Source organism: Alosa alosa, chromosome 9, assembly GCF_017589495.1.
Source record: "Alosa alosa isolate M-15738 ecotype Scorff River chromosome 9, AALO_Geno_1.1, whole genome shotgun sequence".
NCBI lineage: Eukaryota > Metazoa > Chordata > Actinopteri > Clupeiformes > Clupeidae > Alosa > Alosa alosa.
In genome coordinates this window covers 10,126,834-10,198,922 of record NC_063197.1, presented here as the reverse complement: position 1 = coordinate 10,198,922, position 72,089 = coordinate 10,126,834, and the positions used below count along the sequence as shown (strand labels likewise).

At 40.8% G+C, this 72,089-nt stretch overlaps 2 protein-coding genes across 5 annotated transcripts; both read right to left on the bottom strand.

Moving 5' to 3' along the window:
• Positions 1-20,609: 20,609 nt before the first annotated feature.
• On the bottom strand, positions 20,610-44,606 carry vtg3 (vitellogenin 3, phosvitinless). Of its 4 annotated transcripts, none has more exons than XM_048251682.1 (28): positions 44,522-44,606; positions 44,353-44,373; positions 42,448-42,599; positions 41,151-41,402; positions 40,765-40,926; positions 40,325-40,473; positions 39,801-39,951; positions 39,091-39,248; positions 38,719-38,884; positions 38,368-38,493; positions 36,199-36,417; positions 35,641-35,858; positions 35,393-35,490; positions 34,920-35,044; positions 29,723-29,821; positions 29,519-29,638; positions 29,122-29,311; positions 28,713-28,800; positions 27,736-27,921; positions 27,512-27,644; positions 27,027-27,186; positions 26,771-26,880; positions 26,573-26,641; positions 25,178-25,387; positions 24,527-24,672; positions 21,390-21,528; positions 21,167-21,300; positions 20,610-21,074 (listed from the first exon to the last, which is right to left on the bottom strand). In XM_048251682.1, exons 1-27 carry the CDS (start codon positions 44,559-44,561, stop codon positions 21,211-21,213), a joined length of 3,777 nt encoding a protein of 1,258 aa, XP_048107639.1. In that variant the 5' UTR covers positions 44,562-44,606; the 3' UTR covers positions 20,610-21,074; positions 21,167-21,210. The 4 variants fall into 4 exon arrangements, with proteins under 4 accessions (XP_048107639.1, XP_048107637.1, XP_048107638.1 ...); XM_048251680.1 differs by having other exon boundaries at positions 21,202-21,300; XM_048251681.1 differs by having other exon boundaries at positions 20,610-21,071; positions 21,202-21,300.
• Positions 44,607-45,607: 1,001 nt separating this feature from the next.
• Positions 45,608-61,534, bottom strand: adgrl4 (adhesion G protein-coupled receptor L4). The gene is made up of 16 exons (XM_048251684.1): positions 61,375-61,534; positions 61,047-61,181; positions 59,289-59,441; positions 54,301-54,450; positions 54,126-54,196; positions 53,392-53,574; positions 52,980-53,163; positions 51,012-51,122; positions 50,558-50,757; positions 49,611-49,790; positions 48,916-49,119; positions 47,973-48,193; positions 47,819-47,885; positions 47,619-47,710; positions 46,302-46,470; positions 45,608-45,790 (listed from the first exon to the last, which is right to left on the bottom strand). The coding sequence occupies exons 1-16, from the start codon at positions 61,418-61,420 to the stop codon at positions 45,728-45,730; spliced, it is 2,229 nt and encodes a 742-aa protein (XP_048107641.1). The 5' UTR covers positions 61,421-61,534; the 3' UTR covers positions 45,608-45,727.
• Positions 61,535-72,089: the final 10,555 nt, after the last annotated feature.

The window sequence follows — 72,089 nt, the reverse complement described above, 5'->3', positions numbered from 1 at the left end:
TCGAAGAACCAGACTTACAACATGTGAAGGACTGCACTAGGCACCACATAGCAATGTGTTGTTGCCAGAGAGCAATGTGTCTGACTGAAATATGTTAGAACACCTTCTTGTGCAGAACATTCTTGTACTGTCAGTTGGAAACAAACGTGAAAAAAATCGCTGCTGTCTGACACGAGTTAGCCGGCTAGCAGCTAAAGCAGCCAAAGTGCCTACAAGCTATGCTATGAGGACATGTTCTAAACTGTTCCTTTGTGCCTCTTAACAGACTCAAAATGTCATGACAAGTGCTGTGCAACATGAACAGTGTCCTTACATGACACCACTGTGCATGTTCAACCCAATAATTGTGATAATAATTGTGATCCATATCAATCCTGCAGGGGCGCCTTAATACCACCTGAGGCCCCTGGGCTATATGTTTTTAAGGCCCCCCCGCAAACCACAAATATTAATTCTGCCCTACAAAGCCAAAGAGCAGTATCTGCAAAAATGCCACACTGAAAAAAAAACAGCTTTTTGTGTGTACACCAAGTATAAGCATCTAATTATATTCAACAACAAGGGGTATACTTAGATAGATCAAAGTGAGGTGAATATTAAACATTTTGTTTTTTGACATTTAGGCAAATTTTGGTAGTTTTATAGGCTATACTGCGCTTTGCCTTTGCAGTACTGCTTATACTTACATGGCCATACAATAACATTTTGCAGTAAGTGTAGCAAGTGATCATAATCACTCAGTTTTTATATTAATTGAGGAGGTACTTACTACATTTTTAGTGAAGATATGCTGCTTGATGCCTTAACAATGGCAACTCTGTAATTTATAAACATTTATGTAAAAATGGAACAAAATCAATCGGGTATTCTTGTAGACTTTCATGTCAAGCAATATTGCATTGCTGCACACCAAAACCTAACCTTTGTGAATGGTAGTGTGCCTTTTTAGAAGAAAGTCCAGGGCCTTTTTTAGTCCCAGTCTGTCCCTGTGCACACACACACATACACACACACACACACACACACACAGCCTATTACAGTAAAGGCAAGTGAAACAAAGGCAGAATGCAGTAATGGCCATTGAAATCAAGGCAGTATGGGCAGATACTGCACTCTGCCTTGGTTTCCCTCTACTTTTCTATACAAACTGCAAACTAAAAAAATTAATTTAGCTAAGAAATGAATTAGGTAGCCATATGCAATTTTAACAGATTGAAGAGCAGATCATGTACTTCTTATTTGTGGAAAAACAAATGTTTTTGAAAAAGTGCAGATACTGCTCTTTTTAGGGCAGAATTATGATAGGCTACCGCGATCTGACCCGCCTATTTACATAACGTGCGCTTTTGGTTGATATAGCCTAACATGCAGTGTAGCCTATCATTATTAAGCCTATGTAAAACCTTTACATGAACAGGAACAGAAAGCCCTCCAAGCCAAGCCAGGCTACCCATGACATCGCTTATCAAAAAGGATAGCACTGCACGAAAAAACAGCGTTGAACTTTTACAACACTAGCCTATAGGCTAAGTTAAAAGATGGGTTACACATATGGACATTTCAAGCTTTTCAAAAGTGCATGTTTGTCGTGTCGGGGGGTTCCCCAGGAGGTTTTTTGAAATTCTGTCTACTTAACACACCATTCTAACGCAGATAGGGAGGGACAGAAATACTTTTAGCCTACAGAACAAGCAGCTGGCTCATGTGACGTGATTATATTGGCTACCTCATGCATTATCACTACACATTAACAATCAGCACAAACTTGGCTTTTGGTGAACGGAGATGCAGATCACTAATTCATTTCTTTGCGCAACAGCCCATGTTCTGCGTTCACTCCAGTGAGACAAGTGAAATAGGCCTACATGTTTTTAAAGCCGTTTCATTGCCAGGCTATTTGCTACGATATTTACCTGCTATGCCTTCTGTTTTCATGGACAGTCACAGGAATCCACGTCATTCGTTTATCGTTGCTTCAATCCAACTCACGTTATCTCCATAGTTTGTAAGTTTGTCAGTCAGTTTCAGCCTAACTCCTCTACTACACCCGTTGGGATTTATTAAGTTGTGTTACATTTTGTTACACTTTAGAAGAGAAGACAAAGGGGGCCTCTGCATCGATGTCATTGTAGAGCAGTGCGATGTTCTCAATTATGTAGGCTAGCTCCAGAGTAGGCTAATGACTGACGCCGCGAATACGGACACGGCCGTTTATTATTATTGATTATCATTATTATTATTAGGAGGCCCCTCATTGGTCGAGGCCCCTGGGCTGAAGCCCAGGTAAGCCCCTGCATTAAGGCGCCAGTGCAATCCTGTGTTTGTAGCCTAGGCTGTCAGCCTACTTTCTACTGACTACTGTCTTTCCTGAGTCAGCCCTATGTTCCCACAGCCCTTATGTTCCCATGTTTCTAAGTTAGGGTTAGAGTGTTAGGATTAGGGTTAGAGTTAGGATAGGGGATGGAAACCAAGTGAAGTGCGGGTTTTCGCGATTATGCCGCGGGTGAAGGTTGGCCTGAAAACCTGTTCCATCGTGCTCTGGGTGGAATTCTGCATTGTTTGGTATATTACAACAAGTGTTGCCACAGTTACCTTGAAAAAGTAATCTGATTACTGATTACTCCTTTAAAAAGTAACTTAGTTACTTTACTGATTACTTGATTTTAAAAGTAACTAAGTTAGATTACAAGTTACTTTATTAGTTACTTTCAGCAGCTGCCGACAACACCCCCAACGCCTCAACATAAAAATAATAACCGGTTTTGCCAATACTCACTATACTGGAAGTGCATTTTAACAGCAATGTATATCAGACATCCCAACCTAACCTACGTAGATACTGAAATTCAGATGTTTGTTCAATAATGTCTAAGTACACTAAATAAGGAAGGCCTATTGTAGCCTTGGCAGCTAGCCATCTTGTATAGGCCTGCGTAATATGCAAATGAAATTACACTTGTTAAACTCACCTCAACAAGTCTTTTGCAATCATTTAACCCGCCGTGAGCAATGCTAAAGTCGCTGTTACAAACAGTGCAGTGTGCAAGATTATCATTATATTTTAATCTTTTGAGACAATTGGGTACAATTTTGTGTAGTCTGATGTGAAATGGGTCTTAAATCTTCCTTTTTGAGGGGCACTGACGCTGCCATGATGCTCCTGTTCCTAGATACACTGACTGAACTGATTAATTATGTTTGGGAGAATAGAGATATAAGCACACTTACACTGAAAACTGATTGGTTGATTTAGCAAAACAGACCAGGATGCTCTCTGTCTTGGATGCGATTCAGGCACAAACGCACCACTCCTCTCTCTCTCCCTCTCCGTTGTGTGCGCGTTAAGCTCATATACACACAATTTGAAGCAAAGATTCTAGAATCTTTGATTTGAAGTCCGGTCTGGCTTGCGTGCTCTTGTTCACTCTAGGTTCCGGGAGGTTTTATGTAATTTGCGGGCGTCAGGAAGCCGCTATCAATATGTGGGAGACTCCCAAAACTTCGGACAAAAAATGTTGTCATGTTTAGCTGACACAAACTCAAAGTAATGACTGATGAAATGTGGATCTCTCTCTCTACCTCCATTGTTGTTTACGTTTGTGTTGCTGCGTGGTTTTGTCCTCATGCTAAAAACGTGAGCATAGCCTACATGACATTAATCCCCAAGACAAGAAGAAAGCAAATAATATATCTTTTTATTAAGGAAAATTACAAAAATAGTAACTCACAGTAACTTAGATAAGTAACTTTAATCTGATTACTGGTTTGTAAATAGTAGCGCGTTAGATTACTCGTTACTGAAAAAAGTGGTCAAAATAGACTACGTACTTAGTTACTTACTAAGTAACGCGTTACTGGCATCACTGATTACAACTTTCTGTAGGACCTTGGGAAGTGGTATTTCTAGAATTTGGCCATTTGAAGTGCGGGTTTTCCTTATTTCTTGCGTGGACAAGGTCCATTCGCGGAAACGAAGTCCATTGATTCCTCTCATCAACACGCATCTGACAATATCCAATATGTCTATCTTTATTGCTCAACCGGAAATGGGTGCTGCAATTGACTCCCATTGCAAAGCAAATTTTCAAAAGTCCAAAGTGGATTTTCAAAAAAGTGACAGATTGTTTTTGGCCATACATTTTTCCTCGTGGTCAATTTAGGAGGGGATACTATGAAAAAGTTTGTACGATGTTCAGTTCTGGAAATATTTGCAAAAAACGTAGTTCAAGGTTTATCAAACTATTTTTTTCCATAAATATATATATCATAATTTATAGTGTATTAACCAATAATAATAATAATACATGTAAACACACAATAATTAATTATTTATTTCATTTTCATCAAATAAATGTTCATCAGGATGAAAAAGTATTTAAACCTTTACACTCATGCAACATCGAGGAGCCTGCAGAGGCCCTCGATTTTGTGTTTGACTTTTTTTTTTTTTGCAGTGCAGTGTTTGCACAGAATCTGTGTTTGCATATTTAACTTGTTTCATACACTCCTTGCAACACTGCATCTGCATTTCAGTCGTTGCTTTTACCTTAACGAAATAGATATGCATCACGCTAGTTAGGTATCCACCTGCTGCCTGCAGCATTCTTCCAAAACTCCAAAGCTGCTCCAAAGATTATGTTCCGAGGACACAATTTGCCTACTGTGTATCAACAACACTCAATAACAGTTATAATGTAAAGAACATTTCTTCTAACAATTTTACAAACTAGGCTATTCAACTAGCCCGCTTGCTCACGAGACTCTGGCTGTGGAGTGTGCACCCACTTCCTTTATTTGGGTTTTGGGTAGTCAGGTTTTATGACAAAAGGGTTGAAATGGAGTGTATATCATGCCCAATTTGGCAACCAGGGAAATGTCAAACAAAAAAAATTAATGGATCCGTGATTTTAAAATTAAGTTTGATGGTCATGCAAATTCCGAGAGTGTCCCGGGAGACAAAAAAAAGGGCACTGAGAGATGACCTTAAATAACCCAGGATAAACAGGAGTGTTGGCAGGTATAAGGTACAGTATTGCTGCTTTCGAGATGTCTCGTAAATGTCTCGTAAATCCGCCGCCCGAGTTGGAAAGTGTAAATTACCCAGCTTTCTTGCGGCATTTTGGGCAGGCACGCCCACTTTACCTCGGAGTACTTGAGGGTATCCCGAGGTGGACGTAAAACCTTATAACAAACATGGCTGCGCCCATAGTTGAGATGAGATGGCATGTATTTTTTTTGCATATGTACTGTGTTGGTCATGTTAAAGTTGATGTAATGCTCTTACACACTAGATTACATTGCTGCTTCAATCCGGTCACCAATTCATGCATTGCACGGTCTTGCCGTTTAGCTAGAGGCTACATGTAGCACAAAACAATAACAATGACTAGCTCGAGAGAAAGGCGTTCCTAAAGCCAGTCATTGGTACATGTTGTACGGGTGAGTGTACGATGATTTACGAGACATCTCGAAAGCAGCATATGCTATACCTTACCTTAGCCTGCCTGAATTTGTGGGTGGGCACTTGCATCAGAATTTTGTGTACCTAAAAAAACACATGCAGATACAAATGGTGTCAGAGAGTGCCATGCCTGCTTTCAAACAGATCGTTTGGGTGACTCTGGGCATGGCAGATAGTTTTTTTTTTTTTAAGTGCAGTGCCCCTGGATGTGAACGGCCCAGATCCACGCCTGAAACAGGCAGTGTTCATGAGGCAGGAGGCTGTTGACATGTTCAACATTATGAGGGATGGGTTCATCGGTGATGAAGAACTCATTTGCCAATCTCGCTAAGATGAACGTTCTCATTCAGGACCAAATATTCATCCTGGGCCTCCTGGATGATGCCATCCACGATGTGGAGAGTGTCCATCTCCCCATCATCAAAACGATACAGCGGTTCGGCTCAAAGAGCTCAGAGACCCTGAAGGTGGAGGATTTGTGTCACTTAGAAGACATAAGGTCCATGACCGTGCACGCTGGCTGCAAAATAACAGCCAAGGACCCCTCCAGTTTTGGTCAAGGGCAGGGCTGCAGGAGGTAGTTGGACTGAGGGGCAAGTTGTTTATCACGTGCAGTATGCACGAATATGTGAACTTCCAGTCCAACCTGGATGGCAGGCCACTTGACCTGGGTCATGAGCTGGTGTCACTTTGTAGTGGGGAGTCAATTAACTTTTTGCAAATGTACGTTGACACTCCCCACCTACACTTCAGGTCACCGTTTAAACATCCAGTCAGTGGCACAATGGTCTGCATGGGTATATCCCACCCCAAGTTTCAGGGGGCAATGCAGCAGAGGGCCCAGGATTATTTAAATCATATGCAGGACATGGCTGACAAATTTCTTTCTTTGCCCATTTGTCCTGCGGATTGAATATGTCACAGTCTTGGGGAGGGATGAAGACGTGAAGGAGAAAATATATGCTAGGGATCTGTTTAACCTCGTATAGCCTTCATTCCCTTTTTAGGGAGCATCCAATAGTAGTTCCCTTGTGGGAAACACACATTGGAGTAGGCCCCCTCGCCATATTCCACAATACGCTGCAGTACTTTGTTAACCTGACTCTCGCCAGATGAATTTTGTTCCGCCTAGCTCCACTCACATCCATCTGGGATCGCTTCCGTTGAGAGTGATTTCGGCACCAGATTTTATGGTAGAGCCAATCAGAACGCAGGGCAGGAGTTAGATAGATAGATATAGATAGACGTGACGTAGCGTAGAAGCATACTTGGCTTCGATGTGAGTGGATGAAGTAGCAGGTCAATAGATGACGGACAAGTGGCTTATCCAATCATATGCAAGGATTTTTGATAAGGCCCAGCCTTCTGAAACACCTCTCCAATGGATCGATCCCAGATGGATGAGTGGAGCTAGGCGGAACGAAATTCATCTGCAAGAGTCAGGTTAGTACTTTGTTGCCTCCCTTAAAATGCATTTCAATAGCAGTTTGGAGATGGGGGGCTCTGAGTCCAACCAGGGATGGCTTCCTTCCATCCATGGTGTTCAGTAGGGCACAAACTATGGCCTGTGACTCTGGGGTCAATGTAGCAGAGGCCATTAAGGCAGGCAGAAAGGCCCTGCAGCTGCGTTATTTCCCAAACCTAAACTACAAGGATGTACGGAAAACGAAGAGGGTCTGCTGGGACTTCCGCACATATGTGGAGCTCCATTCAGAGGCTGGGCAGCCATCTTCTGATGCCGTAGCTGCAGGCATGGTGGGGGACATTTGTGCGGAGATAGAGCAGAGGTGCCTGATATACCGGCGCAACCTTGAGGTGTACAAGGAGATAGAGTTCTCAACGGGTCGGGTCGGCCCGACAAACTCGACGGGACCCGCAGGTCCGGGTCGAAAATATAAGCAAATGACTCGGGTCGGACCTCGGGCTTAATCTTTTCTGCTCAGTGAAAAAAAAAAAAAACATTTATTAATCATTGCATCTGTTCACCGTAAAAAAAGTCTGCTGCTGCGTGCAATGTGCATCATGGAGAGGGGCAGGGGCAGACCTGCCGCTGCGTGCACGCCTTTAGCCTGGAGAAGAAGATGGAGTTGGTGAAAAGTAGTAGTAGTAAACTTGCCGCAGGTGAATTCACCGTCGCTACTACAGGAGTGGGAAAATCAGAGGTCTGGAAAGTGTTTGGAGTGGTGCTGGATTCTGATGGAAATTCTACAGGTTATGTGCACTGCTCAAAATGCAAGGTGCTGATGAAATATGTGACCCTGCAAGGCGAAACCAGTCGCTTTGGTAAAATGTACAAAATTAAGTTATTGTGCTCATATGAATGGCCATAAACTAAGCTTTCCAACGATATGTATATCGGGGGTATTGCAAAAAGTAGCCTATCGCTAAGATAACCACATCAAAAGTTAGCATGGTTCTTCCGTCACGATACGCCAGAAGAGGAGAAAATCACTGTTTTAAGTAGGCTAAATTGTCACGCTATGTGTTGAATCTTCACCTAAATAAAGTCAGGGTTTGACAGTCAAAACGTAGCCTATGTTTTACGTCGGGCTGCAGGCCGGGTTCGGGAAGATAATTCATGTTGATGTGTCGGGTTACATCGGGTCGGGTTGTAATTTTCAGGCCCGTTGAGAACTTTACAAGGAGAACGGCATGCACCGGCTGGCACCAGTGCTCGATCTGCTTCCAATGAACACCCCCAAGACCAAAGTGTTCAATGCCTTAGTGTTTCGTTCATGCGTGGCTATTATGCAGAATGTGCCTGATGGATCAGATGCAGCTGAGCCAGGCAAGGCTCCAGGCACTGAACATTTTAGGAAAGGTCACCTTAAAGAGGGTGAGCAAGTACCTGGTGCTAAAGCTTCACCCTGCTATACCATACAAAATTGATCCATTGGCACCAACTGCTAAGAAACTGCTAAGAATCCGTACAGGCAGTGGTGGACAGTAACGAAGTACAAGTAATTTGTTACCGTACTTAAGTAACTTTTTAGCGTACTTATCTGTACTTTACTTGAGTATCATACTTATACTTGAGTATTGATTTGTGATACTTTGATTTAGCTACATTTCGAAGTGTAAAACTTTACTTTTTACTCCACTACTTTCCTAAAACCTTGTCGTTCCTTTCAACGTTCCTTTCCATGACATGCATGTGTGACCAGTGACAGTTCCAAACTAAGATTGAAATAAGTGCACCGCAAGTGTACCAATCAGAACACATCGTGTTTTGTGCAGTATGGGCGCTGCTGCCTGCCTGCTACTTGTCTCAACTTGCCTTCTCCTCCATCTGTATCTGTTTAGCATTCAATTCGCTGTCATGCTTATAGCCAGCACAATAATGGAAGAAGCGCCAGACATTGAAATTGAGCACCCATGGCCATATTTAAGGGAACTATTTTAAGTAGTAGAAAGGAAGAATGAATCGTTCATTTTAAGTGCCTTCTGTCTGCCTCAGAAGCATACGATTTCTTATTTCAAGAATTCGCCGTCCAATCTAAAGAAACACATAGAGGTAAGTAATTTTCAGTCTGTGAAAAGGCTAATATACCTGTTGTTTTACCCAAACTGGATATAATACACTGTTAATAATAAACGTGGACATCGGTTGCATAGTGCGAGGTTAAAACAACACCTACAAGTTTTTTGTACCTTAAAATAATGTTTCCAAAACCGTTTCAGTGGTTCATCAACTCGTAACAGGGTGAATGGCACTTCTGCATTCGCTTCGCGGCCCTCTATCAGCTATAACCGCACTATGTATGTTTGCCAGATTGGGGAGCGGATCTGTAGTTCGATGGAATGAGAAATAAGAAACTACAAATTTGACTTGCATCTGATGTGGCAATTATCGTACTTTCATAAAATCATGCAACATATTCTACCTTGTCTGTGGACAATGCTATTTGCAAAGCCGGAGCTAGTTGGCTAGTTCAAACTTTTGCCAACTTAAAATAAGCTTAACTCCTGTCATGCTGTTCGCCAACAGCAACATCCATATTCTTTGTTTTCAAGTAGCATGGAATTCACGCCAAACCATTACAACTATGGCATCAATCATTATGTTAAGCCCACCTACTGACTCTATACACAATGTGATTGGCCTTATCGAAGTTTAATTTTTCCAGCTAGCAAGCCAACGGAGAGTTGCTAGACTACCCTGCCGCTAGGGTGTGTCTAGATTTCTAGGCTAAGTTACTCAGCCTTCTCGGCAGCCTACTTGGTACAGCAAAAAACATGTAATGCACACTTCATTTATGAAATTGAGATATATTGCTGTGAAGATGTTCATGATGTATTTCTCCCCCTTTCTTTCCAGAGAAATTATTCAAGTCACTTGGAAAGATACAATTCCCTGACAGCCCCTCAAAAAAGAAAAGCTGAAAACCCAGTTTCCTCCACTTTCAGACAACTCAAATTGGGAGAAACTAAGATTGTGAATCAAACAAAGGTAGACAACGTAGTCATACATTTTGTAATTCAGAGTTTTCAACCATTTACTGTGGTAGAACAGCCTGCATTTCATGCTTTAGTGCAAGAGCCACAGCCTAATTCATGTGTGATGTCCAGAACTACATTGCGCCGTAAAATAGAAGAGGGTGCCCAAGAAATGAGGAGACATATTAAACAAGCAATGTCCTCCATTGAATTAATTGCTACAATGACTGATTGTTGGAGCGGAGGAAGGACAGGATTTCTTGGGGTCACTGCCCCCAGATTCATTGAAGAGTGGCACTTGCTTGCCGGTGGATTAAAGGGCCACACACTTTTGATGTGTTGGACAGTGCATTGAATGACATCCATTCCGAATTTGGCATAGAGAAAAAATAGTTAGAACCACCACAGACAATGGGTCCAGTTTCATAAAGGCATTTTGAGAATATGGAGAACAACAGTGATAACCTCCAGTGAGACTAAAGAGGATGCTTGCAGTGATGATGATGAACAGGAAGAGGAAGGTGTTGATGTTGACTTCATTGAGGTAACACCGATCTTAATGGAAGATGATGGCTTACAATTTCCATCATCATCAGCATGGCATCTATTAAACCTTATTGCCACAGTTGATGCCGCCAAGGCTAATTCCAATGACTCCTATAAAAGAATCAGCTTTTGCGAAATGCAGTGGTTTATGGAACAAGACTTTTCAATCCTACACTGCTTCAGACATCATAGAGCAGGGGTCTCAAACTCCCGGCCCGCATCCGGCCCGCAACGTATGTCAAAATAATAACGTAATCCGGCTCCCTTGAGGGTATTTGTAATTGCGACAAACAGCGATACTGATTAAAATAGACGATAGATCCAAGTACGGTGACATCTCATTTGTACTCTCCTCCACTATTTGCTAGACATCCAGAGCTTGATTCAAACCCAAAATCGCTGCACAAAGTTTTCAGGAAATACTTGTATTAGGCTACACGCAAGAAACACTAAGACGTGCATTTTTAATGACGCGGAAGCGATGCAGGCCATAGTTTTGCACAAATCGAAGCAGAAATAGGCCTACACCAAATGTTGAAAAACGTTCGCGTCTGATGAGGTCTTATGTTATTCACCTATTCTGATTCTGAAGGCGAATATCCTTTGGAGATTATGATCGATCATCTATTGACAGTGATATTGACGGTGCGTCTGTGAATGGAGGTGCGTCTTTGCGTGTATAATAAGACGGTGTCCACTAAGCATACCATGCTTATTTCGACCCTTTGCCCAACATAGCTTAGAGGTTGCAGTGGTAATCGTGATGATAGTGTCCGTAATGGACATGGTACAGACAGCAGGGCTAGTAGAAATAGGGCTCTGAAGAACTACAAAGTCACCCGCGATAGGAACTGATTTGACCAGGATACTTTATTGTAGGCCTTGTGGTTATAGGCTAGTAATAGTTTACTATTGTTGGAAGCCTATACAGTACATTTTAGGTGTTTTCCTGTTAATTTGTGTGTGGGTAATACGACAAAAAAAGAAAGTAAACCTGCCCAAGTATGTTCATCCAGTATTTACTGAAAGGTGCATAATTTGAGGTGCTTGCCATCCAGTGGCAAATTAGATGGGTAAATTTACCCCCTTCATAAACTTTTATTTATACTAAAAGATTTTTACATTTACAGTAGGACTTTATCTCTGACCACTTTCAAGCCATGGCCTTTTGAAATTTTGATATAAAAATCCAATTGTGTTCCTTTATTAACCCTGACGCCTAGTTTGCCAGGTTTAAAAAAGTTATGAGGAAACTATTTTTATTTGCTGTGAAACACTACACACACATAGGCCTACCTGTTTTTATGTTTTTTTTGTTTGTTTTTATAATTTGTATTAATATTTATTTTATCATTATTTTATTTATAAGCTAAGGTTGCTAGCACAGGTGTCTAAAAATAGATAAAACGACGTGCACTTTCTGTTTGTAGTTTTGTGTTTGAAAATACAGTATTTGAAAAAAAAAAACAATTTTAAGAAATAGTCGTTCTTTTTTGTATTATTCTTTAAGTATAAGTATAAGTACTCTTTTGATCCCGTGAGGAAAATTTCGTCTCTGCATTTATCCCAATCTGTGAATTAGTGAAATACACTCACACAGTGAACACACAGTGAGGTACCCACTAATCACGGCACAGTGAGCTGCCTGCAACAACAGCGGCGCTCGGGGAGCAGTGAGGGGTTAGGTGCCTTGCTCAAGGGCACTTCAGCCGTGCCTACTGGTCGGGGTTCGAACCGGCACGGTTAAAAGTCCGAAGCGCTAACCAGTAGGCCACGGCTACCCCACTTTAACACTGACGTAGCCCTCCAATCAGATGACATTGGCAGAAGTGGCCCCCAGCTCATTTGAGTTTGAGACCCCTGTCATAGAGGAAACATGCAAAATACAACTGATTCGGCCAAACGACACACGATGGAACTCATTATTTCTCTCTGTTGAAAGAATTGTGAGAATAATCCATGATGAAGGAGAAGGGGCCCTGAGAACTGCATGCACTGCACTGAAGTTGCCAATGTAAGTGTAACTTTTTTTAAAAAATATACAAAATATATAAAAATATTGCTTAACTATTCAGTTGCTTTAAGTAAAGGGAAAATGGAGGACAATAGTCCGAGCAGCGTCACCACTCATCACACACACACACACATACACACACACACACACACACACACACACAAAGAGAGTCAAGACTTAAAAGTGTTCTTTATGTTTGTTAGGTTGAGTTCAGTTGAAATTGCCTTTCTGGAGGAATTTGTCAGAACCATGGGTCCTCTCGCCAAAGCCCTCAACATTTTTCAAGCTGAGACGGATGTTTAGATGGGATGGCTTCTGCCAACTCTATCGCTCCTCATCAATAAGCTTGAACAAATCCACATAAATTCCAGGTAGACATTGTTTCCCCCCATGTTATTAAGATGTATTCCTTGCCATACACAATTCAACTCCCTTAAAACTTCATATAGCATACATGCAGGAAGTTAATGTGTGCCATTAGTAAAATAACTAAAAAGAGACCTATATGAACACATACTGACCAAGAACACAATAGATGTAAGACCATCAAATCATATTTAACAAATAAGTATTGGGTTGCTTGTTGTTATTGTCATTGTCTCAGGATAAGTGCATTCTGTAAAAACAGCGTGGACATCTGATGAGAACCTATTAAACCTAGGTATGCATATGTACATGTTTATAAGTTTATATAAGTTTATTTACAAGGGTGGGGGGGTTGTGACCTGGATTAATATATACTGTATATGCCCTGTATATAAGTTTGATGTAGATGGACCCCATAGCCTTGAAGAGACTACATGCTGTTCATAGTTTTACATTTGCTTCCAGGGCTAGTCTAGCAACTCTCCGTTGGCTTGTGAGCTCGAAAAATTAAACTTCTATCAGGCCAATCAAATTGTGTATAGAGTCGTTAGGTGGGCTTAACATAATGATTGATGCCAGAGTTGCAACAGTTTGGCTTGAATTCCCTGCTACTTGAAAACAAATAAGATGGATGTTGCTGTTGGCGAACAGTGTGACACGAGTTAAGCTTTTATTAAGTTGGCAAAAGTTTGAACTAGCCAACAAGCTCCCGGCTGGTGGGAAACGCATGGGATTCATAGCTGTCCCATTATGCGTGCAGAGGGAATTTGAAAGACAACCGATTATCCCGCCCCTCGGACTGAGCACTGCGAACGGTGAGTGCCCAGACCCTACATTTTAATGTGGGTCTGGCTCGTCAGGCTATGCTGTTTATGTTGTCCAGGAAAATTGTGTGGGGTTGTTTTTACTTATGTTGGGTTATTTTCTGTAACCCAGCTTGTTGGGTTGATAGTTTAGGACAGCGTCCCTCCTCTTCCCCACCTGACCTGAGTACACTACCCAGCACCAGGGTGACTTTAACACAGCTGCATAGTTAATTGAGAGTTAGGGGGGGGGGTCGTTATTCTTCCAACCGTCCATGCAGTCCAGCATGTCAAAATCAGGCGGTTTCAGAAGGTATGTATCTGCTTTTAACTTTTTTTTTTATCCAAACGGATTTTAAAAGTCCACCCAGAGACAATTGTGTCATTTTTGTCAGCTAACGTTAGCTAACATTAACTTATAACTAGATGTACCGCAGAGCGGTACAAAATATGACTGCCATCCAGTCCAGCAGTCCATGTTTTCCACAAAAATAAATCACGCTGAAAGGCCTATATGATTCTAACTGTCTCACTAAATTGCATTATCCACACTCAATTCTCACTGGTATCTGCTAGACAACAAGTACCAAAACATGATTAGTTCATAGATTTCACATGTAAAATTAATTTTATACAACCCCACCCCCATCTTGCCTGTTCATATTGCCTGCGTATGTGCGTGTGTTTGTGCTTGTGCATGCATGTGTGCATATATCTACTGTATGAGTATGTGTCATATTTATGATTACTGTGAATGTATGTGTGTGCGTGTGTATCTGTTTATGCACATGTGTGCATATGGAATGGGTTAACATGACCCTGGAGGCAAAACATAATGGAAAAGATATTCACAGAAAACTGTGTCTGCCCTACCCTCCTTTCGGGGGGTCCAGTCCAGCGGGGGGGCTACAGATCAAAACGAAAAACGATGGTTCCATGCTATCCATGTGGGGTTACATGCCCACCACGTTTCGTGTATCCCGGTCTTTCAGTGTCCCAGGAATCCTTGTTGGTGTGCGGTCACTAAATGTACACATAAATTATTTTATTGTAGGGCCCCCCATGAACGAAAGTTCACAAAACTTGGCATGCATTCGGAGGGTGTCTTAATGATCCTACACTTTCAATTTCGTGCAGTTTTGACCATGTCAGCCAGAGATATCGTGATGAAAACACCTAATTTTTTGCTTTTTAATTTTTAACTAGGTGGCGCTATACATAAAATGAGTGGTTATGGAATGGGTTGACATGGCCCCTTGAGATCAACATACAAAAAAAAATGGTCCTCCTAAACCCTGCGGTTCTCGAGATATTCACAGAAAACTGTGTCTGCCCTACCCTCCTTTCGGGGGGTCCAGTCCAGCGGGGGGGCTACAGATCAAAACGAAAAACATAAGTTATGTACATAACTATGGATCTATGAGACCGACCGATGACCGTCACCACGGTCTACACCTTGAATGATGCCATCCTTCTACCTATCCGCGAGACCTAATGTCAACAACGTCACGTTATCATCCGGGTGAGCAAGCCACTTCCTCTTTGCCTGGAATGCCACAGCTCGTTCTGAGCGACAAGAGATGGTGACGGTCTTCGGTCGGTCTCATAGATCCATAGTTATGTACATAACTTAAGATCTATTTCGACCTCCCTCAGACCGTCACCACGGTCTACACCTTGGATGACTCATGCCATCAGGGTCGCGAGGAATTAAGTGCTCTTTGCACTTATGTCCTGCGTGTAGCAGAAAGCACCGCTGAGCTCAGAGGAGCAGGTGCTGCCACATTCACCCTCTAAAATTGTGCAAATGTGCAGGGTGTGCTCCATGAAGCAGCCGCACAGATCTCCGCTACCGGAACGCCCCTCAGGGCTGCCCATGAGGTGGCCATAATCCTCGTAGAGTGCGCCACCAGGTTACCGGGAGCGGGAAGATTCAGACTACTATAGGCCTGGGAAATGGTGTCGACCACCCAATGTGACAGGCGCTGTTTGGATACAGGGTCACCGCGCTTTCCTCCACCATAACAGACGAACAGCTGCGAATGTGAATGTCTCAGCCTCTGAGTATGTGTCACGTAAGTCCTTAATGCCCTTATAGGGCAGAGACTTTCCAAGTGCAGGTTATACACCCTGACCTCAGGCTCCGTGTGGAAAGCGCTGATCTCAATCACCTGGTTCACAGTCTGAGGATTCACAACCTTGGGAAGGAAGGAGGGATTTGGCCACAGCGACACACCAGTGTAGTCGGCCTTCCATCTAAGACATTGCTCACTGACAGACAAAGCATGTAACTCACTTATTAACTCACGCATGTAACCCTCCATTTCTGGCTGTAGCACGCTTGCGTAGAGGGAGCCCTGGCACACTGTATGGTCTGTATGACTGCCTCATCTAATTCCTGAGGGAGGGGCTGAGCACCGGCCATGCCCACAGTTGCCAAGTCGCTGCCCCTGGAGCAGGCGGAGGAGAGCGGGGAACCAGCATCTCCCTGGCCACCTTGGGGCTATCAACAGGACCCTTTGACGGCCTGTGAGAACCCTGTGAAGCACATGGGGGATCAGGGGAAGAGAAGGGAAGGCATATAGTAGACCTGCTGGCCAGTCCTGGGACAGTGCATGCTGGCCGAGCGGTGCCCCGTGGCCCCCTAATGAAAACCACCTCTCGCAGTGAGTCGTCTCTGAGGACGCAAATAGGTCGGCTTGGGCTCCGCCGTACCGAGACCACAGCTGAGGTACCACCTCTGAATGCAGTCTCCACTCGCCCGGGAGGGGACCCGTTCTGGACAGGAGGTCCGCCGCCCGATTCTGCACTCCTGGGACATACATTGCCCTCAGAGATGCAAGATGTACAAAGGCCCATATCAGCAGCTCCCTGGCGACCTGGAGGCAGCGCTGGGACCTGGTGCCCCCTTGATGATTTATGTGGTACACCACAGAGGTGTTGTCTGTTCTCACCAACACATGTCTGTTCCTGATGAGGGGGAGAAGCTCCAGCAAGGCCATATGGACCGCCTTCAGCTCTAGCACATTTATATGCTCGTCCCCCCATGGGGGATTCCAAGCACCCCGAACTGACCTGCCTTTCCAGACTGCCCCCCACCCCGTCAGGGAGGCATCTGTGGACACCACCGTCCTGCGTGACGGTATGTGCATCAGTGGAACCCCCGAAGTTAGCAGCGCCTCGTCTTTCCAAGGACGCAGCGCGTGAAGAAATGGCCGCGACACCCTGAGTTTTACGCGCCTGTCTCTGCTGGGATGAAGGCTAAACGCATTCAGCCACCTCTGCAACGGTCGAGCCCTGAGGAGACCCAATGGAACCACCACTGTTGCCTGTGGTCTAGACAGATGGGGACATGAAAGTATGCGTCTTTCAGGTCCAGGGAAGTAAACCACTCTTCCCTTTCGATGGACACCAGAATCTGCCGAGTGGTGAGCATCTTGAACGGCCGGACTTTTAAAAAAGCGTTTAACCGCCTTAGGTTGAGGACAGGACGCAGGTCCCCATCTTTTTTTGGAATGATAAAATATTTGGAGTAAAACCCAGCATGCTGTGCGCCGGTGTTTACTCTCTCGATAGCCTTCTTCTCTAAAAGGGTTAAAATTTCTTTGTGTAAAATATCTGCCTGACACGGGTCTTTGACCACTGTCAAAAGAACCCGAGAGAAGGGAGGTGGGCGGCACCGAAACTGAATTCTGTAACCGTTCGCGACTGTAGCCAGCACCCACTGGTCTGACACACAATCTATCCAGCTGTCCAGGCGCAGCTGGGAGACCGCTTCGGCTGGCCGCCCCGCCCCGCTAGGTGAACCTACCCCTAGAACTTGCAGCTCTGGGGGGGCGCTGACTCTGAGACTGAGGCCGAGCCCCGCGGGGAGGCTGCTGCCGATATACTAGTTGCTGCTGAGGGCGTTGAGGGGCAACAAATTCAACTCTCCTGGTCTGGTCAATCCCCCTGGCCCAGGACTGCTGCGGTGTGGGATATGAGCCTCTTGGCCGATACCTCGGACCACCTGCTCTACTATAGGTCCAATGGACCGACTCCCTCGTACGGCGAGACTGCTCCACCGTGTCAAACAGGGCCTGAGAGCCGGGGTGAAATACCTTACCTGGCACCACTGGCATTTTAACAAGGTCCTTTCTCACTCCTTCCGGGAGAGAGGTCTGTGCAAGCCAAACCTGCCTGCGCGCCATCACCGCTGTGGACATAGCAGCACCAACGTCCCTGGTGAGCTGGGTATGGGCGATAAGAGCCGAGTCAACCAGCGACATCGTGTCCTTATCTTCAGGGTCCAGAGACTTCCTGATCGCTGCCAACAAAATAGCCAGTGCACTACCAGATCAAGGCCAAGACGAAGCTGCTGCATTGTAAGACTGACACACTAGAGTGTCAGTTTTACGACACTCCTTGACCGGGCACCTGGGGTCTGCAGTCACCCGAGCTGGCCCCAATGACATGAGCGCTGCCATCTCTCTCTCAACTGGCGGCATGTCAGTCAGCCCGGAGTCTGACTCAAACTGGTCCTTTATCAAAGCACGACACCCCGCGTTAACCTGTGGTGGACCGGCAGGGTTGCCCCATGACCTTCTGAGCATCTGCAGATAATCTGCTGCAACCGGGACCAGGGTTTCCGGACGGGCTATGGGAATGCCAGCCCAGACCCCTAGCGCTGGAGCCGGGGCTTCAACTGGCCCGGTCAAACCCACAAGTTTGGCTGCCGACAGGACCCTGGATAATACATCAGCCGTCGAAAACTCACTATCTCCTATGTCCACATAGACGGAGCCTGCTTGAGACAACGACGATGTGTGTCCTGCTCAGACGGCCTGTTAGAGTCGAGCAGGGAGCCCTGTGCGTACAGGGACAAAACGTCCACCTGCTCCACACTCTCCCCCTGATACGAGGGCAAGTCATCGTGGGAAGACCTGCTCGGTTCACTGGAACCACCGCCTGCAGGAAGGTGCCGAGCCTCCATCATGCCCATCCTTTCTGAGAGACCCTTTATAGCGGCCAAAATTACAGAGTGGGATTCCGCTTGGGGCGCACGGGTTCCTCCCTGTCGTCTCTTAGTGGCAGGTGCCGCTCAACTGTGTGCCTGTGCTCTCTCGGGGGAGTGTGCACGTGCACGCTTTTTGTGCCCGCCAGCCCCCTGCCTGTCGTCTCTGACCAACGGCGGTAGAGCAGGAGCCATGGAGCCTTCCGGCTGCTCCAAACTCTCAGCCCTACACACACGCTCCTCCAGGGGAAGATCAAGTGCAGCTATGCATGGATTCTCCACATCTTCCCTCACATGTGCCACCCCTAAACAGGTGGGGCATTCCCTATGGCCATCACGAGGGTCCATAGGCGCCAGGCAACTCCAGCAGGACTGGGAGGCCATTTTGCCTGGAAGCAATAGAAAATACAACCGCACCAAAGTCTTCCGTTACCGTGTGAAGGGCCCAGACAGACAAGACTGGCGAGTACCGCTCAATCGGGGAAACGTGAAGGCCCCTAGACTTGTGGCCTTTTCTTTTTTTTTTCCGCATGGCCAAATTTCTGTCAAGTATTCCCAGGACACTGAAAGACCGGGGTACACGAAACTTGGTGGGCATGTAACCCCACATGGATAGCATGGAACCATCGTTTTTCGTTTTGATCTGTAGCCCCCCCGCTGGACTGGACCCCCCGAAAGGAGGGTAGGGCAGACACAGTTTTCTGTGAATATCTCGAGAACCGTAGGGTTTAGGAGGACCACCTTTTTTTTTGTATGTTGATCTCAAGGGGCCATGGCAACCCATTCCATAACCACTCATTTCATGTATAGCGCCACCTAGTTAAACACAAAAAAGTAAAAATGAGGTGTTGTAATCGCAGGTATCTGTGACCTAACATAGTCAAAACTGCACGGAATTGGAAGTGTAGGATCATTATGACACTCTCTGAATGCATGCCAAGTTTCGTGGAATTCCGTTCATGGGGGGCCACACAATAAATTAATTTGTGTTACTATACACCAACTGGCCTGTAGGTGGCCGGAGACAGTTTTCTGTGAATATCTTGAGAACCGTAGGGCCTAGGAGGAACACCTTTTTTTGTATGTTGGTCTTAAGGGGCCATGTCAACCCATCACATTACCACTTATTTCATGTATAGCGCCACCTAGTTAAAAATTAAAAAGCAAAAAATTAGGTGTTTTTATCACAATATCTCTGGTTGACATGGTCAAAACTGCACGAAATTGAAAGTGTTGGATCATTATGACACCCCCAAATTCATGCCAAGTTTCATGAACTTTCGTTCATGGGGGCCATACAATACAATAATTTATGTGTACATTAATTTCTGTGAATTTTCTGAGTTTTCTGTGAATATCTTGAGAACCGTAGGGCCTAGGATGACCAATTTTTTGCATATGTTTGCCTCCAGGGGTCATGTTAACCCATTCTATATGCACACATGTGCATAAACAGATACACACGCACACACATACATTCACAGTAATCATACGTATGACACATATTCACACAGTAGACATATGTACGCATGCATGCACATGCACAGACACAGGCACATACGCAGGCACACACACAAGCACATGCACGCACACACACACCCACCCAACCACACACACATAAACATGTACACACACACATGTACACAATTCAAGAATTTCTCAGAATTATGAACAGGCAAAATGGGGGTGGGGTTGTATAAAATGTATTTTACATGGGAAATCTATGAACTAATAATGTTTTGATACTTATTGTCTAGCAGATACCAGTGAGAATTGAGTGTGCATAATGCAATTCAGTGAGACAGTTAGAATCATATATGCCTTTCAGCGTGACTTATTTTTGTTGAAAAAATGTGCTGGACTGAGCGGCGGTCATATTTTGTACCACTCTCTGGTACATCTAGTTTTAGATAGATTGTTACTGGGCTAAGCTGTTTATCAGTTGCAGTCAGTAAAACATATATAAAAAAACATATTTTTATTTGAGTGTTGATTTGATTGATTTTATTTCCTTGACTTGCTTGAGCAATGATCTATAATCCAACACTGTATTTCACATCAGCGACTTTATTCAAGCTGGGAAATAGAATGCTTGTGGTAACAATAATAATGTTGTTTTCTTGAGCTAGCATTCAGTTGTTGTACTACATATTACCATGGAGACTGCTATTGACTGACTTTGAATCACTATTACAACAAGCCACAAGAATGTCAACCAAGTGTGTCGTGAACAGTGCCAATGGCCCTTAATGTGTATCTCTGAACGTCAGCTTTATGAAAAGTATTACTTCTTTGGGTCCATAACGGTTTTACTTCTTACTACCCTGGAGCAAAGACAAATCACCCAGGAAGTCATGGATGATTTAAAGGCTCTCGGATGTCATCCACAGTCTCATATGCAGCTGCAAATAGAGTTAGTTCTGGTCTTCTCTTTTGGCTTTGTTTCAGTTCCTGCTGCAGTCAAAGAGAAATGCATTTGAAATGAATGAATGAATGAATGAAAGAATGAAGGAATGATATAAATATGCCAAATCCAGTCAACCTACTGATGAAAAAACGACTGAAAAGGCTTCACACTCACTTTTGGCATTTAATTGAGCCGAGTGTCTGTCATGTTCCTGCCTTTCTGGAAATTCATCATTTGAATTGGGATAAAGATTCCTTTTCGATAGACCGTCAGCTGGAAAGAGCACAGTGTGTTAATGCCATTGACTTCTTTGCCAAATATGTGTCATGTTTCATCTGACAGCCACATTAAGTGGCACCTACCTGAGGTGTCTTCAGCTCAATGTCAAGGCTTTGTGCTGATTCTCTTACAATGGAGACAGAGACCTCATGGGCAGTGTTGGCGTCATGTCTTTGGTAGAACCCGAGAAGCAAGGACATTCCAGGAATGTAGTCCTCAACGCTGCATGGAGAGAAATAAATAAATATAATAAACAAAGTCTGTGAAACCTCAAGTAACTCAGCAAACTGACAAACCTGTAAAAAGTCAAAGTTTTACATTACATTTAGCAGACACTTCTTGACCAAAGTGACTTACATATGTCAGCTATATTACAAGAGATCACATTGTCCCCGGAGCAACTTGGGGTTAAGTGCCATGCTCAAAGGCACAACGGTGGAAGCTGGGAATTGAACCGACAACTTTCAGGCTACTGCACGCTAGCCCAGCTTCTTAACCACTACACTACCACGGCCCATAGCCTTGATTGGTCATATCCAATGCCTCTCCAATCATGTCCTCAGTGCACTGCTAACTGTATGCATGCCTGCATTCCTGCAGTGTAATCAGTAAAAGCAAGCCCTTGCCAGCCGTAGTTTTCTTTTCCTGGGATCTTGTATGAAGACTAAAGGTAGACCTGTCCTTTCATGTCTTTGATTAAAAGCAAATATACAAATCTGTGCTGCTAAGGCTGTAGTTTTAGTGTCTATCTGTGATTAAGTCTTGTGTAATTATTTTTGTGTAATTACTTTGTAATTACCTCTGATTAGCCTTTGTTGATTTGCATTCACCCCAGTCACAAAAGGGATGGTTAGAGTTAAAATTATATTTAGACTATTCAAAAAACATTTTTTTTGTATTCTTGAATAAAGAAAAATATATAATGTGGCACCACGTCTCCTGGCAAGTAATTTACCTCCAGTGAATTCAGTTGTTTTTTTTTAATACCATGTCGATCGTTGGCATCCTGAGTTGGCTTTGTTACTGTGTGTGCAGTATGTGCAGGGAATTTAAAGATGGCCATGGCCATCGTTGCCCCTTGAGTTTTACAGGCCATGGTGGCCTTGGTGCCCCCTTCTTTCAATATTCTGTTTTGTGTCCGACTAATAACAATTTTTATTTAGCCTATGGCCTGTCAAAATAAGCATTCACAGCGCAAATTAATTTAGTCTTTTACGCAGTGGAGAAAGTTCATCCAAATTCACCCATTCTTCTCAGTTGAACTACTCGTGAACGAGCCTACTCATCACACAGACATCACAAGTAGCCTATCACATCACATGAAAGAGCTTTTTCTCAGCTTTTAAACGATGTTAGCCGTTAATTGCTGTGGTGAACGGTTCACGAGAAAAGTAAATAATATAATTCAATTTAATCATAAATTCTACTGAAGGTTCTGCGCCCATCTCCCTGCCCATTCATATCGGTGGGATACTTCACGAACCCGTTCGTTCAACACATAACAAACTATATATCAGAATAAACAGCTGAACAGAAAGGTGGAAAGCAGTCCCCTGTACAGTTAGCCGTTCCAGAGTAATCCAGTTTTGAATTTGCAGCAAATTTCGACATGCATGGATGTCTCCAAATTTGGGGTTTAAGTTCTACAATGTGTTTAAATTATTAAACTTATTAAAATGCCATAGAATGCCACAGAAAGACAGAGGACTGGGCGACACCAACAAGACAATAACGGGGAACAGGTGAGAGCAGAAAATGGAGGGACCAGAGCAGAAGTGCAGACCAAATAAGGAAAGGGGCGGAGACAAAATTGCCACCAGGGTGGCACAAAGGCAGTCCAGAACAGATTTTATGATCATTCCAGGCAGGATCCTGACAAGATGGCTGTGCTGTTAGTGCTGTTAATGTTAACGTTTTATTTAGCCTAGCGTGTAGGCTATTATTTAGCGTGTTAACCTTTTTTCTTTATCAAAAGTGTGGGGGACGATTGCTGTCTCTTCAAAACTGCAGGTATCATATCCCCGTGCCTGCCCACATTGATTTACAAAACTCTAAACACATGTCTCTACTTTATACACAAACAACTCAGATAATGTCTCCTCTTTGCAATTTCAAGCCACCACCTTCCAAAAATACACACCCATGAACCAAATTGTTTAAACACAACTATCGGGTGGGAAAACACTGTAAACTCAATAATCAGTCCTAAACACTAGGCAACAGGTGAGCCCTTGTCATTAACAGAAACTGAAGCCAATGTAGCACAGAGAGGAAAGTTTTGGTTACACTTTACTTGAAGTTATCTACATAAGAGTGACATGACACTGTCATGAACATATCGTAAACATAAACAAGTCATAAATGTTTATAAAATGTTAATTAAAATTCAAAAAATTAAAAGTGTCATTTGGTTTTTATCATGACAAGTTAGGGTTAGGGTTATGACAGTGTCATGTCACTCTTATGTAGGTACCTTCAAGTAAAGTGTTACCAAAGGTTTTTATTAAATTGAAAACTGGGTCAAATGCTGAAAATTATAGTATTTTTGCAGATTTGATATGTTAAGGTTAATGGGGTTATAGTGGCATCTTTACTGTAAAAATTGTATGATAGGCAAAGATTGTGTGTGTAAGCAGTCAAAGAAAAACTGTAGTGTACTGAACAATGTGGAAAGAAAAAAGTCCTCAAAGTACAGGCCTGGCTTTATGTGTTCAATCTGGTCTGATGTCCTCTATGTACAGGACCATGTGTCGTGTTTGGTCAGTTTATTCTTGTCCTCTAAATTATCCTCTAATCCTAATTTCTGAAAAGAAAATCAAACACTATATCCTAGGAAAACCTGTTTTGTCAAATGTGTTTTGTACATTTTGTACATACATGAACATTAGTGTGTAACTGATTCAAACATAATCATTCAAACATGATCATATGATCATAAAATAGAGTTTTTATATTCTGGGAAGTTTAAAATATGATTTTTTTGATCCCCCTCATCTTCTGCGCCCATGAATGTGTGTACTGTACACAAAGTGTGATGCTGATAATGCGCTTATATTTTGCAAATTCCTTTTGATATTTTGCTCCTTGAGTGTAAGGTTTTGCTAACTGTGGGATTTTAGTGTTCAAGCAATTGTAAAAAACTGTAATATCATGAATTTGTCTGTCCACGTGGGTGTGTGAGAGAGAGAGTGCATGTGTGAGTGTGAGTGTGTGTGCGTACCTTTTACCAGCATTTGTGACATATTCTGGTAAGTTGTCCCACTTGACTTTGGCTGTAACAGCTGGTTTTGTTCCGGCCTGGTAGGTCTTGGTGGCTACCACGGCCACATCATATGACTGGCACTCTGCTCCCCACCTTAAATAAACCTACAAAACAAAAATTGCAACAATGAAATTCCCAGTCATGAGTCACCAGACTCTATTCACTTTGTGAATGAGTTTGAATTTTTCCAGGCTAGCAATTGGTACCCGAACCTGCAATTCCTCTCGGTCTGAGCACAATTACCTTTGCACAAACACATTGTCATTAGGATAAAACTAACCTTTCTCGCGACGGTCTAAACTCAGCCTAGCTCACATCCCTATTAGTGGGTGAACTATCCAACGTTTGCTGAATTGCTATCTAGTCACAGATAGTCTTTAAAGTAAAACTATATAGGATTTTTATACATTTGCAATGTCCTGGGTACTCATTTAGCGCTAAGCAACGTACATAGGCCAATAGGAGGCATTCCAGGCGCGCAATGACAATTTTTGATGACAAAGACTTTGCCATTCTCCATATTGTAACTCGGTGTAGCATCAAAATGAGTTTGAAGTCATTATTTCAAGGTAAAAGTAGGACATTGTGTTGTTTTAGATGTTGTGTCACCTTTGCAGACTCCTCTGCTTTGTCCAGGTGGGCGTCTCCGCACATCTTCCAGTTGGCCTCCACCCCCAACTGGGAGACGATGAGCTCAACGTTGTCTATCTGGACGGCGGGCAGGTAGTACACAGCAGCTTCGTACCCTTCGGGCTTCACACCCTCACCCAGCGCCAGGGCCTTCACCACCAACATGGGGTCTGGAGTGCTCTCCAGAGACTGCATGTCCGTTTAAACACAGATAGATAGATAGATAGATAGATACTTTATTGATCCCCAGGGGAAATTCAAGGTCTCAGCAGCAGCATCCATACAACACAAACACATTCTTTAACAGCAGAAAGAGTATATAAAAATTAAAGTATATAATATAAAAACACAACTAAGCAGTAAGGCCAGTAGAAGATAAAGAATATGCTAAATATACTAAAATACAAATTATACTTACTAACACTTAATCTAAATCAATTCTAAAAACAGTATCCACATAGTGGTGATTAATTAAACTACAGAGGAACTCATTTATGATTATGGTATTTGGCAGACATTTTTGTCCAGAGCCACCTACAGTAAATAAACATTATATTATGTAAAAAAAAAAACATATAGTTTCACGTAAAGCCTACAATAAGCTTAACAATAATAATAACAATATTAGCAACAATATCAAATATCAACAACATATTTTCATATGAACAAGTAAGGTAAACAGATCCTTAAAGATTTTTTTGGAGTCTTTAAAAACTTGACGACCCAACACTATGACAAGAACGCCTTCTTGTGGGATTAAGAATACTCTCAAATCACCTCATGCTATTATCAGACATGCTTCATTTACATGTTTACTCAACCAATATTATATTATACTATTTACAATATGGTATTATAAGACATTATATTGTTAAACTATATTTACACTTTTTAAACTGCTTTATTATGCTCTGCCTTTAATTAGTTACTGTTGTATATGACTATATGTTAAGTGATTGCTTTATGGTAGGATTTTACTTTTAGTTTGGGAACGTGCGCACATCCAAATTAAGGTGCAGGAGCCAAAAGTCCAAGATCCAACGTAACAGAGAAGGTCCGCACAGTTGCCCCCCGTTTTTTTTTTTTTTTAGTTTATTTGAGTTCAATCCCCAACACAAATGATGTTTCGAGCCCTTCGGCTCTTCATCAGACTTGTACAGACAAAGACCATCACCATTATATATATATATATAATATTTATAATAATAATTATATTATTAAACAGTGTTGCCAATTTAATATTTCCTATGTCAGAGTTTGATGTCTCTTAAAAGTCTAAAACACATTGAATGGCCTCTGCGTATGACCTTGAGCTTTAGAAATCAACTTGAACTTGGACTTTGGACTTGAGTGAGACCTGCACATGCTGTATACCTGTGGCTCAGAGGACTGGACACCATCGGCTCCTCCAGTTGAGGACAGATTAAAGAGGCTGCTTGAATTCTATTAGGAGACACAGACTTGAATGCATGATTGAAGAATCTATAAATAAAATGTTCTTGCAGTTTCATTGATGCTAAGTTATATTTCAAAATCACATTTTCATTGATAATTGATTAACTTATATTATACCTTTGACACCCAGTGAATCATTTCCATTATCTGATGAAGACTTGGGATGTTGTCCTTAAGCCCAGGGTTGATTTTAATCTGGATCTTGTCAACTGGTTTCTTTGTCTTTACTGTTCAACAGTAAACAAAGCCCAACTTACTAGCACTGAATCCATTAAAAGCAGCCTAATAAGACTTGCACTTAAAGGATTTGTACTTCAAGTGAAATGCATCAGCATGAATAAATGAATGGATTTCAGTCTTTTCTTTTTTTTACCTGGCTCCAGCTGAATGGCTAGATGGGTGTATCCCAAGAAATAATAGAGAGGATATTCACTGGCATAATGTGTTCTTTTGATCTCGTTTTCCACACAGAGTGCAGTTCCATAGAGACTCGTCTCTAAACAAACCTTTGACTGTGGATGGTAAACATCAGCCTACAGGGCACAAGAGAGCAGGTTAATGGGGTGCACATTTGGTTGAAGGGAATTCCTCAGGCTCTCTTGATGGACACCAAAAACAAAATCCATTGTGAGCTTGCCTTATGAATATGGACTTGCGAGAGTGGAAAGTCATTTGGAGATGAATTATCACTGGAGGTTGATTTACATATTAATGTGAGATAAATTTATTTATATAGTTTTAGCACTGTGAAGCCAAAAAAGACCCGATAAGTAATTAAAAGTCTGAATAAAGCTTTAACCAGACACTAATTTAAGCTACCCAGTAATCATTAAAGGGAATGGATAAACTTGATTATACCAGCTCAAATTCATCTTCGGATGTCTTCGGGAAATGAGGGGGCAGATAGGTCACTACCGATTTTGGCATCATTGGTGTCATCTTAGACAAAGATGGCTCCTCTATGTTTCTTGACACCGCAAATATGTTGACGCTGGTAAGAGAGTGAAGCATTTACTAATTAGCTCTATTTATTTAGATATTGATGAATAAGTTCATTCATTACTAAATAAAAGACCACTTACTTTACTGCAAACAGTTCTGTAACCTTTTGGGGGGGATTGAAATCTATCTCAAATTTCCTCTCTTTGATGTTCATTTTCAGTGTGAATTTCCATGGCATGTTGATGGGGGTCTTACTTTTCAGTTCTGAACCACACTGAAAGAACTCTGTGTTTATGCCATGAAAAACAAAATGGTCCATTGTCACTCTGCAAAGGAAAGTGATATATGTCATCACTACAACATAGCACAATAATATTAAAACATAAAATAGTTGATAATACATTTTTTTTTAATAATCTATATTATATATTATACAGTATATGTTTAGTCTAGTCATGATTTTTCATACTGAAGTTTGGATGAAACTTCGGATGTCTTCCAATTTGTTATGAAAATCATAAGGGAATATTATATTATGTAGACTTGTGCTGAGGCACTGGAGCAGTTGGGGAGTAGACTCCCACACCAACACATTCAAAATAAGGGAGTCTGTATGGAAATTAGGAGCTGCAGAATGTACATTAAGGGGAGTCGTCGGGGGAAATTGAGGACAAGAACATCAGAATATATTATAGAAATCGGGGGACTTTGTGTCTCAAAATGGATGTCTGTTCTCTTTGTGGTGTCCGTACAGCCATGTGGTGGCCCAGATGTGAACACTTCCTGCCTTTTTGTAAAGTTCTGTTTTACAACCAACAAAAGCCTTGAGTCATTCTATGCAAAGTAGTATTTACTGCTGCACTATATGTCCTAGTCACACTGAACCTTGATTGTCCCCTTTTTTTAAGCTTTGGATAAAAGTGTCAGCTAAATTACTAAAAGTAAATGTAACAAGAAAGACTTTTGCAATTTCGAATCCAAATAAAATCACTGGGTCCACTCTTTCTTTCCCAGGAGAAAGGGCTTGCCTACACCAGTGCTTTGAGGCTTCCTGCAAATACATGATCTGCTATGGCATTTAGCTCTCAAAATGTGTAATCATAACTTATGTCTGTACCCAGCAAATCCATCAGTCTCCAGAGTGATGTCTGATGACAGAAGCTCTCCAAGATGTTCCTTTAGTGGGGGGCTAATGGTGGCCTTTGCTGTAGAACACAATGTTGCATAATATTAAACATAATATTAAAATCCACTCACTTGACAGTATAATCTTAATGAAACAGACATTGCATCTATATTCTTTATTTTTGTCAAATATATAAATACAGTAATAAAAAAAAATACAAATACAAATGTATACTATGATCCTGGATACCTGCTACCCCCTTCTTTAATTTAAATAATAAATACACATTATTATGTGATATTATTAAATATGAACTTCATGCTCTATTCAACCTCAGACTAGTTATCATAGACTAGCAAAACATGTCCAAAACAAAGGTATAACTGTGCCATTTGCTCACCATTTGCTGTTATGGCATTCACACAAGGATAATTCTTGCTAATTTCCACGGGGAGTCCCAGGGTTGTGGCTTGTATGAGGCGAGTTTCAAACACCATGAAGGGCTTCGTCCAGTGCCATGATATGCCCTTCTGGAGATCTTGAATCATTTGCCAAGCTGGACACTCCTTCCCTGCTGTGGGACTCAGAGCCTGTGTGTAAACAGAAGGATAAAGAGGACCATCAACCATTCTTCTCTCTAATAGACTGCAAGTAAGCTGTACTGCACTCCATGAAATTGCCTTTAAGTAGCATTAACAGATATGGTTTTTTAAATTAATATTACTTGTAATGTGGTTAAAGAAATTTGATGAAATAGCCTATACATTCAACACCAGAGAATATGAATTTAGACTTACTTTAATGATCTGCTGAATAATGTCTTTGTCCAAATCAGCAAAGAACCATTCTTGTCCGAAGAGCCTTGAATAGAGAGTGAGTACAGGCTTGTCTTTCGGGAGAGACTTCATATCTGACAGCTGAAAACACAGCGATGAAAATTAATTCAAGAGGTAGGAAAGACACTGAGTTAGCACAGCTTTGAAATTATTTAAAGAACTCACAATTTTCATGATTGCAGCATAGTCAGTGACGTCAATATCTTTGAGCTCTGAATTGGATTCAGAGAAAAGCTCCCTTAGCCCTTCTGCACGCACACCAAACTGAGGACATTAAAAAGAAAGATCTGAACAATTTAGTACAGCAAGAATGTATGTCATGTAACAACGTATTTAATATAAAAGCATCTCTATAGACTTTTCTACAACAGTGCAAGGCCATAAATACATGGATGCCTCATGTTGACAAAAGCCATTGTAATCAACAGCACCCCTGTTTATACAGTGGACTAGAAAGTCTCTGCCATTTGGTCTTGCCACCCTGCTGAGGGCTTAACTCAGTCCCAGGCCTTGGACCGCAGGAAAATACCTGAACTCTAAGTGTATTTGTCAAAGGAGAAATGAGAATCTGCTTGTATTTGATATAATTTTTAAAGTCTATATGTGAGAAATACAGTATTATCAGTTGTAGAACAGTAAAGTTAATGCATATGATGTTTCATGTTTCATGATATTTATGTTTTAGTTATTATTCAGCTAATGTTATGTCCAACTTCATAAGGTAATTTTACACCAAGTTTACTGTGTTTATTTTAAAAACTGAACTGCTGGTCCTCCCAGCTAAACCTACCATACACCACGACATCAACATCAAATTTGACTCCCTGTCTGTTTCACCTACCAGGACTGCAAGAAATCTAGGAGTTGTTCTCAACAACCAACTAACATTCTCAGATCATGTTGCCTCAGCCGCCCGGTCGTGCCATTTCGCACTCTACAACAGTGTTTTTCAACCACTGTGCCGGGGCACACTAGTGTGCTGTGAGAGATCATCAGGTGTTCCGCAGAAAATTACCCAACTACTACTTCCAGAAAAGCAACTGTTGCATCAAAGAATTTATAACCACATGCTCTCATGTCTGAACTGACACTCAACTGTTTAAAAACAGCACTCACTGATGCACTTATTAGTGGGTTTGATCCAGCAAGCCCACTATTGTTCTTCTTAAGTTTTCTTATTATTATTAGTGGGTTTGATCCAGCAAGACTTGCGGAGCAAGCCCACTATTGTTCTTCTTAAGTTTACTTATTAGTGGGTTTGATCCAGCAAGCCCACTATTGTTCTTCTTAAGTTTACTTATTATTATTAGTGGGTTTGATCCAGCAAGCCAACTATTGTTCTTCTTAAGTTTTCTTATTATTATTAGTGGGTTTGATCCAGCAAGCCCACAGCATTGTTCTTCTTAAGTTTTCTTCTTCTTATTATTATTAATGGGTTTGATCCAGCAAGCCCACTATTGTTCTTCTTAAGTTTTCTTATTATTATTATTATTAGTGGGTTTGATCCAGCAAGCCCACTATTGTTCTTCTTAAGTTTTCTTATTATTTATTAGTGGGTTTGATCCAGCAAGCCCACTATTGTTCTTCTTAAGTTTTCTTATTATTAGTGGGTTTGATCCAGCAAGCCCACTATTGTTCTTCTTAAGTTTTCTTATTATTATTATTAATGGGTTTGATCCAGCAAGCCCACTATTGTTCTTCTTAAGTTTTCTTCTTATTATTATTATTAGTGGGTTTGATCCAGCAAGCCCACTATTGTTCTTCTTAAGTTTTCTTATTATTTATTAGTGGGTTTGATCCAGCAAGCCCACTATTGTTCTTCTTAAGTTTTCTTATTATTAGTGGGTTTGATCCAGCAAGCCCACTATTGTTCTTCTTAAGTTTTCTTATTATTATTTATTATTCCTGTTCACCCACTTTTTGGATGAACTACTGCTCCTAGACCGTTTGAGCTATCGACGCAGTTCGAACTTCAAAAATTCAGGCCGGAACCGGTGTAACTTGCTTGTTACTTTCGTGTCGCTGGCCCTTGTCGTTTTCGCGGTATTCACGTTTTTCGGCGTTTTTGGGCCCCATTGAAATGAATGGCGGAATGTTCAAGGATTCTAATTCCGATTGTGACATCACAGCTCTAATTGTTTAAGCTTGCACCTGGAAGAGTTCTGAGCCATCTGGCAGAGCTCTAATGGGCTGGGCTGGGGTGTCTGTGTATATGAAGGTGTGTGCATGTAACTTTTGACCCGTATGTCCGATTTTCATAAATGAGGTACCATTGGAATCCTCGAATGAAGCCCAGTTCAATGCCTTGCCAGCACCAGTTCTAAAGGTAATGTAAAAAAAGATGGCAGAGCGCTTTCTTTTTTTAAAGCCAATCCACGTCCTTATCAGTCTATGGTCTAACTTATGAACGTGTCGGGTCAACGTCAACAATAAGTAAGTTAGGCAAACGTAAACGTTAGCTATTTGCTGTTGTCATATGCAACCTATTAATGTTAGCTAACATGCTAGGCATGGAAAATGAATGCGTTAGCAATAGCCACTGCTTTTTTTGAGCTGACAAGCCCTGGAAATGCGTTAACGTAATCAGCCAAATTGACTCACTTCTTAAGACCCTTGGTATGGTGTTACAGCGACGTGGAGTCGAAATGTAAATTGTTAGTATGGTTTTAATGTGTAAACAGACCAACCGCGATTTTGCAATGAAGTGAATGGAGTCATTTTAGGTACTACTTTTACGATCAAAATTGATCTTATCTTTGAACAGACTACATGGTTATCTTACTTAGACTTCGTAGATGTAGTTACTACAATTTGGAGGCGAAATTCGAAGTGTAATATGGTTTTAATGTGTAAACAGAACAACCGCGATTTTGCGAGCTAGAAAAAAGGAAGTGAATGAATGAATAGTTACTGCTTTTCTGAGGGCTGGCGTTCTCATAAAATCGACGTAATCTTTGAACAGACTACATGGTTATCTTCCTTAGACTTCGTAGATGTAGTTTCTACAATTTGGAGGGGAAATTCGAAGTGTAAATATGGTTTTAATGTGTAAACAGAACAGCCGCGATTTTGCGAGCTAGAAAAAAGGAAGTGAATGAATGAATAGTTACTGCTTTTCTGAGGGCTGGCATTCTCATAAAATCGACGTAATCTTTGAACAGACTACATGGTTATCTTCCTTAGACTTCGTAGATGTAGTTGCTACAATTTGGAGTCGAAATTCGAAGTGCAAATATGGTTTAAATGTGTAAACAAGACGCCTGATGTTTAATTTATGTTAATGAATGGGCACAGGATTATTGTGTACAGTAATGGGCTATCAGTAGTATGTAAACAGTTCATGTGTTATGCGATTTACATAAACTAGTAAACAACAGAAATGTTAAAAGCTGGTATTGTGTTTCCTGAATTCTTACATTCAGGCATTTAAATGAAATGTAATTAAATAGCATATATATACTCTATCAGTGTATGATGCTTGCATGAGGGAAACATCCCAAAACAACGGCACCCATATAATTGCTGTTGTTTTGAGAAGTATTTCTCATGCAAGCATCATGCAACAATGCAAAAACAATGAAACTAGTGTAGGCCTAATTATATTTTACATTAGTAAAGTAGTACTCTGATGTGCATGCTTTCACAAACTTTTGTGAACAATCTTAGCACTTTAAACATTGACTGTTTTGAAGTGCATGTATAGCAATATAGTAAAAAAAAAAATAATTGTGATATCATTACAATTTGATGGGGGTGGGAGGAGGGGGTGGGTTCATGTAGGTGGGCCCTATGACCCCAAAGTATGCCTTGACTGGGCCTCAGGTCAAAGAAGTTTGAGAAAGGCTAATGTAGACGACAAAGCAGCAAGGAGGCGTCGTGTGATCATTTAAACAAGTTTTATGACGAGGTCGATGAGGGTGGGAAAAATCGTACATTTCTGTGCAAACTTTGCCCGCACTTCAGTCACATTCAGTCACATTGTCTTTTAAGAAAATGCAGTCCATTTTTCGGTTCCAGCAGCCAACAACCTCACAACCGACCCTTCAGGCCTCTCAGGAGCCAGAAGAGAGTCAGCAGAAATTTGCCTTGCCTTTAAAAATCTGACTTCTTAAAAAATCTTAAACTGGCTGCATTACGTGATTATTTCTGAGATTCTGATACGTTTTTAACCATTACCTATACACAGTTCTGGTTTGAAAATGTATCTCTTAAAATAATCACTTTATGCAGTCAGCTTAAGATGGCTTACTAGCAACTAACTAATTACCCTAGCAACAACCTAGAAACCACCCCTGTAATGTCAACCTAGCGACCACCATAGCAACCAGCATAGCAACCATGTTATTTATGCGTTTTAGCTTATTGGATGTTGCGTTAATGCAGATAACTTTTGATCCGTGTGCCCGATTTTCATAAATGAGGTACCGTTGGAATCCTTGGATGAGGCCGAGTTCCATGCCTCTGATCAAACCCACTCTTGCAGTTCCTCGGAACCGCAAATCTAGTTCTTACTGTACTCTACTGTTTTTAAATTGTCCTAAAATTGTTGAGAGAATTGCTTTAAAACTTAAACTGTTTACCATGTTGTCGCTTTGGTTAAAAATGCGTCAGCCAAATGTAATGTAATGTAATGTAATGTTTATTTCCTTTATCCGTTCAAAGCTAATGTTAGTGGTGTGACACATTACCGTGATATGTGTTGGTAGTTTTGTTAATTTGTCTCAATTCTTAATATTTACAATCGATCTTTCTGGGAATATCCTTTGCATAAATAAACTAAAAGAAAATTTTGTTTGGTGAAATTTATTTCAGTCCTTAAACTTGTTTACATGGACATGTAAATGTTGAAAAGTAATAAACACTCTTAACATAATGTAATAGGATGATGGTTTAATATATAGGCCTTTTGCTGCCACCAGCATGATGTTGATGTTCTTACATGGACATACTCAAATACACAAAGTACAGTAAATGTCAGTGTTTACCAGAAATATTGTAAGACAGAATGACTAACTTGTTCTGACTATTAAGTTTGTTTCCTTTACTCAATAAATGCTATATCACAATAAAAACAGTTTATCTTTGAGCCAGTGCTGAGAAATTTGCTCATTTTTGCGTATGAGGCGGTCATCTTGGATTTTACACTCTACTGAGTTTCACGTAAGAGATACTGCTCGGCAAACAGCAAAAATGGATTCAGCATGAAAAATACCCCTAAAATAGTCTATTGGCCAATTTTACTCCAAAATACCTGAGGATTTAGGCACATTTTTGTGATTTCAACCTGGTCTATTATGAAAATTCATTAAAATTGTAGATATAGCGTTTTGGAACCAAACTCTTCATTTCTAGTGGGGTTTACCTCTAAAAGCTGCAGAATTCGTCCGATGAAGTGGAATTTTCCTTTCATCATAAGGGCAGTCGGTATTTTGTCTCTGGAGTTTTTTATTATGTAGCCCTCGGTGCTGGTGCCCATTAACAGATCACCTAGACAATGGAAGGTGATGTGCTCAATCAGGATAGTCAATGAGCTTTCTGCACTTCATTCATGATGACATGTTGTTAGAGTAATGTTGAAAAAGTGAGGAGGAAGAATGCACACCCAAGTGCAGGGGCTGGCCAGGAGGTTATCAGAATCACACACTCTTTTATATTACACCCTTTTTACACTCACACCTTTTTATATTATTTATTCAAGACGACATTTCAGCAAACCTTGATAAAGGCTGTTTGCCAAAAGTCGGTCTTGAATAAATAATATAAAAAAGATAAGTGTTAGAGTAATGTAAAACATACTAATGTTCACATAATGTTATAGTGTAATGTTAAACATACCACTAAACCAGTCCAAGTGCAGGTACTTGCTGTTGTAAAAGCTGAACCGTCCAAGTTTTGGTTCAAGAATTTTAACAGCAATATTACAAACCGTTGACCTTATATAAAAAAATAAATAAATGAATAAATAAAAAAAACATGGTGGTCAAAAAATGGTCAATCTAAACAAATGGTTGAAAATAGGATATTAAATAATGGGATAGGATATTAAATAATTGGATATAATAATGGGTATAATTGGAGCTCACAGTTGATGGTTCTCTGGGGTGTGGGATCTTGACAGGCCTCTGATCAGAGAAAAGGTGAAGCTGACCACTTGGGCATCTTTCTCCTCCAGCAGGAAGGAAGTGATCGTCAACAGCAGACTGAGAGGGGGCTTGGTCTCAAACAGGATGATGGCGGCGTGGATGCGGATTTCAGCAGGCAAGGTCTTTGTCACAACCAAACTCAGGGCAATATCCTGAACCTGTAACGCCCCAAACCAACACACAAACACATGAGAAGGATGGAAACTCATAAAAGGTTATGACAGTATACTGATACTTAATGATCTAAAGCACATTCCATACCTGACATATTAAATAAATAATCAATGTCATCAATGACAATCAATGTTTTGATAGCACATTATATGAAACAATGCAAAACACACTGAAAATGATATTAATTATTTTATTAACAAGATATAATAGCACACATCACAGTATGTTGATACAGTAAAATATAGATAGAAGATACACTGTGTTTGCCTTTGTCCAACTGGTCTTATAAAACTGTGTGCAAGGTATAAGCACCATGTGACTTACAGTGTGAGGATCCCTGACAGTAATGTGGCGAAGAGACTGGACCGCAGAGCTGACCACCCTGTTTGGCAGGTCCACCGCCTTAGGGGAGATGCCTGGCAGGAACTTGATGATGGTTTTAATGCTGGAGGGATGACCTGCGTTTCCAATGGCCTCCAGAGATTCCACCATCTCCTCCTCGCTGTTCCTCTCGAGGGCGCCAGTGGCCATGTCCAGCAGGGGCTATTGGGTAGTTAGAGGATACTTTAGAGGAGGAGATGATCAGGTTGTTTTGAGTTGAAGATTTGGAGTACAGGTTTGTGTTTCCCCATACAGATGCTCATTTCAGTGGTGTTCTTAAAGTGAACACATAACATAATTTTAATAAATAAAAGAAATGAGTACCGGTCACTAATTATTACAACTATGCTAATACCATGTACTATAAGCCCTTGAGCAAGACACCTAACCCCCAACTGCTCCTCATCCTATTCTATGGCAAAGGCATTCTGGAACTACCTCTCACCAGCCTAACAGAGGAATACAAATGTTCCAAAGTAAGACTCCAGATGACGTTGAGGGACTCCAGAGATGAGATCATCAGGACGACTGCAGTGCCCCTAGCAACTGGGCGGAAGTGGACACCATCCAACGCAGTGCAGCAGGCTACATCAGCTCTGAGGCACAAAGACATTGTGGGACAAGTCCAGCATGGAAGAGAAGGTTTTGGCCTCAAAGCAAGCAACCCATCTTGGCAAAAGGCTACAACATCAGAACAGAGGGCACTGGTGGTCGAAGAGGTACGCCGACAGGAGGAGGCTGTGAGAGGCGCAAAGGGAGTCTCTCTTGCCAAGCAGGGGCAATGGATGCAGTGGGAAGGTGTGCAGAGGAGAAAGATCAGCTGGAGGAATATATGGGGAATGGAAGCAGGCAAGATCAGCTTCATCATTAGAGCAACGTATGATGTTCTACCTTCCCCAAAAACCTCCACCAGTGGTATGGCAAAGACCCAACGTGTGTCCTCTGCCCGAATCTAGCAACTCTGAAGCACATCATGACAGGCTGTAAAACCAGCCTCACAGAGGGGAGATATACCTGGCTCCACAATCAGGTCCTTATGACGCTGGCATCAACTCTGGAGAACATGTGGAGCGCAGCCAATTCCTCGCCATCAGGAGTAACAAAGTCCTTGAAGATATTTGTTAAAGAAGGCCAAAAGCCACCTAAACACTCGTCCACCAAACCAGAAGCAGGACACCTGTCTGTGGCCAGTGACTGGAAGATGTTGGCAGACGTTGGCAAACAGTTAACCTTCCCACCGGAGATTGCCTTCACCAACCTTAGGCCAGACTTGGTATTGTGGTCCTCCTCACTGAAGACTGCGTACATCATCGAGCTCACAGTCCCCTGGGAGAGCCTGGTGGAAGAGGCCTATGAGCGTAAGAAGCTATGTTATGCAGAGCTTGCAGCAGAAGCAAAGCAGCGTGGTTGGAACACCAAAGTTTATCCAGTTGAGGTGGGATGCAGAGGGTTTGTGGCATCATCTACCATCAGGCTGCTAAAAGAGATCAGGAGCTGTGGTCAGGCCTTGAGGAAGACCATAAGGGAAATCTCAGAAGCAGCAGAAAAAAGCAGCCAGTGGATTTGGCTGAAGCGCAATGACCCGTGCTGGGCAAGTAAAGGGTGAACCTATCAAGTCTGCTGGAGCCTTTAACAACAGAGTGGACTTTGGGGACGCTTGAGCATGGGACACAAGCTGAGGGTTGATCACCCTGCAGCGGGCCTCCCCTGTGGAGGATGTATAGTGTTGAAAGGCCAAAACACCCAGTGATGCATGGAAACAGTACTGATGATGTGTCCTGTGCTCAATTGACTCAAAGTCCTACCCTGGACAAGATCTCGCACAAAACTCACAGAACATCCTAATATCAAGTCTCAAGTTAGTGCTCACCTCCTGATTGCACAATGGGCAGTGTTAACATCTCGTCCTGTGTTTGCAAATACGGGCACCGCAGCAGTGTGTGTGTGTGTGTGTGTGTGTGTGTGTGTGTGTGTGTGTGTGTGTGTGTGTGTGTGTGTGTGTGTGTGTTGTTTACTAACAATAAAATGCATAAAAAGAATTTCCCTCGAGATCAATGGTAGTGTCTACCATCATCTATCATGTTAAATGGATGCTAGTCTTTGTCACTGTACCTGAATTGCAGTGGCTGGACAGGGCTGTATGTAGGCACACAGTTTGTAGACGAGAGAGCCGTAGGAGAGGACAACCGTGTGCCACAGGATGGGGTGAGACTTACTGAAGGGAATCTTTATGAACTCCTGGAGCAATAGAGAGAGGGAGGGAGGGAGAGAGAGAATACATTCATCTCACAAATTTGGTCACACAAATGTCATGACATCTCTATGAGTCCAAAGTTTAGGTAAGTGATTTGACTGACAGGTGTGCAGAGGAGAAAGATCAGCTGGAGGGATATATGGGGAATTATTTAACAAGATATTATAGTGTAATGAATGAATGAATGAATGAATGATCCATGATCTCACCTTGGACATCTCGACTACTTCAGGAGTGACCGTTAAGTGGTTTATAGACACCAGTAATGTCTGACCTGCCTCGTTGGGAGACACATCCCCAACCCTGAATCTGTTCAGGAGGAACTTGACCACCCTCTCATCGGTCACTTCAGTAATCAGGTCCAGAAACCATCTCCTGATGGTCCAGAAGAACATGGGACAGTGGAGAGATGACATACATAAATGTTTCGCACAAAAATACAATCTATGAAAACATGACCAAGCATAAATACACTCACAACGTGATGATTGACATGATGATTGTCATGGGTGTATTTCTGCTTGGTCATTATTGGTACAAGCATACGCTCCCAATATAACAAGTGGTTCTCCTTTCCCTACCTGTGCTCTAGGTTCCCTGAGAGCTGCTTCCACAGGGTTTCAAGATCCTCGAGTGTTACAGCTCTGAGGAGCTGAATCACGCTGACGATGTCTTCACTGGTGGGGCTGTCCACCTGATAGATATTGGCCTGAGCCAGCTTCTTAATCATCTCTGTAATCTTAGGATGGAGTGTGGGAACATATAGTGTAAGACAGCCACCTTGTGTAAAGCATCATGATGTAACGTAGCATACATGAACATATAGCGTAAGACAGCCACCTTGTGTAAAGCATCATGACGTAACATAGCATACATGAACATATAGCATAGGCCTAAGACAGCCACCTTGTGTAAAGCATCATGACGTAACGTAGCATACATGAACATATAGCATAGGCCTAAGACAGCCACCTTGTGTAAAGCATCATGACATAATGTAGCATACATGAACATATAGCGTAAGACAGTCACCTTGTGTAAAGCATGATGACGTAACGTAACGTAACGTAGTGTAAGGCAACATGAAAAATAATATTGAAAACCTAATTCGCTGATTAATTGACAAAATTTCAGTGTGCTACATATTCTGCATTCCACAACATTTTTTTCAGATGTGTGTACTGATAGTTACTTATGGTACCTGCCAAGGCACAGCTTATATTACATCAGAAGCATTAATCATATAATTTACACCCACAAATATTTGATATTCTCAACTCCTCAGACTTACTTTGGGCAGTGGGTTGTCTAATTTCATGAGAACGATGGGCATCTGCTGAAGGATAGTTCCAAATTTGTACACCAGATTGCCTCTGCTCTGGGCAGGTGGTGCTGAGGGGCTCATAGTCGAATCAGTCACTTTCAGCAGCTCTATGGATTTCCTGGGGGAAAACACATGAGGCCACAGTAAACACTTGTTTTATGCTGTTACTGACTTACTCATCACTTTGTAAACAGCACAGCTATCTCTTCAATAGAGAATTAACATGGTCTATCTGACAAATTCAATCCGATCCATCATTTTTTTACACCAAATGGTATAAACAATATAGGTTGGTTCAAAATAATTACAGTATATTACATTAAATATTCAAAATGATAGATAGATAGATAGATAGATATGAATATGAAAATAAATTCCATGAAATTGTTGTTATTTGACTCCTTGATTTCCTTGCTAAATGACATCAGTGTTATAAAATAAATGGATATTTTTATATTAAAACCAAGACAGGATGGAGACAGAAGTCTTACGTAGCGAGTAGTTTAGAGGTGCCTCCCTTGATGTCGAATGGGGAGAAGTGTTGGTACTCCTGAGCCCGGGCCTTAGTGATCAGCCCTCCATCAGCAGCCCCTTTGACAGTGTAGGTGTATTGAACAGTTGCCACGATCCTCTCACCTCTCTACAGTTGGTTCACATCATTGTGTTAATGGATATACAACCATTACAATCCCCAGGTTCCACTATACATTAAATTCCCTTTAGTACCCTGTAGTTGACATGTCATCACAATTTAATAACAGTACAATTCACCTCGCTATCAATATAAAACAAAGTAATAAAAATATGCTCTTGAGAATTGTTTTCTTATAAGGTTATACATACGGCTACTAATGTGTTATAATGTGTTCTTACTATGTGGAAACAACAATGTGTGCGTAAGACAGTGCTGATACACCATGTGCAGGCTGACCTGTTTGCTAAGCTCATTCTCAATTGCCAGAGCCATTCCTGTGGAGATCTCTGCTCTCTGCCGGCAGCCACGGATATCAACCACTTGGGTTACAGACAGCTCTGTGGAGTGCTCATCTTCCTCAATGACGTAGCTGCTCTTACACAGTCCATGAAGACCTAACTGACCAGACGCAGGAGAACACTTTTACTACTCTGTCCAGTGTTTCGAGTAAAATTTAGATCATGACATTTCATCTGTCACATTTACGTTAACATTAAAACAACATCACAACAACAATAATAAAAAAAATGGAAGTTTATACCAAAATATGATGGACAACATTTTTTTTTTTTTCAATTTTAAATGATCATATTATTATCTGAAAAATGAAAGTTGCACAATACCTCTTCGAGCTCATACACTTTTTGTGTCGTCTTCACTGTTACTTGAAAAAACCCTAGCATTCCCCTTACAATGTTGACAACGGTGTCAGAGACTCCTGTGGCAGCCTGGATGTCCACTACACGGCCTTTCACATACTCAAACGTGAGGGGTTTGCTGAGTTCAGACGCCATCCTCTGGGTCAGTTTTGGAGAGGGATAGAAGACATTCTTCCCAGGAATGCCGTTGAACTCCTCAAAGGCTAGATTGGACACCTTAGAAGGGGATGACAAGATTCATCAGTCACGTGAAATTATACCACATGTAACCAGAATCAAAGGTTGTTATTTGTATGCACTTTGAAACCAGGATTTTGTCATTCTTTTGCATATGGACTTTTAAAATGTGTGTGTGTATGTGATTTTCCCCCTTGTTAGTCTGAAATGCAGAGGTTTGCATGCAGTGCAGTGTTGAAAAAATACTGGCTTGGTTACACAGATAAATAAAAGACAAAGCATTGTCAAGCTGTCCAGTTTTCCTGAAGTTAAATATTTTGTTTTGTTTTTGTACCTTTGTTTTGAAGGCAGTAATTGTAATTTTCCTGATTTTTCCATATTGGTTGTGAAAGGCCCAAGATTTCTAATGCAAGTAATGCAGAAATGCCAGGGTATCTGTGCCAAAATACCATTGGTCAGGCAAACCATCATCATAATGCTTTTTTCTCTTTGGCTAAAAAGTGATGTGGTCTTAACTGCTTAGCATATTGCACATCTCTAGTTATAGTGCTCAATGGACAAAATGCTGCTCTGCTCAAAAGCAGGTTAGTTCACAGGTCATTTCTGTGGTGTGAGTGTCGCATCTATGGGGAGGAACTTCCTTCATAAAGAGGAAGGTCACTCCTCCAAACAGGTGTGATCTAACTCCTAATGCATGAAAGACAAATGTTAGTGTATTTAATACTCTGATCCAGATTGAGACATATCATTTATCTTTTATGGTTTATTTTGCAGTGACTGTAGTTATTCAAGGAGAGGGCGCTACATATGAATCATTTAGTGAAGGCTAGAGCAGAGTGAACCATTGGGCAAGATCAGCCTGGGTCACTGTGTGCTGCCCACAGCCACGAGTAGCTGGATAGACTCACTGATCTTTGCATGTCATGCTGCAGGCTTATTGGAACAGAACCAGCCTCTGGATTACTCTCAACCACAACTCTTACAACACTGTGCTTTTACATCTAGCTGCAAAACACAAGTGACTTCTCACAATAATGTTTGTCTTGTGCTGTATAACCCATGCATGCAGTTGTTTTGTGTTTACCTGCAGAAGGAACATTTGTGCAGATATTCCGGTTATTTTGGCATTGCATGTCAGTCTTACACCAGATTCAGCCAGATCTGGCATGCCTCGTCCGATGCTAACGGCCCCCTCATACTTGAATTCATACGTTTTCTTAGGGTTCAAGGTGGGCTCTGAAATATACACACACACGATTGAAAATGTTCAATAGGGGTAGTTTTTCGACAACTTCATTAGACCCCTCTCTCATAAGCCTAATTACTATGTCATGAATTCAATGAATGATACCAGGCACTTTCAAAAAAGACAAATTATTTCCAGTGTCTGTGTTCTTGACAATTCCTCAAATGTGCTTCAATGTATAATTTCCATGGCCTTGAAACCATGCCAAGCCTCTTAAAAACTACCCATGTCTGTCATGGCAGTTCTCATGGTGTTATGGCACAAATGTTTATTTCACTAGTTCACCCATTGGATTGCTTAGACTGAGTGCAGAGTACAGCAAGTTTGGCTTGGTAGCTGACCATGGTCCTCTGAGCGAAGATCACATGCGAGTAACTGCTGACACCCTCTATGGATAAGGGGTAATTTAGAGCTTAGAGCTAGTTAGTCAAATTGACGAGCAGGGAAGAGGTGGGAGGCTTTGCTACTCCAACGTGACGTAGTGGGCAGTAAGGAGAGTATTATTCCCTATGAATGGAAGTGGGGTGAGTGATGGCTGTCAATCAACCCTATGGGCTCCTCCCAAACTTTGTTTAGAAAACATCATTAGTATGTGATGTAGGTTGTTATGGCATCAAACATCATGACGGGGACCTACAAATATAATATGATACTTTTCCATTGGACATAACTCCTAATACTTAATATAAGTTAATATATGGCATGTACAGAGACAGTGTTGCTTATCATGATGACCGTCTGAAGGGAAGTCTCTATGATGTTGTCATATTTAATACGGAGTGTCTATTCGTAAAGCCTTGGCCACACAACTGGGCTATTCACACCCTGTTACATAACAACAAAAACATGTTGCTCGCGTGCCCAAAAAACATGGCCGACATTCGTTTTTTCGTCAGCAGAAAGTGAAGAATTCTAAACGGTTTCAGCACTAATATCTGTTCAAATTAAAGTTGAGATGGAAAAGTTGTGTTTTATTTTCATAATCTTTGTTCAGTGAACACATACAACCGTCAGTTTGTTAGCTAACAGAAATTTCGTGAATATGACGTTCAGGCCTATAAACTATAAGTTAACCAGCAAACCTCAGCTTCTTGTCGGAGCAGATTGTGCAGTGGTCACAGGCAAGGGCTTGCACCCGGGAAACCGGGTTTCGATTCCCGTCTGATGCGTTTTGGCGGAGTGAATGTGCATGTGTACCAACGTCTCTGGAGAGAAGGCGCGCAATTTGAATAAGAAATCGGTTCTCAAACGGAAGTTTTGATTGCAACAATTAGCTAGTTCATGCACCATGTAAATAGCATGCAGTACTATAAACACCTGGGTACGAATAGCATCCACTTCTAACTGTACATTGATGCAAATAGCATACCTTATTCAGAGTGATTACACAGCTGAGCTATTCACACTCTGTTATGTAACAACAAAAAAACATGTTGCTTGTTTTTAAAAAATATATATTATTACATTGTGTGATCAATATGCCAGATTAAATGCACAGGGGTGCAAATAGCATACACTGATATTTGTACCAGACAAGGTACTAATAGAACACATTGCTGTGTGCACCGGGGTACGAATAGCATACATTGATATTTGTACCAGACAGGGTACTAATAGGACACATTGCTGTGTGCACCGGGGTACGAATAGAATTCACTTCTTATTGCACCAGGGTACGAATAGCATACACTGCTAATTGTACCAGGGGTGCAAATAGCCTTACCCTATTTAATATTTACTCACCGAAATTTAAAGACTGGCATGCTGAATGGAAAGACAATTGTAATTGTTAATTTCAACAGAAACAGGATCTTCAAAGCATTACATCACAAATGCTCACTTTTAATCTCAAAATAATTTATTGTGTGTATGTGTGTGTGTGTGAAAGAGAGAGAGAGTGAATTTAACTAACCTGCCAGGGCAAAGAGGACACAGAGAACAAGTCCCTGCATTGCGGATTCCTGCCGAACGATTGTGACACTGAACAGGCCTTTTTATATGGGCTCATGGGCTTATACCTCTGATGTCAAAATTTGGCTCGACTTTTTTTTAATTATTTTTTTAAATCCAAGAGTACCCTTGGTTGCAGTTTGGAGCAAGGTGACCCTGCTCAGAATCACCTGATGCAGTCCACTGTTTACTGTTATATTTCCAGGAAACCCTTGTTTGAGGACAACACCAAAAACAAACACTTAAACACTGGGACAAAGGTGTAGTGAGGTTTACAACGACCCATGGAAGTGTCACTGAGACCTGGCACGAGGAGAGCATTCTGGAAAAAGTACACAGTACACAGAATGAACAGACAGATACCCTTTATTCTGACGGCTCTGCACACAATATTTATTATTTGCCACATATGAAGAGATCAGTATGGTTCCATGTAAAAATGTTTCCATAGTAAGTCCTGCATTTGTGTAGCATTAAAAACTTTGGTGTGCCGTCGTGCTGTATGATCTGATAGGAACAACAGACTTACTGAAATATCAAGGATGATCCTAAAATAGATTTTATACAGGCATATGGAAAGGTGCAAGTCTAGCATTGTAGTACTCTCAAAGATGATGATAATAATATAATAACAAGTCAAAATGAACAACACTACTAAAAGTATAGAAAATAAAACCTGCTACACAGTACTCAAAATGTTTTATATTAAACACTATATTGGGACTTTTAGCTTTTAGCTGTTTATGTGGAAGCCCTATGGTGATGTACTCAATATTACAAGCAAATATAAATACATATAAACATACACACATATACACACACACAGAGAGAGAGAGAGAGAGAGAGAGAGAGAGAGAGAGACAGTACAGGACAATAGTGATTTGTTAATGATTATTGAAATACTCTTGTTAAGAGTTCACAAATAAGAAGACACAGGGAAAGCACATTATTCCTGTAGTCACATGCAGTATCTTTGTTACAAAAGGGTGTATTGGATTCCTCTTGTGTTGTCTTCAGTATATTAAATACCCCCTCTCTCTCTCACACACACACACACACACACACACACACACACACACACACACACACACACACAAGAAGATGTACATAAAATATAATCTTCAGGCCAATAGTAGAAAATAAAAGACTCCTCTTAATTGTCCAATATTCATCTGAAGCATTCAAAACAACACGGGACATTTTTGAACAGCCTGTAGTACTCCTCTTGAATCTGGGTAAAATAAATATGTACAAGGCAGGGTGAATGCATTTTATAAAACAGTTAGCTCCTGTCCTTAATTATGATTGCCTTAGCCACATTCAAAGCACACTTGTGATAACATTCAATCAGTATTACTGCACTAAAGAAATGGACAAACCGTGTCAACTGCTTGCCAATTATTCCTCTAAAATATGTTTTTGAAAAATTAGAGTGCTTTGAGGTAGAAAGATTATTTGTTATTGATATGTTTTTTTAGAATGTTGGCTGTTATGTGTTTATTACCTTGACAGGTATATAAAAGCAGTAATTAGTTTAGTAAGCAGTAATTAGGCCCGGGTTTACTCTGCTCTGCATTGTGTTCCAAAATGGCCCCTTAACGGTATCACTGTAAACCGTGACCTCTTGGGCTTTATTGATAAATTCCTTGGGACATTGAGTTTATGTAAGGGCTTACAAGAACATACAAATTTGGATATTAAACTTTATAGTGGTTTATACTTGAAGAGTACTTTGTTCTTACCTTTCTGGATAACACACACAAGAAGATGAAGATAAACATCCCTTGGAATGCGTTGGCAAATGTGAAAAGGTACGCAGTCAGTGTGGTTTCGTTGAGGATGTGCAGAACTCCGAATGTCCAGGTGGCCCCGAGTACAAACAGGAGGGCCAGGGCCCCTCTGGCACAAGACCTGAGAGGAGCATGCAGGGCAGACCTCAGTGAGATGGACATAGTATTGACCAGAAGACCACACATACAAAACGTAAAGCAACACAATGCAGTTCTTTGACTTTATTACACGGCTCTTCAGAGGGCTGCAGAATGCTCCATTCACTTGAATGGGCCTTCCCAATGTTCGGCAGTCTGCTAATTCTCAATAACAGACCGTTGCTAAGTATAACAGACCGCTGTCAAGGAAAATGGGTTTTGTGCTTCTAATTTACGTCTTTCATATTACTGCGCAAGGACTGGAACTTCATTCAAAAGTGAAAGCAGACGCAGATCAGCTGTGTTCTAAAGAATGTTTGACTCAAGTTCAGCGTGTGCTGTTGCGAACTATTTTGTTTCTCACCAAAAGCCACGATGAAACGCTAACAAATAGGCTATAGCCTAGGCTATGTAGGCTAAAGAGTCACATCACGGGGAGTTTATTGTTTCGGTTTGGCAAGTAGCCGTGTAATAAGCGGGATAATGTATAGAACGCCGGACAGAACAGCATAAATCAACCTGTTTTAGAAAAAAACCCGCACTTCTATCTCTACCTAGAGCCTGTTATTTGTTTTGCAGAAATCCACAGCTCCCGGTTCTTCTGGTCCAATCAGAGCAGGGCTGTGTCTGACTGTCAATCACAGTCTGGTGCAGTCTGGTGCGCACTGACGAGCCCAGACTCGATGAGAGGGTGCTCGGTGGTAGTGGGGGAGGGGCATGAGAGTTGTAAACATTAAAAAATTTTGGCTAAGCCCCCTCAATCTGTCAGACTTGCCAACTGCAGCTTTAAATGAGTTTGAAATTGAAACATCCTCAATTTATTACAATTTCATAGACAGACAATTACTGGATCTCTTCTCATAAGGACATTTGACGGAAATAATATACCATACAAGATTGGAGCCCCTGAGCTTGTCTCATTTTTATATTGAATGTAAAGATGGTTAAACACACTTGTCATTAATGCAATAGACCTCCTATATGTGGTGGCCTGCAAGGTATCTTTACTTCGGTTACAAAACATCATAGCCTATACATTTGATGTTATGGAATGAAAAAGCAACAAGACTCATCTAAAAAGGTTCTTATAGTTCCTGTTAGTTAAAATATTGAAATGTCATGTGAACTTACCGTATATTTTCATAATGGCTTATTTCAGGTTTCTTCACTGCTGTATGCCGATATACTTTATAGATGATAACAGCAAATGCCATCAAGTTTACCTAAACATAGTGCACAAATATTTTTTTTTTAGATTTAGATATTTTTTCATTTTTTAAAACCTCAATTCTAAATGATCAGATATGTGAATGAATGAGGTCATGAGTCACCAGTATAATCAAACAAGCAGGGCCAATGAAACTCCAGATGAAGTTATTTTCAGTGCTCAGCCAACACCTGAAAACAAGAAAATCGGATTCAATGAGCTCTTTTCTAAATATGTTATTCAAAACTGATTTGTGACTTTTGACCAGTTGTACTTACACTGTGTTAGTTCCATAGTATTTGTAACCAAGTGTGGCTGATATGGCGACTACAATAGCTGGGCTCACATATCCAAATATGTAGAAATTGCGATGCAAAAAGCCCTTATTATAGATGACACCAACGACTATCAGGTAGAGATGAATGCCCTCGATACACATCCATGCAAACGCAGCCAGGAAGAAATAATGCAGCAACCCAGCAATCACAGAACAAAACAGCTAGAAAAGAAAATCCAATACTAATTAGGGTGTACACTGTACACAGCTTTCACAATGAAAGTCAAATGCAATAATTTAGTCAGCGGTAGTCAGTTATTTAATGCAAATAACACCAATTATTAATTGGGCTAAAAGTAAGTAGGCTATATGCTTTTAATAGCATTATTTTGTGTAAGTGACGAGCAGTATGATTTAGAAAATAACTCAATCAGAGCAGAGGTATGGCAGTATGCCGTAAGATTGGAAAATGGAGGAGAAACTGACATAAAACTCTCATATAAGAACAAAAATGTGAGAACAAAATGTTGGCATGCTTTCATCAATTCGAATTTGAAAAATGTGACTCTGCAAGGCGAAACCAGTCGCTTTGGTGCTATTTTGATAAAATCCACGATAAACAAACGTGTGGGTTAAAATGTCGAATTTCACGTTACATATTTGTGAACAAATCTGAGGGAAAAACATACGTTTTGACTGTTAAACCCTGACTTTATTTAGGTGAAGATTCAACACATTAGCGTGACAATTTACTAAAAAATGTGATTTTCTCCTCTTCTGGCGTATCGTGATGAAGAACCATGCCAACTTTGGATGCGGTTATCTTAGCGATAACTTCATTAACTTCATTTTGTACATTTTACCAAAGCCACTGGTTTCGCCTTGCAGGATCACAAATGTTCTGGTAAACCCATATGAGTGCATGGGCCTGCTGCTCTGCTCACCTTGTGGGAGTGCATGTTGATCCCGACTAAGAAGATGAACTCGGCCATGAAGAGGCTGCAGCACAGGTTCTTGTGTATGGTGGTTCTGGTGCTCTGGATCTCACTGAAGAACCAGAAGGTGAAGATGCACATGGACAGGCAGATGAGTGAGATCACCATGCCCAGCTGTGTGATCCTGGTCAGGATGTTGTAGTGGGCCACAAGCTGAGTAGAGAGACACCGAATATGAGATCATCTCTGAGATTCACTCAGTTGCATTAACAATAAGAGCTCCTTCTTGATATTTAAAGAGATAGATAGATACAGTAGATAGATAGATAGATAGATAGATAGATAGATAGATAGATTCACTGTGTGCTGTTTGTGTTTCACTAATTCACCGATTGGGTTAAATGCAGAGACCAAATTTCCCTCACGGGATCAAAATATATACTTATACTTATACTTATACTTATGTCCCAAACTGTGTACATATTCTATGAATGGCTCATGATGAATGTAGAAAATTATCTTTTATTGACTCTAGTAACCAGAATTAACTTTGCAATGTCATTTAACACAATAAAAATCTAAATTGTACATAAAAAGTGTTTACAACATAGGACCTAAGGAGAGTTAATCGTGGGCATAACTATAGTCATCTAAACTGAACTTTAACTAATGGAGGAGGGAACATGCCTACGGTGAGAACTCACATTAGCCCGTCCTGAGGACATGAGGATGGCGAAATGGGTCAGGTGATTGCAGGTGCACATGGTGTGGGAGCTGTTGACGTGAGAGAGCTGGCAGCCCGCCAGGGCCCAGCGGCCCTCCATAGTGTCCAGAGAATACTCCCAGAATGCACACTTCGTCATGTCAGCCACAGGATCGATGGGCTACACAATGGCCAAGGGTGGACACAGAAAAACACATATTTCGAAAAAACTCAAATTAAATGCAGTAAAAGTTGCCTGGTAACCTCTAATTATTCCACTTTTTATTCAAGACAATCCATCACAACTATGCAATTTTTATGCAGAGAGCCCATAAAACGTAACCTGACTCTCGCCAGATGAATTTCGCTCCGCCTAGCTCCACTCATCCATCTGGGATCGCTCCATTGGAGAGGTGTTTCAGAAGGCTGGGCCTTATCAAAAATCCTTACATATGATTGGATAAGCCACTTGTCCGTCATTTATTGACATGCTACTTCAACTACTCAAAAGCCTTCAGAGCCGTTCTCTGATGTTCTTTTAACGAAAAAATATTGGGTTGATTGGACAACACGAATGAAATAGCAGCATCAATGTTGACGCTTGCTTCCTCGATGCGAGCCGCCATTGTTGTCTGAATCAAAACAGTCTCACAGTCGCTTCTCCGCTATGTCACATCTATGAAACTCCCGCCCTGCGTCCTGAATGGCTCTACCATAAAATGTGGTGTCGAAATCAATCCTGAAGATGGATGTGAGTGGAGCTAGGCGGAACGAAATTCATCTGGCGAGAGTCAGTTTACATAAAACGCTGCATTTACAACTAATGAATGACTATAACGACTATTACTGTGGCTTTTCTTGTTGTCTATACGTGTTTCCATCTCCTCTAAACTTGATTTACATAAACTCCACTAAAACAGGAAAAGCAGAAACTGAGAAAGGAAGTACCTCTGAATGTTTCAAAGTAAAAGACACTTCTTCAAGTGAGTACAACTGAGGAGAACCTATGGCAGCTGCTATGACCTCTGAGTTCACGATCACCGGACCAGCTGCAGCAAACCTTGTGTAATCAACCAATCCTGGGTCAATTTTGGGCTCCAAGACCACCCCAATATGCTTGTACTTGACAAACACCACGGGGACACTTCCTAATAAATACAACAAATACACCATGGATATATCGAAATTCCAGATAAGTGAAATATCATAAGCACTGTCTATGTTGTTAAACTGAAAAAAATCAAAATACACTAGAATGTAATTCCTGTAATGCCATGCTAACACACAAGCTATTTAGTTATTTATTTTGGTATGATAGGTCTAAAATTATTGTGCTTATTCTCTGTTGTGTTTATTGTCTATTAAATGGTAAATAAAATGTTAATATTTTGACAAGCCTTACCACTGGAAGCTGTGTCTACTTTTTTGGGTGTTAAAACAATGGTATTTACTCCCAGGGAGACAGAGACTTTCTTTTTCCTCTCCTGATCCTTCAGCGTGTAGAGTTTTAATTCTGCAAAATGAGAACATAAAATAGGTTGTACGTCACAACAGATAACCATATAACCATGGCGAGAAAGAGAGTTGCATACTTCCAGTGGGCCCACTTGAATAAAAACTACTACTACTGCAAGGCCTTCCCGTCGAGTACAATTAGAAAGGGACAGGTGTCACTCACTAAAATAAATAAATAAATAAAAATCCCACACAAAATCATTAAAGACAAAACATGCACAAAATTATCCATTAAAACATCATGGTTGACTTGATGTTGTTTGCTGTCACCACAGTGTTTTGATGTGTCAGTCGTAGAGGCCATGGACGTAACGAGGACACTACAGTCCACTAGAGTGCAGCAAAGTACTATGAAGTACACTGAAGTACTAACGTACACCTATTCACAAAGATACTGAAACCTGGTTTTAGCAAGACAAAAATGACAACTCCTAGGATAAGATAAGAACACTGTTGACAGGGTTGATGTCAACTTTCCTGCACCAGCTTGCTTGCTGTCACCTCCATGATCAGCTGCTGAATGACAGGTCTGTGCTGCTAAGTATAGGCATAAGTACGCTACCGTGAAGGACGAGAGGTAAATAAATAATTAAACAAATAAACAAAAAAATACAAATAAGTAAACATAACAAGGTACAAATGAACCAGTAACAGAATACACTACGGACTGACCCAGTATTTTTGCAAAGTTTACAAAATGTAACTGATGTTACATTTGCATAGATAGAAGGTAGCAATACAATGTGGGACTGCATTTAGTTCACTTTTTGTTTTTTGTTAATATGTTTTTTTTTATTGGTTCAAGTTTGAAGAAGGCAAACAATTTTGTTCATATTTGGATAATGAATGGTTCTGGTTCTTGTTGGTGGTGGCGTAATTGTATCCCTTACATGCTGCACAATTATTCCCTTGCCATTGAGATCTCCTGGAGGAAGTGAATGCATGTGCATTTCAAAACATTGCAGCGTGGAATGATTCAAAGTGATGGTTTCCAATCTTTTCTCAATTGGTCTTGGTGAGTTAGGAGTCCTCTTGCCTAATCCTAAACTCTCCCAGACTTAGGTGCTACTTTTAGCACTAAAATGCTATGTGAATTACTTTTTGTAAAAAAAAAAAATTATGTAGGAGTTTCTCCTAAATGTCCCAGTTAGGAACTTATTTTAGCCTCAAGATTATTTGTAAATGCAGGCCCTGATTTAGCCCACATAACTCAACACGCCATACATTTCAAACCTCATAAAATACACCTTTCCTTTCAACATTGTTGCGTATACTATAGGAAGGCATAGGAATAGTCTGCATATGGTTGTTATAATGTTAATTTTCTATTACATATTTTGGTTACAGTTTTGTAGAGAGGGTGTAGGCCTAATACTTCCTCTGACTAATCCCAATTCAGTCAATCCATCTGTGAAGTGCCCTGAAGTTAGACTTGATTGCATAGTGTAGATGAGTGTAGCAGAATTAATGAAGTAACTTTCATGCTTAATTGATTAATTAGATTAAGTATGGGACTGACTTCTGTATTAAACTGAATTGACAAGGGTCTAACAAGACCACCAGTATCCATAAAAAGAGATATACTGTATTAGCTTTGAATAAATACACCTGCATGCACACGCACACACACACACACACACACACACACACACACACACACGCACACACGCACACACACACACACATGCACACACACACACTCACAGAAAATGCACAGACACGCACGCACACATGCACGCACACACACATGCACATATGCACACACACACACACACACACACACACACACACACAAAAAGGCACAGGCACACACACAGACACACACACACACACTTCTGGATGGTCATAGTCTTACCTACGTCACCTTCATTGACCTCCACCCTGGTAACATTGCTGCTGATTTTGGACAAGGCCAGAGTCCCCTGCTCCACTGAGTGGAAGAGCTTGGTCAGGGTCAGGTCTCGCTGCTGTTCCTCTATTCTGTCCCATGCCTCCAACTCATTCAATTCCACCAGATTGTTCACTGTCTTAACAAAGTCCTGCAAGGCAATATGGAGGGAAACGTAGATTAGCACTCAAATAATAATAATGATACTAATAAAAAACTGAATGGTGGCCCAAAAATAACCCCTGAATGTTTGAAAACAGCTCTAAAGTTTTATTACAAATACAAGAGAACTCTGACAAACTATGACAACTACAGTAATATACCTTTACCTAAAGAGTACAGTATATCGGGCTTATTTGACCAAATGAGGGTTACTGACCGTAATGGCTTCCTTTACAGGAACTTCTTCATCAAAATAACTTTTACTCCCACTTTTACTAAAGTTCATGGCTGCGGCAGAGAGAGCCTCTATGTAGGCGATTACATCAACTGGGTTTAAATCTCCTGATGTTTGCTTCTTCATCTCCCTCAGCAGCTGCTGGGGAGGGCTTAGACTGCTGATCTGCAAAGCAAGGAAGACAATATAATAATAACAAACTCCGAAAAGAAAACTCTATTGAGAACCTGAGCCACAGCCAGGAAGTGAAAATATTGGATTATCCACTGGCTTTATACTCTCATGAACACCTCTTTCTCAGTGAATATAATCAGCTAGTGAACAAATATTTGGACCCTTTTTCCCCTGGTTATTTACAATAGGATTTATTGCCAAGTTTTGTAAATAATGTTTATTGTCATACTACTGTATATATTCTAATTTATACTGTAAGTTAATCTTCTAAAATAAGTTATATGACTCAAATGTACTTCAAGGGACCAAGTTTTATTACACAATATTTTTTGTTCTCTGAAAAATAAACTATGAAATATAAATGTATACATTTTAGCTGTAGTTTCTAAACTGCTGAGCATTGGCTGTAGTTACTATTTCCTAACACCAGAGAGCAGCACCTGCATGTCAAATAGCCAGATGTTCTCTAAGGTCTTCTACAATAAGCTCACAGTTTATATATGATTTTGAAAACTTTCCCCCTCTCTGGCCGAGAAACTCACATTTTGTAGGGTGGTTCTGATGCGACTTGATAAACACTCTCTGTCTTCGTGACAGTTAGGCACAGGGTTCTCTGAAACATAGGATGGCAATCTGGGTAAATATAGATAAATATTCACAAATCTGACCTCTGAGCAGTAATACATGTTTGATTAACATGTAGGAAATTACAAATACCTAAGCAAGTTGTCCGTGAGTCTGGTTGAAATAACTTGGCTCCAGTTGATGAAACATAATTTCTTTGACACGAGCAGTGAAAGGACCCGTTGGTGTTATAGCAGTTGGAAAACGGCCCACATATTTCAGTCTGCTTGCATTCATTGATATCTAGAACAAAGAAACAACTCAGTCAGAATTTGATGATCAATTAACCTAAAGTTATTTTTCAAGATTCCATATGCGGCACGGCACGGGCAATTGTCAGTGTTCCGACAACATAAACTCAGACTTTGCTTTGGCATGGGGGCTGTTTATTAAGCATACACAGGGAAACTTTCAGATCACTGATACAGAACGGCAGAGGAAGTCGGTTCTTACACGTAAACACATCAGACTGAGACTGGGAACACAAAGGCCCTAAAACCTACCCAAACCTATACTATAAGACACCAAGGTTATGCACAGGAAAGTCGAGCAGCTAACTGTCATTTCACTACATGTTTTACAACAGTACCTCTATGTATGTGACAAAGGAAAATCCTTGAAATCCCTTGAAGTAGGACATTCACATAACATACTGACTACTGGTCACTAAATAACTGAAATTACACATGAATGCAATGGTCATTTTAACACCAATCTCAAAATTACACAAAACACATAGAATGCTGGGAACTCCGATACACTCTTAACTCATTGAATGCCAAGCTGTTTTCGAAAACTTTGTCCTAGAGTGCCAGCAATCTAGACCATTGTTGATGATTTTTGTACAGCCACAGCATATTCTGTGTTATAGCTATGAACACATACAATGGCTCGTTTAAAAGGTGAGACTTTAAGCTCTCAGTGGGTGCAAACCATGTATTTCTACACGCCTCTGTTCCTGAGAAATCCCAAGCTAAACAGTGGCTAGTTTTCATCAAAATCGCTGTTTTTTTCTAGAAATGGAGATATAACGTCTTTCATGAAATATGAAGTGTTGCCTGTAAACATAGAGACTACAACCTAGTGATAGACCCACGAAAATGGCCTGGTTTTGACCTGACGTGCATGCGTCACTAACCCAAAGCGGCAACCGAGTTATGATAAAATGTCCAATTAAAATGTCAAGATTGTGCGTTTTCATGAGTTTTCGATCGTCATATATATATTTCCATTCATCACAGAGTTCCCAAAATCACATATAAGGTTTTTTAAAAAAAGCTAAAAACGTAATATTAAGTTTTTGGCACTCACATCATGGGAAGGAAAAACTTAATATTATGTTTTTGGCACTCAATGAGTTAAAACGAATGTGTTGGAAACAACACAAACTGTGTTGTCCCTATCTGGACATAAAGATGTGTTAAAAAACAACACAAGTTGTGTTATTTTCAACACATACTGTACTGTGTCTACTCTTGAAACGAATAACAAAAGCAATGTGTTGGAAACAACACAAACTGTGTTGTCCCTATCTGGAGTGGATGTGTTGAGTTGTGTTGTTTTCAACACATTCATTTTAAGAGTGTACTAGCCAGAACACACATACACATCTCCCACTGCAATGCCACATCACTAATTACAGTAGCACACTGCAGAAACATAGGTGTCATGTGCGCCAGTGTGGATGTGTTTATTCTTCACCATAAGTGTCTGGTCCACTTCCATCTCCCATCTGCTAAAGGGAAAGTGGTGTGGTGTAATTTGCTGTGGAGATGTGCCTCTCTGACCACATGTGGCCTGTGTAGTCTTACATAAATGCTTTTTTTTGCCTTTTCAGGCTTTAGCCACTGTATCATTGACACAGACAGAGTTCTCGGTCTACTGTTACAAGCTGCCATCTGCAGAGACACAGGCAATATGTCACAGCAAGTGTCTTTGAGACATCCATCATCAGTGTACTCTGGACGTTTCACAACCTCTGAACAGTTGGTCCAACCGCCTCCTGTCAGAACAGGCATTAATATAGGGGGATCTTAATGTGTGTCTGATTAATATTCTACCACCATATACAGTAGGAGTGGACTGCAGATGCCGAGGTTCAAAGAGGATTATAAGGGCTACATAAACAGTCGATACAGTTCATATCTATGAGGGGTTGTGTCGGCTGGTGTTTTATTTCTCAAAGTAGGGCTTTCCATCTTCAAGCCACTTATGGGTGGTTTGCTGCTGCGGGAATCAAGCTATCAAACTCATAGTACAATCTGAAAGCGTTTCTTTTCTGTGCTGTTCTCTCCTGGATCTGTTCTGCTGTGGTATAGATCACTCACTTCAACACTGAACAGCTCACATTGACTAGCTCACACTGAACAGCTCATAGTGACTAGCTAACACTGAAGAGCTCACATTGAACAGCTCGCACTGAACAGCTCATAGTGACTAGCTAACACTGAAGACCTCACACTGAACAGCTTACACTGACTAGCTCACACTGAACAGCTCATAGTGACTAGCTAACACTGAAGAGCTCACACTGAACAGCTCGCACTGAACAGCTCATAGTGACTAGCTAACACTGAAGAGCTCACACTGAACAGCTCATATTTGATTTCCAAAGAAGTTTTTCAGCAGTCCAAGCTCATATTTGTAGTCAAAAATGTTTGATTTCTTCATATATAATGTTTCCCGGCTGTATCACATGCTCCAGTTCCAGTACTGACAACACATCTGTATGATTTCTGTATGATCTCTGATGCCCTGGGTGTTCTAGGAATCTCCACACCTACAGTATGGTATGACTTTTTCCTGTGTCCCTGCTGTGACTATATGTCCCGCCAACTCAGCATGACCCTGGACATCCTGTATGTGATGATCATATCCAGGGGAAATCTCCTCCCTACACCACACGCAGACAGGGGACATGTGGGGTGTGATGGTAATCTCATAGGCCACAGCACACACATGAAATCCGATGGTTTTATCATTGGATTGGAGAGAGGGGGTGATGATATAGCTCGTTTGGGTCTTTCTTATCATCATAACACATGTTTGTGCACATAATATGTAAATAGGCTGAAAGGCAGCGGAATGTAAACAAAAGGGTGTGGAGCCCAAAACAATATATTCTAATCAAATTACCTTACTCTACGCACAAATGACAATAAGGAAGCTTCAACATTCCACTGCTGCAGACAGGCAAGCAGATAAATGTTGACATTTTTGGCAGCATAAGTATGAAACTCTACAATGACAGCATCAAGGCTGAGGAGCCCAATGTGTTGTTTCAGAATAGGACCTTAAATGCAAGATAGGGTTGATGAATTATCATTAACTTATCACATATTGATAAAATAGAGTGAGTAGAAATTGTGAGTACAAAGAGCCTAGAGCTCGTAGTGTAGGAACAAGAGAGCTTGCTCAGTTCTTGCTTAATCATAAAAGGGCCCCTTTGGTGTTTTCTGGCTGTCTGCTATCCTTGGCAACTTCTATTGTTTTGAAGCTTTCAGACTGGTGATGTTGGTTAAGGGCAGCTGTTCTCTAGAGTGATGCGGAATCCCTTCTGCTCCTGAGGCGGAATCCCTCGTCTGACCTGTCTGACGATGCTCTTGACCTCAGTTAGCCTCAGCTGCATCATGCCAAAGCCCATTCATTCGATCAACCTCAGTTCCGTCATGTCAGACCTCATCAGACCCCACTTCACGTGAGTGAGCGGCTCAGCAATTTCACACACGCACACACACTCACACACACACACACATACACACATACACACACACACACACACACACACACACACATTACTCCAGGTTCCTGCTTCCTGAATGGATCACTACGGCTCTCCCCATAGAGAGCTTTCACTTCCTGCTCTGGGCTCTCCCGTCTTCCGCTTCTTTTTTCTCGTGGCTGTCTTGAGGCTCACACACACACACACACACACACACACACACACACAACCAACAACACACACTTGTGACAGCCTGATGTAAACAGTGTAAACAGTGCCTGCTTCCTGGTTTGTTCCCTGGCTTGCCTTAAGTTCTCTCCTCTCATCGTGCGGGGGTATCCGATGGCAACATTCCAAGCACAGGCCACACAGCTGTGTCTGCTTAAAGCTCGACTACACTTCCTTTACTCTCTCTGTCCTCTCGGGCAGAGTCAACAGAGGGCACTCTAGATGTTTGAAGATGTGCTAAGACTTTATTTGGAGGGCCCATTAGAAACTGCCAATATCTAAACAGCAGGCCCTAGAGACCTATAGGACTGCTGTATCAGCTTCAGAAAACTGATATGTCTGGTTTGGGCTTCTAGCAAGCCTTCTCTACTGACTTTTAGAGAGTAGCAATTGGCCTAATCTGTACTGTCTGGTATATTGGCCCATTCAGAAAATGTCAGACCTATACATATGAAAGTTCTGGAGCCACTGCTGGCTTGGTCTAATCTGTTAATATGCCCTTGATTCAGGGCAGTTGGATTCACCCACAGTTTTATAGTACACCTGCAAAATGGCTGTACTGTACTCATGTATTTGGTCTACTTGGTCAAGATTCTTTTGGTTGAACCATGTGACAACAACCAACCACAGTCTGCGATACATATCAGTATTGATTTACGTACTAAGGCACTATCCAGTTGTTAAGTCTGACATCATGGGCCCAACAACTTTTTCATCAAAAAACGTTTACTTGCGCAACCAGCCGGTTTTCGCAACATGTAAACCTTGTCACCATCACCTTTAGTGAGGGTAAAACAAAATTGGATTTTTTAAATTTTATTTTACTGCCCATGGAGAAAAACGAGCAGCTGTGAAAGCCATTGGAAAAAGAATTTTCAGCTCATTATTACATCATCACTTAACAACCCAACTTGAGAAAAATGTCATGTGGGAGCCCTGAGATGACCTACTGGTTCTTACGTTTGGGATATCATGGTTTTAAATTAGATTTGGTTTAATTATTAAATCAGCTGAAGTTAGACTTTGCACTTTTCCCATAATTTAAAGGCCATGCATGAATATGGTACAACATGTACGATTAAATAAGATTATTGTTGGCATTGACTAATTCATTAATACATTTTATTATTACCTTCACAGTGAGTTCCGTCATTAGGCCAAAACTCTTTTGCCCCATTTGTAGAGCTGAAACCTGCTTTGCAGGTGCAGTGATAGCTTCCCAATGTGTTGGTGCAGGTGGCGTGGTCACCACATATGTAGGGCACCCTTTCACACTCATCGTCATCTGCGTGCAAACCAGAGGGAGAAAAATAAGTTTTCAAATATTCAACAATCTTTGTTTAAAAGAAGTTTAGAATATTCAACAATTGACCTATCAATAAGCCCTATAAGCAAACTTTTCACTCGTCATATTTAGCTTTTATCTCCAAAAGTTTACCATCAAGTGCCATGTAATATTACCTTAATGTCAGCCATATAATGTGTTAAGCAGTCATCAAATTGTATGTAATACCTCTTAACTCCCCTTTTATGAGTCACTCCCAACTTAACTGAATTATTCATGTATTTCCAGAAACACAGGAGAAATGTCATTTGCATTATGTACAAACTACATGTTGTACGTTATTGCCTGATAGTCCTGACACAGGCTATCCTGTATAAGGTATTCTTAGCTGTCCTTCCTGAATAGTCTTGAAAAAGAGATGGAATGTCAGGAAATGTCTGACATAACAGATTTGGACTGAGGCTGACATGCATACATGGGAACAAGGAAGGAATGATAACCCAAAACACCATTGTTATCATATCCAAGCAGTCAAGCTGAATTTGCTGATGATAAACATTAGAATTCTGTCCTGATTGAAAAAAAGGCTCCTCCTAGCAACTTTGATCATGGGACTATGTTTAATGGCCCAAAGCAGTGGTCAGTCTGCAGGACCAATCCAAGCTCTTAAAAGCATGACAAGAGCAGTTTTTTCATTTCAAGATGCAAACAGCAGCAGGGTGTTTGATGAGTGTGGGGGGTGTTCATCACTGTTTCTCCTACTGCCAACCTCCTACTAGTAACATGTTGCTGCATGGCATCTAAAACTCCCCCAACGACTCACCCTATCTCACAGCAACAACCATGACAAACAAACATTTGGGTTCATAACGCATAACAAGGACTAAACCTTTTGAACCTTTTTGTCACACTGGCTCTTCACAGTAGCTCTTTGGGAAGTTCCCATTGGAAATCATCATTTCGCTTACTATATAGTAACAACTTGATTGAGGGAAGTTCAAAAGTGTCATGATTTATATTAATGAGATTATTATATTAATGAGAAGATGTACCAATAAATAGCCTTAGCTATTAAAAAGTCTGAATTCATACACCTTTGTACAGTCCAAGTCAAGCCTTGTGTCACTACTTTACTCATGAGAACCAGAACAGACACATACGCCTACATTTACTAGACTATTTATCCAAACTCCCACAATGTAGTTTTGTGCTTTGTGTCAGAAATCCTCCAAAAAATGTAAGGCAAGCTTTTGCAACCAATTTATTACCATAATACATCACTTAGCATTAGGAATAGATTTCGTCATTGCAAACGATACTGTTTTAGACTATCCAAGACTATCAGCAAGGTCAATTGGCTGTTAGCTAACATTTTCTAAAATTGAGATAGCATTTACTAAGTACTCAATATTTTCCAGATATTGATACATATTTGATATAATGAACATATCATAATTGTCCGTATTTTTATGTTTAATTAGGGGTCATATTACAATGTATGGTTGAACACAGGTTGAAAATAATAATTAGAATAATGTGTTATGTCCTCCCTTTATTTGCCAGAAATTAGTTCATGTTAAAAGTAGCTCATGTTGTGTCTCTTACCTTGACAGTTAGTTATTCCATTACCAGTAAAGCCATCTTTGCATTTGCAGGTCTTGTTCTCACACTTTGCTAGCTCATGACAGTTTGGGCAGGTGTCAGAAAATATCCCTTGTGTAAGGACACTGAATATCCATGCTAGACGTGAAAAACAAAATAAGGCAAATATAGGGGTCATCGTAGCATACAGCATATGTTTCACCATTATAACACAACACAAACTTGAGATGACATTATTTTTATGTTCATTTAGCCAGTGTATAGTGTCCTTTGGTCATTTACATGTAGGCAACAACAAAGTACATCATTTGAAAAATATATATATTTTTACCTTCCAAAAGCACAAGCTTCATTGAGGAGTTTAGTAAATGCGACATTTTCCAACCGAGACGACTTACAGACCAGTCGGGACTCGAGGGGTGGTGACGTCCACTACTTCCCTCCAGCTTTCCTGTTGTTCTAAACCTGACCCTTCCTGTTCTAATGCTGATCAGTGATCACATAAACGTGGCCTCACAGGGACACACCTATTTACTGGAAACCGTATATAGGCTGGACAAGGAGTTTGTGTGTGATCTGATTACATTTATACACTGTTTGTAAAGCAATTGTAAACTCATTCAGATCTTAGAAAATGTGCTTTGCTTGTACATTAGACTTTTAGAATTGCAGTCTTTGTTGAGTCCTGAATAGAATGAGGCTACTAAAAAATGTAAACAAAAGTTATTACTAAAAATAAAATATACATAAATAAATAAATTAATAAAATAAACTCAACTACAATATTTAATCTTAACAAATTTCAAATTTACAATATCATCGTATTCCCCAAAAGAGCTGAATTATGTGATGTCAAAACATACGAAATGACTGACAAACAAGACAACAGTGAGGGATAGAACAAAAGTTAAAAACAGCAAAGACAAACAGGAGGCCATGTCGAGTTGTGGTTGTGACATGTCAAGTTGTGTTTCTTGCACACAACACATAATACAAGAATTAACGAAAACCTGAGAAGGTATAGAAACCTGAAAATATTATTTCTTGTGTTGTGGATTTCAACTTATACTGGCTTATAGAGAGACTGTAAAATAAATGCAGGCCAAATCATTATGATGGACTGCTAGAGGATGCTAATGGGAAGCTAATGAATGGTCCTAAAACGGGTGGAGGTCCCCTGGCACCACATTTCACCTTGGCTCTAGACTTGGCTTTTAGTCAGTGAACGGAAAGGGCACACACATGCATGGCTTTGCAAGGCTACCTATTGCCTACACACTCTGAAGAAGTGAAGCACTGATTGTGAAATGGCGACCATATTCTACAGTTTTTATCAATTGTTTACACACAAAAATTGGTACTTAAGACACAATGACCATAACATTTAACTCATGCACCAACCCCCTGAACCAATTCTGCTAAATTACAAGCACAATTCCTGCTTTACACTCAAATTGCAGTTCTAAAACACACTTTTTTCATAACACTACACACAATTCTCTGCATTTGGCACAATTTTCATTAAGAAAATCTCTTGTTTTCATAAGGAACACCCTGCCTTTCAAATTCTAAAGTTAATTGCCCTACTATGCACTCTGACTCATCACATGGGCAAACACCTGCCACACAGTTTTACAATTAGCAATTAGAGCTTTATCATAATGCTTGTGATGTGGATGAGGTGATGTGGCCAGACCTAAACAGAAGAGAAGATGCAGCATAGTGTGTAAACAATCGAGAAAAACTGTAAACAATAGGTTACTGATATTATAACTTCTGAACAACATAATGTTTCTGTATAGGGACTGATAAACACATCATACTGTATGTATATTCAGAACTACTAATAGGTATTTTAAATGTATAAACTTAATATAACAATATAAACAACAAGTTTATATTAAGTTAAATGAAGCTGGAGGAGCCTGTTCAGGCCTGTTCCAAAGGTGCACATTTGGTGGAGAGGCTGACTTATACTCTTTTGCGATGGGAATTGGGGCCATCACACTAAACCTATGACTGTGACATATACATCCTTGGGGCAGCCGTGGCCTACTGGTTAGCACTTCGGACCTGTAACCGGAGGGTTGCCGGTTTGAACCCCGATCAGTAGGCGCGGCTGAAGTCCCTTGAGCAAGGCACCTAATCCCTCACTGCTCCCCGAGCGCCGCTGTTGATGCAGGCAGCTCACTGCGCCGGGATTGGTGTGTGCTTAACCTCACTGTGTGCTGTGTCTGTTTCACTAATTCACAGATTGGGATAAATGCAGAGACCAAATTTCCCTCACGGGATCAAAAGTATATATATATATATATATATATATATATATATATATATATATATATATATATATATATATATATCCCTGATTGGTGACAGTTAAGGCTGACCTGATTTTGCAAAACATTACATTAAAATTGAACGCATATGCACATCCGTTTTCAGAATTTAAATTTCAGAGAATAACGTATAGCTCTGAATGTTATTTAGCTCAAGGTATATACTTTTGTAATTTTTATTTAGAGCACAACCAGTGCATTATTGTGTGATTGTAAACAAAAACAAAAAGGTGTAGAGTACCTGTTGTTAGAGCACAATATGTTCAGTGTTGAATGCAAGATGAGGTCATGCTGGACAGGAAGCTACAGCCATGTGTAAATGTCATTGTGCCTGTCAGCAGACTTAATTCTTGTTGAAACCAGCTGAATTACTGGATATGTCTGTTAACAGAGCCTTAAAGTTTTATGTATTCAGAACATAAAAAGCATAACTGTTTTTACTACTGCAAGTGTGTTAGACGATAAGCTGCACAATGTTTTTTTTTTTGCAGTTTGGCTTCAACAGAGGTGGTCAGCATTTAAGTGATACGCCTTGTAACATATTTGTGTTACATATTTGTAACATAATAATAATAATAATAATAATAATAATAATAATTATTAATAATAATCATTTATTATTATTATTATTATTATAATTATAATAATTATAATATTTATAATGATGGCCCATGTGCCTACAACTACTACTGGTACTACTGGTAGAGTATACAGCCTGCTACAGCAACACAGTAATGAAACGGAGAGAGACCGCACCATTTTATAGTCTCTTTTAATGTGCATTTGAGTCCAGGATGTAAAAGGTTCTCATGACAGACAGAAGACATTGTCTTAAAGGTCAACCCATCCGCTGTGTGCATCGGTACGAGTGATGGAGATGGATGTGAGAGGTTTCAGGTGAGCCTGAGTCGATTATTTTCAGTAACAAGAGTAGTAAGGTCACTGCAGACCTTCGTCCCTCATGAAATGTTAAGGAAAGTGTACAAAAACATAGCAGGACTGGGATATGGTGACCCTTGCATCCTGTACAAAAATGTGATAGAAATTGGACCGGTAGTGTTAGTTGGCACACAAACAAACAAACTGACCAACGGATGGATGTCCAATTGGCAGCACTGTGTTTATTAATCTTGCCCCCTATCAGTGGTGAGATTAATAAACTGGGTTTGACATTGGATTGCATTCAAAGATGCATAATAGTGCCATAATAGTCAATGCTAGCTGTGAAGGTATCATTTTGTTGGTAGAGAACCCGTCGTGAATGTGGAGGGGTAGGTCTGGGATGCCAGGCCACTGTTGAGCCTGCTAGAGGTGTTATTTTTGGCATACTTTACTCTACTCTGTATGAATAATGTGTGTGCTTCTGTATGAATTTGATGTTAATTAATGTAAATGTTACTTTACATTCTTTTTTTAAAAGGCAACATTCACAATATCAAAACTGTATGAGGGGTATTTTTGAAGTGGATTCATTACTGGGGGTGCCAGTGAGTTACTGTGTTTTGATTCTTTAAAACAGTAAGTTTACTCGGGCTGCGTGCTATACTCCGTCATTCTCTCTGTGAGCGGTGACCTTAACACAGGGAAGCCTGCATGCTTTTTATAAGTAGCCAGGGCGTCAGACACCGACAGGGCCAAGTGGAACGGAAGCACTAATAAAAACTCTTGGCCCAGCAAGTTACGGCTCACGCTTAGGGGTTGGCAGTACTTACGCTGGGCGAAAAAAGAAATGGCTTGTCACAGAAATTTCTGCGAGTCCCATATCAATTGATGAAACCTTACGTCTCCCACAGGATGCTCGAGATTAAGTTGGAGTCGGTGAGAAGGCTCATGAAGCCAGTGTCATCCTTGTCTTTCCACAAAGAGCTCTTTTGTTCCACAAGGTTTCCTACCAAGTGAGATCGTATTACCAAGAAATGTATTAGGCCTTGTGTTTCGTGCTGTCTCTATTTTACTCCACTCAGTCAGGAAGTCTAGGGATAATATCCCAAGTCCATCACTGTTGTGTTTCAGTTATGAGGACCACAGAGGTGCATGTGTGTGTGTGTGTGTGTGTGTGTGTGTGTGTGCGTGCATGTGTGTATGTGTGCGCGTGCATGTGTGTGTGTCTGTGTTTGTGTTTGTGTGTGCGTGTGCGTGTGTGTGTGTGTATTGCATATTGTCTTTCTGAGTTGTGGATAAAAGGTCCAGGCTCTTGCTTCGTGACTGTAACTGACATCAGAGGGGAAGCCAGGGCAGGACCTGCTTCCTTTGAGTGCTTTATAATCAGAGCAGACCACTTGACCAGCAGACTTCCGTTCTGGCTTTAAACATAGTACAGCAGCAGAAACACACACACACACACACACACACACACTCACACACATATATACATGCACATGTGCATATGTGCACACACACACACACACACACACACACACACACACACACACACACACACATACACAATACACACACATTTATACACAAGACACATTGTGGAATGTCTTTGAGCAAGACAATATTAACATGACATTCATTTCACACACTCATAAGTGACCTTTCTTCCCATCCTGTCCACAAATGGAGGAGAGGGGGAAGATAGTGTCACAAACACACACAATACAGACACTGTGGACACACACATACTTTTTTCATTCTGTTATAACCAATCATAACACATACTTGACATTTACAATACTTACACAAACTTTTTGAGCTAAAAATGATAGTTAACAGAATAAGGAAATATAATAGAAATTTGAATCAGGATTTGTTTGGCCCAGTTATAAAATCATTAGCACTGACATGTCATAGCCTATAAAATTTGCCATTTGTATCAGAGAAAAATGTTATGAAAGTGCTCAGTGGAACTCAATTTTCTTTTTATTAAGGAAACCTTTCACGGGAGACTAAATGCTGTGGATGCGTAATTGGTTTTAACCCTCACATGGTAATAAGCATGCTTGTGATAGTTATCACTGTATCTGAATCTCTGCTATCAATTTAAATACAAAAGGTGAAGACGGATGTTTTACATCATAACCAAGCTGAATAAGGTAGCTGCATGTAGTTTTTGAATATTCTCTGGTTGAGGGTTTCTGTTCGTGGATGCGTTTTTGACAAATATTTTCAGTAATTTTTGAACACTTCATGCTGTATGGATCATGGTCACAATTGTTTGTCTTTGCAACAATGTAATGCAATACATTAACATCACATCCACCAATTTTTAGGTTTATCCGTAAAACAAAAAATCTCTACAAAAATGACTTTTGACATTTATACTTTGCGATTTATTGGGAAAAACAATGATGCTTGGCTGCCTTAAACTGACAGGTGAAGGGACCAAACAAAGCCGTCTTAAAATGGTCGCATTAACCTGGGCTAAGTCTGAGTTGCCATGGTCTGTAAAAGAAACCTGACACTGATTTCTTTGCCTGGAGACACATGTGGCTTCAGTAATTGTCAAGGTTGAGCCCTTTGGCCAGTAGAGGGTGCTCTAAGCATTCTTGCCAGTGCTACAGAACGCTCCTCTTCAAAGTCCCCCCCACTCCTATATTCCCTTTTTTTACACAAATATTGAACTGGCATTGTAACTTTACAATTTGCTCTAGCTTGAAAAAGTATAGGTGTTTTATGACAGAAGTTCACTCAAGCATGTCATCAGCACGGGGGTGATTTTGTGTTTCTGCATTAGACGTCACTTCCAAGAGTCTGGCAGACCATATTTCTGATCTGTTTGGCCCAAGTTCCCCTTTACCCAACCCTGCTCAAATACAAAACGGCTTGTGGCAAAATGACATATAATTAACGTTAATATGGACTTATTAGTAATGCAGTGAATATAGCTAATAACTGGAAATTCCAAATCCGCTAGCTTTCATTCACCCTAGACTTAATTCAGCTAATACAAGCCTTTCAGAGGAGCTGCCATTTTTTTTTTAACTGGCAAAATTGTATCATTCACTAATTGTTAATCTTGTTATCTAGGATGCAGTCATAAAACTCCAAGAATACAAATATAATATTTTATCCATACTTCCGAGCTCCAAATTTCAAGTTCCAAATTCAATTTTAAATTTTAAATTCAAATAGCTGAGAATGGTCCTCAGATTTAATCAATACACCTTTGCTATTACAGACTTTCAAACACACTCATATTAATCTGAACATACATGTGTGTGTGTGTGTGTGTGTGTGTGTGTGTGTGTGTGTGTGTGTGTGTGTGTGTGTGTGTGTTGATAACCTATAAGTGTTTTTAACCTGATGTTTGGCTCCTGTTACGTGACTGGTATAAATACTGCCATTATGCTACAGGCTGACATCCATTAGTTTGAAAATAGCCATGCCAAAAGAACACCTTTCTTCCTTTTCGGCATTTGTACCTTGACAGGGTTTCTAAAAGATACCGTTTGTACAGTAACAGCTCAATAATGACAGCGAAAATTGATTTTGTTGTTCAAGTCTGCAAGCATTCAACTTACCTTGGCTGGCTATTTGCAGTTTGACTGGATTCCTTCAGTTTGACTCTGCTCAGCCTCGTAAATCCATATAGTGAAATAAGCTTTCTACAAGAGTCTGATTCTGACCTTGGAAAATACAATAGAATTTGTTCTTACTTGTGGTTGGTTGGACTTATCTAGAGTGTTATAATAAATAATGAATGCTCTCTGGGTCTGTGCAGTGATAAGAGCATACCCTTGTCCTTGATGACACAGACATACATAGAATTAACAGCTACTTCAGGGCTTTACAAGTCTCTGACCTCCCGTCTGCCCAAGGTCTTTGTTGGGTTCAGACTCTTAATGGTATTCAGCTGCAGATGTACTTGGTTAATACTGCTGCAAGATAGCAGGCAGGCAGAACCGGCACAAAATGGCTTGATTCTGACTCTGTTTCGCCTACTGGCCCACAGAACACAGAGAGAGATGTGCCTGCTTGGCCCCTGAAGACTGCAGCGGTGCTCAGTTTTTTGGCCAATTTGCCACTGTGTGTGTGTGTGTGTGTGTGTGTGTGTGTATGTGTACGCATGTGTGTGTGTGTATGTTTGTGTGTGTGTCCACAACAGCTTTTAACAATACAGCTGACACTAGTGCATAGTCCTGCAGGCTTCCTGCAACTTTGAGAAATGAAACAAATCTATGTGTCCGTCTCCTGCTGAATCAGTGCACAGAAACAGACACACTCAGGTTAGTCAGGGTGAGGAGCAGAACTCTTCAATTAGGCTGCTGTGTGTTTTCTATTTTTTTTCTTTTTTTTTGGAAAGAGTAAGTGTTTTTTAATAGACCGGTGGGAGACTCAAATGACTAAAAGGCTATATAAAAGGCACTTGTGGGTTCTCTCTTTATTTATTTATTAATGTGAAGCCCGGTAGCTGACACGTCGGACTACCCCTAATTGCCATGAATTGACACCGGGTACAACAGATAATGGGTTTCTCAGTCTCTCTTTGTAGCAGTTCACTCATTTTCCCCCAGATGCAACTTAACTGCCCTTAAAAATCCTGGCGGTTGCAAAAGAGCTGTGTGCAGAGACAAGATGATCAGTCTTTGGTGAGGGAGAGTGTCTATTTGACTGATCTATATTCACAGTGGACTTGTGATAACGACGTGTCTTGCCTCAGACCAACGGGTCTCACCGGTGTGTGTGTGTGTGTGTGTGAGAGAGAGAGAGAGAGAGAGAGAGAGAGAGAGAGAGAGAGAGACTCTTTGTCCTCGTGTAGTTTCAGACCATGAGGGTTGTACTCTACACAACTCCTTATTTTTATTTATGTTTAATCAGTGGCACAGAATTGGGAAAGACTAACAATATCGGCACAAAATTAACGTCACTGCTGTTTCTTCACTGTAACTCTGTACCACTGCACCAAAGAGTGCCATTTCTGACCAACCCAGAGGGTGGTGGAAAAAATGAAAGAAGTGAAAGGTAGACGCACTGCAGACAGGTAGACGCACTGCTATTAGGAGACACTACAGCAGGCAGTGGTGTACCTGTCTGTCATGTACTAGATAGATAGATAGATAGATAGATACTTTATTGATCCCTAGGGTAAGTGTGTACTAAGTGTACTAAGTGTGTATGTACTGTATGACAAAACATCAGGGTAGTTGGCTATCCACCAAGATATAGGTTTAGAATTAAACTGAGATGGAGATAATTTTTTAAAAAAGAAGAAAAAGAAGTTAACATGATATCACTTCATGATAAATGCCTTTAGGATAGTTCCATTTATGCAATTAATGAAATTATTATCCAATCTGATTACATGCGTTTCAACCGTTGTGCTGGACTGTCATTGCATATCACTGTCTTGTGGTTTAAAGGTAATTTTCACATTTTATACAATTAATCTCCTCCGTCCAAATTACACTGTGTAATCCCATAATCATATAATTTAACTATTTTAATGAAAGTTTGAAAGTTTGCGAAGTTGCTCTGTCCTTTACTATAGTTGGGGGTATTTAAACAAATTCACCTTCTTCAGTTTTCTGATAGCTTTAATAATTTTAACAGGACATTATCTCTTAATATTAATTCAAATAGGCTAGGCTACTTCAAATGTAAAGGTCTACAATGACCATGTTATCTGTTGGCAAACAAGTCAGTATGTCTGCAAACATGGTGCTTTTAGGCTTGCCCTCAAACCGCATCAGATATGAGGAAGATAATGAGCATGTAATCAATAAAACCTCAAACCTTCTTGATAATATTCCTCTTGGGCTTAGGATGGATATAGTAAGGACCTTTTTGGATGAGTGCAGGCCTGGGTAGGCTACTTCAGAAGATGATCACCATCAGCCATGTTTATGTCTGCCTCTGTGTAAGAGAAATAGTAAGGTAACATCAAAGGGAATTTATGAGGTGTCCACTTATGACTTCTGATGAAAGGGGTCAGAGTTGTCAGAAAAGAAATACTAAATAAGTAAAAAGATGACATAAAATGATATAGAAAGATAAATACATGCCCTCACACTAACAAGTATGAATATGCTAGCTTACCTTACCTGTAGCCTGTAAATTGGAGATAAGTGCCTAAAATGAAAGGAAAATATAATAAGAATCTATGTAGAATATGCTGTAACTATGTTAACAGGGGTGCCTGCAGGAATTAATGCCCACCCCCCACCGCACCGACTTTAATCTCGACATGTCAACATTAAACTTGATATTTTGAGAATAAAGTTGACATATCATATAGACTTTAATCTCGACATTGAATGAAACATTCCAGTTTTCTTTGAGTGCAACAGCAATAGACAGACATCATTTGGACAAAACATAGAACATATTAACCTCCGTTGCTCAGCTAAACAATTTCCTGTTACGTCCTTTTATCACAGAGTTATAGGCGATAAATTCAGTGGTCAAAAGTAAACTTCATTAGTGGTTTATTTGTTCGGAGTGTCTATTTACACCCCTGGTACGAATAGCCTTGGCCACACAGCTGAGCTATTCACACCCTGTGACATAACAACAAAAAGACGTTGCTCACGTGCACAAAAAACATGGCGGACATTCGTTTTTTCGTCAGCAGAAAGTGAAGAATTCTGAAAGGTTTTGGCACTAATATATGTTCAGATTAAGTTTTAGATTGAAAAATTGTGTTTTATTTTCATAATCTTGTTTCAGTGAACACATACGTAATCACAGAAATTTTGTGAATATGATGTTCAGACCTACAAACTATAACTTTACCTGCAAACACTATTTGCTTGTGGAAGAAGATAGTGCAGTGGTCACAGACAAGGGTTAGCATGGGGGAGACTGGGGTTCAATTCCTGTGTGATGCATTTTGGTAGAGTGAGTGTGCATGTGTACCAACGTCTCTGGAGAGAAGGCGCGCAATTTGAACAAGAAAGTTTTGATTGCAACAATTAGCTAGTTCATGCACCAGGGTGTAAATAGCATACAGTACTATAAACACCAGGGTACGAATAGCATCCACTTCTAACTGTACATTGAAGCAAACAGCATACCTTATTCAGAGTGTCTATTACACAGCTGAGCTATTCACACCCTGTTACGTAACAACAAAAAAACATGTTGCTTGTTTTAAAAAAAAAAAATATTATTACATTGTGTGATCAATATGCCAGAATAAATGCACAGGGGTGCAAATAGCATAAACTGATATTTGTACCAGACGGGGTATTAATAGAACACATTGCTGTATGCATCGGGGTACGAATAGCATACATTGATATTTGTACCAGACGGGGTACTAATAGGACACATTGCTGTGTGCACCGGGGTACGAATAGAATTCACTTCTTATTGCACCAGGGTACGAATAGCATACACTGCTAATTGTACCAGGGGTAAATAGCCTTACCCTTATTTGTTCGACGTCATGCTTATTCAGTAGTCTAGACTAGGCTACTAAGTGCTCTCCCCAATCCCAGACTTTTATGTTTGTTTGTAATGGATGCAAAACAGCCTAGGCTATTGCTGAATGTCTATGGAGGGACGAATGAAGCTATCATCCCGACCAGGCAACCTAACTTACTTATTCTAAGTAAATGCATATCTGTGTTTATACTATATTCTATGCAGGTGAGACATGGAAAAGCAGTTTTAGAAAGATGAGTTTTGCCATGTTAACCTATGGAGACTGACGGCCTGTGGGTCATGAAGGGCACTTATTTGAATGTGTGGTGGCCTTACCCACGTAAAAACAGAGTGAAATACCATTTTGTTCTGTAAAAACATTATATCATTGGAAACA

What these genes read in the sequence shown, in the direction of transcription:
- adgrl4 (XM_048251684.1), bottom strand. Translation starts at nt 61,420, where the DNA reads ATGTCGCATTTACTAAACTCCTCAATGAAGCTTGTGCTTTTGGAAG. An exon ending in GAAGCTTGTGCTTTTGGAAG is followed by an intron (nt 61,182 to 61,374) that starts GTAAAAATATAT and finishes TTTCACGTCTAG; the next exon opens with CATGGATATTCAGTGTCCTT. An exon ending in TGTGTGTGTTATCCAGAAAG is followed by an intron (nt 45,791 to 46,301) that starts GTAAGAACAAAG and finishes TATTTTACCCAG; the next exon opens with ATTCAAGAGGAGTACTACAG.
- vtg3 (XM_048251682.1), bottom strand. Translation starts at nt 44,561, where the DNA reads ATGCAGGGACTTGTTCTCTGTGTCCTCTTTGCCCTGGCAG. An exon ending in GAATGCCATAACAGCAAATG is followed by an intron (nt 28,801 to 29,121) that starts GTGAGCAAATGG and finishes TGTGTTCTACAG; the next exon opens with CAAAGGCCACCATTAGCCCC. An exon ending in AGCCATTCAGCTGGAGCCAG is followed by an intron (nt 26,881 to 27,026) that starts GTAAAAAAAAGA and finishes ACTGTTGAACAG; the next exon opens with TAAAGACAAAGAAACCAGTT.